This window comes from Chiloscyllium plagiosum, unplaced genomic scaffold (assembly GCF_037043375.1).
Source record: "Chiloscyllium plagiosum isolate Xiang-an unplaced genomic scaffold, Cpla_swu_hap1 HiC_scaffold_12, whole genome shotgun sequence".
NCBI lineage: Eukaryota > Metazoa > Chordata > Chondrichthyes > Orectolobiformes > Hemiscylliidae > Chiloscyllium > Chiloscyllium plagiosum.
Window position 1 is genome coordinate 99,028,535 of NW_028270150.1, and position 72,089 is coordinate 99,100,623.

Sequence of the window (72,089 nt, forward strand, 5' to 3'; positions counted from 1 at the left end):
TGACACCATGGGCTCCTCACCTGCCTGAGTAGCTGCCTGGTCTCTGCCGGTCCCTCTGAGTGCCAGCGGCCTGGGGCATTTCTTCCTCAGCCAGCAGCGGATCTGTGGCAGTGAGGTGCTCACCAGCTTGTGCTCCCACACTCTCTAAGGCTAACCTTCCCACCGAGGTCTCAGGGTCAGAGCCTGTGGGGTTTACAAAAGGCAGCCTTGGTGACCCTTCCTCTGAGCCCCCAGGGGCGAGCTGGTGGCTTCTACAGGAGCTGGGCCTGTCTCTGCAGGCCCCACATTGAGGCTGGCTTTAGCTGCAAGACTTAGAGAGAGAGAGTGACAGTGTCATGGCCACTGGTTGGAAATGGTGTGCTCTGATTGAAACCAACAATGCAGTTCACGGGAGAGTGGGAGAAAGGCACAGCACAAGCTTGAGGAACAAACCCTCATTTTCCTCTTTACCGCCTTAAGGACTCAATACTGATTTCCACAATTCGGTCTTTAACTTTATGATGTTTCTTCTGAATTTCTCTTTTATTCTTACATTTTCTTATATTCTCAGCCCCATTAGGCACCCAGCTTTCTTGTTTGTGTCTTATTTGTGTTGCTGAGTAGAGTGGAACCAGGCACTTATTTTCACACCTTAATTTCGATGCATTTTACACCTCTTCTTTTCCTCTTTGAACACCATTAATAATGGTCTTGTCTTTTACATGGGGTCTCAGCCCTACTTCCCCTCTGTCTCTGTCAAAACAACCAATGAACTCATGTTTCCATTCCTTTTGGCTCTGAGTTGAAGCGTTAACTCTATTTCTTTCTTCATGGAAGCTGCTTGATCTGCTCAGTCTCTGCAGCATTCTGGGTTTGTCTCAGTTTTGCAACATCAGCAATATTTTGCTTTCAATTATCATATCATGTCTGATCCTCTCCTCCTCACTGTTCACTATCTTTCTGTCTCTCTAGTGTTCGACAAACCTTGAAATCTTGTCCTTCCTATGTCATTTATATATGAATTACAAAGATCAGTGGTCCTAACACTAACCATGAGGGAAGAAGAATAATGTATCTTCCTGCAGTCTATCTACATTCTCATCAACCTGCCACAGGGATATCATCACACATTTCTGGAACAGTTGGGATTTGAACCCAGGATCTCTTGCCTGGGATACAATCACTGCAACACAAGAGCCCTCTCCCTGCAGCTTCTCATTACATGCACAGCATTCTCCCTGAGTTATGTCCCTCAGTCAATGCCATTTCTCCTTCAATCCACATGTTTACATTTTCCTAATGAGTCAAATAAATAACACTTCACCTTTTTGAAAATCCAATGTATATAAGATGAAATATGCAAAACTAAACAACTTCCAGTTACTTTATCAAAGAGGTCCATCAAGTCAATAATAGCTGTCATTTGTTAAACTCTTCTTCAAATAACAAAGCCATAATTTATCTTGGATCATCAGGGGGCACTATTTGCAAACATCCAGTCCTCTTGACCCAGTCCCATACTTTCATTGTTCTTTTACGTAGCAACCTGATACACTCTCTCCAGACCAGGGAAAAGTTTTACTTTACTCTGGGACAAAGGCATTGGATTGAAAGGAGTTCAAAGAACCTGTTTGTTCAGTGACTGTAATTAATGTCAATCTCTATGGGCCCTAATTGAGTCTCTGGATGGATTCCTCCTTCTATTAATAAATGAGTATCAGCTACAACATTCCTCGAAACAGGGAGAGATGACAGATCAGAATCTGATGAGCGCAGACTACAATGTTCCCACAATGGGCAGGAATTTCTCTGGGACAATTGCCTATTTTTCTGCAAATTATCACCAAATATATTTGGAACGTCGGATCCGATACATACTTCTGCTGATTCAGCGCATTTACTATCCGACTCTCGCTGCTGTTGGTATTCCTAGTAAGTATCTCTGTCTGGTTAGTAATTCTGTGAATCATGATTAACTTTATTACTATTCTTCTCATTTCCTATTATCTGACTTTCAATGTTTAGAATGGGTTTCCTACACTGACATGCACATACTCACTCTGCCCCTCCTCCATGTTTATGGAGCGAATCTGTATTTGCAGAATTATATTTTATTTTGCTCAAAAAATGCATACCCTACAGTCAATACATGTAACAAGATATAAATCCCACTTTAAATATAGAACCAGTCCCACTGGAACACCGACAGACTTTAACCTCACACCATTAATGCATTGTCTGAGCTGAGATGACACCTTTTGTTAGAAAATCTGAATTTATCTTGAGAATGTGACTTAAAAGGAGTTCTGGGATTTACCTATTAATGAACTGAAATGAGGAAACCCATTCTAAAAAATGAAAGACTTAATCTAAGTTTGTTTAATATATTCCAGCTGCGTGACACTGTAACCTTTTGCTAAAATTTCGGTGTCTTATGGTCCTGCTCCATAACCACCTGATGAAGAAGCAGCACTTTGAAAGCTAGTGCTTCCAAATAAACAGGCTGTTGTCCCTGCTCTGCCCAGCTGACCAGGCCAATGATCTCCTCCTGTGGGTTACAGATATCCTACTCACATTTTACCACCCTGCCGAGTTTCATGTCATCTGTGAACATCTTTACCATACTCCCCTGAATTTAAGTCGAAATCATTCATCTACACAACAAGCAGCAAGCTCCCAGCACCGAGCTCTGTGAAACCCCACTGGAAACAGACTTCCTGTCACAGAAACATCTCTTAACCGTTCCACTCTCCTTCTTGCCTCTCAGCCAGTTTTACATCCAGCAGGTCACTTTACCTGGGATCCCATTGGCTCTTACTGTCTTGACCAATCTGCATGAGAGACTTTACCAAAAGCCTTGCTGAAGTCCATGTAGACCACATTAAATGCACTGCCCTCATCAAAACGCCAGGTTACAACTTCAAAGAAATTCAGCAAAGTTATCAAACTCAAACTTCCTGTAACGAATCCTGTGTCTGAGTAATTATTCTCTCTTCAAGTGCAGATATAGTCTCCCTGCACTGTCCTTTCGGTCTCCTTTGTTGGTGTATTTCTCTTGCAGCTGTGAGACTGAAAGGGAACCGAGATTGTCGAGCTTGCTGTTCTGAAACCACGTTGGGAATTGGGGGCAGCCTGACAAGGCCACATGGGGAAATCCTTTTCCAATGCAGGGAGGCTTAGCAGGGAGACACCTCCACAGTTATGGCAATCTCTGCAGTTGCTCTTGTTCATGTACAGGGTCACAATCCTTGCATCACACACTCCCTGTGGAAATGTCCCCTCCTCCAGAAGAAACAGTGAGGTTAGTGCAGAAGCTGCAGGAGTGGGGGTTTCTGTGCTTGGTGAGGACTGGGAAAAGTGACTGGAGCTTTGTCCATGAGTGTGTGTCGATAGCTTTGTTAAAGCTCTCCACTGAGGGTTTGATTCCCAGCTCTGCCGTAGCTTTTTAATGGTGTCTAGAGCTTCCTCAGTGACAATGTTCTCCCTGCGTTATAGCTCAAGGCGAGGATCTCCCCATCTCTCCAACTATTTGTTACAGTGGGTGATGATCTCTCCTGCCTTTGTTTCAGTCGAGCTGTTTCTTTTCCTCATGCATCTTTCACCTTTTCCATCCCTTCATCCATACATTTCCCTGTGATGGAGTAGCTGTGGATATTCCTGCAGGGTTAGGAATGTTATTATTGGATCGTTGATTAGCATTCTGTTGGAGTTTAATTCAAATGGCTCTTCCTGCATTCAGAGCTTTCTCACTCAAATCTCTCTTGTAATCGATGAGAGTGGAACTCTTGCTTCAATGACAGGCTCTATCACAGTAATGTTAGCCTCAAACCAGTTTGCAATGTTTCACTCTTGCTTCTTAAGTGTTCAGAGTGTGATATCATAGATGATGATGCCTCACAGAATGTACCATTTCACTTCTGCTCTCTGAGTGGGAATGACACAAAGTTCCTTTTCATCAAATTGTGGAAAAGATGCTTTTTATTTAAGAAAGCAATACGACTAATGTTAACATGAGGGCAGTGTTTCAGCTTTGAATGAAAAAGAACTTCAAGGGTTCTATCCTTACTTTGGGGTACAAATCAGAGAGATGTGTGTCTCAAAGCATAAAGTATTTATTTTTGACAGCTCCTCGAGTGTTACCTTTTGGTTTTCAGGGCTACCTTTACATTCTCACTAATTCCTTTATTAATTGATTCATTCAACATGTCACATTTCCTTCTGTGTATGTCTTGCTGTGTTGGATATTTTCATTCATAAGTAGAATTCGAGGAACTTATCAATATTATCAATAACTGTTAACCCACAATAAAGCCACAATGTTTAGGGAAAACATTAATTTCCTGGATGGATGCTGCAATTAAATTGGCACTAAACAACAGGCATAAGTTTGCAAAATATGTTTTCCCCAAAATAAGTGACACATAATTCACGAGACACAAAAAGCTATAACAATAAACATACTTCCTACAGACTGGAGAAGTGACTGTTTAGGTGTTTCCACACATATTCATAAAGTTGGAATGGTTTTAAACCAGTTTGTTGCTGCCTACTTTTACTGAGATGTCAGAAAAGAAATGTTTATTTGTTTATTTATTATTTAATAAAATAAAATTATCAGATGTCAATTTCAGATTTAAATATAACACTTGGCTCAATCTACATGACAATAGCATCTACTGAAATGATCCCCAAAGGCAAGGCCACATCTGCTCAGAGACTCACGCTAGAAATACCATGTCCATTTGCAAGTAATTCATCAGCTCAGTGCTTTCATCTTTTCCTCATTCCTGGTTAGCTGAGGTTTCTTTTGTTAACAGATCTGAATCCAATCTCTGTTGTTTGCAAAGTCCCTCTGTCTCCCACTTCACTTGCAAACTCTCTCTCGTGACCACCCTCTTGCAGTTTTTAATCTCTTCCTCTCTCTCTTGCTCTCCCTCTCTCCCTCCCACTGTCTTGCAGTGTCTATCTCTTCCTTCCACCCCCCTCCTTCCTGTCTCACCTGTTCTGTTGTGGCCTCTCCATGTTCCCAATCCCACTGGTTTCCCAATGTCCCCTCAGCCCTGTTGTGGCCTCCCCATAATTTCCCAATCTCCTCATGACCTCGTTGTCTCCTCCTAGTCTCTTTGCAGCTTCCCTCTTGCCCCTACAACATTCCTGGACCTGTCTGCAATGGCTGGCTTGGCTCTACCCTCTGGCTCTCCCTCCCAGACCTGGCCTCCATCCACCTGCTTCTCGCCCTCAGCCCACCTTCCACCAGAGAGACACTCACTGGTCGCATTCTTTCCCTGCCCCCATTCCCAGTTTGTTTCTCTCTTGTATTCGTCATTGATAAACACATCAGTAAACCAATAGCAGCAAGCATGGACATACGTATCCTGTGACTGAAGGAGCAGCTGCTCTCCATTCTCACCAGCTCCTGGTTACCTTTGGGAAATTAAAATCAGCACAGTTGCTATCTTATACAACATTCCTTTGACAAGTGTTGGATGCATTTCATCTGAACCTGGGACATGTCAGCCATTGATTCTAAGAATTTTCTGAGCAACATTTCATCATGATTGTAATTGTGTCTAATTCATCCCTTCCTTTCAACTTGTTATTCATACTTATTTCTAGAATGTTATTTGAAAGACAGGCATAAGATATATGTTCAATGAATCCACTCTTTCTTTATGTCCCATTATTATATCTTTACTGTATACAATAAAACATCTGAAATCTCAATAAGTTTTGTAACTTATCAATTGTATCTGTAATAAGGTATAACTGCTCTCAGCCTAACTTAACACATTCTTGTTTATTTTCCTTTCTCATAGTTAACATAGTCACAATAGTGATTCTATCACAGAGAAAGTGTGATCTTTCTAAATGTATCACTCGCTACCTGGTGGCCATGGTAGCAGTGGACTTACTGCTCATAATCATTGATCTGATACTGAGACACATTCCAATTATTTATAAAACTGAATTTAAATTTCTGAAGACCATCCCTGTGTGTAACATCCACGCGGTCCTGGTTTTTGCAGCTATGGACTGCTCTGTCTGGTTCACTGTCGCTTTCACCTTTGATCGATGTGTGGCCATTTGTTGTCAAAAGATGAAAGGCAAATATTGCATTGAGAAAACAGCAGCCGTGGTTCTGGGAACAATAACTGTGCTCAGCTGTTTAAAGAACATTTCCTGGTATTTTATGTTAACACCTTGGTATAAGCTGAGGAACCAGCCCTGGTTTTGTTTGGCTAAAAGGTATGTTATGTTATCTCTAGTCTGGGGATCGATTGAGCTTATTCACTACATTCTGACCCCAGCACTCCCATTTGTTCTGATTCTGCTGCTCAATGCTTTCACTGGGAGGTACATTTTAGTGGCCAGCAGAGCCCGCAGGAGACTCCAGCCTGACAGCAGGGGGCAGCATTCCAAGGACCGACACTTGGAGAGCCGAAGGAAATCCATCATTTTAATATTTGTTATCTCAGGGAATTTCATCCTGTTATGGTCAATGTTTCTGGTGTATTCTATGTGGAGACGCATGTATCGGTTGGGGTTTAAGTCTGTATTTTTACATTACTTTTCACGAGATGTAGGATTCATTCTCCAGCTCCTGAGTTGCTGCACAAACACGTGCATATATGCTGTGACCCAGACTAAGTTCAGAGAACAGCTGAAGAACATGGTAAAACAGCCTTTTGCTCGATTAGTGTTATTTATGAAATGATGAGATGGATTGATGCATTCTGGGATCACAATTGAACAATCCAGATTCCTTGGGTCAGTGATAAAGACACAGTGAGGTCAGTCTGCTCTCCCTGATGTCTGTGAGACACACAGAGTAGGTTCAGTCAACACTCCCCATGATCCCTGAAACAGACACAGTACAATCGATCGGCCCTTCCTGGATCAGTGAGACAAACACAATGCTTTCCCTGGGTAAGGTACACCAATCAGCCCTTATCAACACTGTACATCACTTCTTATGTTGAGTCAGAGTCATACATTATGGAAACAGACTCTTCAGTCTAACTCATCCACGCCAACCATCTTACCAAACTAAAGTATTTCCACCTGCCTGCACTTGGCTCATATCCCTCCAAACCTTTCATATTCATGTAAATATCTGAATGTCTTTTAAACCTTGTAACTGTACCTCCACCCACCACTGTCTCTGGCAGTTCATTCAACACATGAACCATCCTCTGCCTAAAAAAGTTACCCCTCATGTCCTTTTGAAATCTTTCTCCTCACACCTTAAAAGTATGCCCTGAATTTTGAACTCCCCCTACCTGGGAAAAGACCATTGTCATTCACCTTGTCTACGTCCCTCATGATTTTATAAACCTCAATAAAGTCACACATCAATGCTCCAGTGAAAAAAGGGCTAGTCTCTCCAGTCTACTTTGATATCGCAAACCATCCATGCCTAGCAACACCCTGGTAAATCATTACTGAACCCTCTCCAGTTTAACAATATCCTTCCTGCAACAAGGCAACAGGAACTGCACACAGCCCTCCAGAAGGGACCTCACCAACATCCTGTACACAATCAATATAACGTCCCACACTCAACAGCAGATATCCCTGTGCAAAGATCCTGAACTGCACTTCAAAAGATATCCATCAAATATCTTTTAAATTGTCAACACGGATGTAATTTTGAGTGATTACAGTGCATAAAAAAATGCAAAATTATGATATAAAATGGCGACAGCAAATGCTACTGAAATAATTGCAGCAAATATTGTTTAACGTGCTCATAACAAAGAACATTTAAACTGCTCACTCTGTGTAATATTTAAAAGACAGGGATGACAGTCACTGATGTGACCCCATTTGAACTCGCTCCTTCCTTCTCAGAGGCAATTCGGCATCAGCAGCAAATACCGTCTTTACTGATGATGCCCACGTCGTGTGAATGAATGTCTGTGAAAACATTCTTGAAGAGTTGACACTGGTAAAACTGATAGAAACCATCTGAGTGATAGTCAGTTTACATAATTTAAACTTAATGTCCCACAAATAATACCTGATACAAATAAGAGAAAGTACTTGGTAAAAATATTATTTGATACTTATTTGGTATTACAGAACTTGAGCATTGCTGGTAAAGACATTTTGACAGAGCTTTTTCTTTTACACACATTAAGGTAATTTGTAAGAATACAGTTGAACAGGAACATTTATACTGTACAAGGGAAGAGTGCTGTTTGGTTGGCAAGTAAACTTTAATTTGTACAGCCATTGCTGTGGGAAATGGACCAATCACTGACGATTGATAGTTGACCCCCAGAGTTTGTTGAAATTTAAACCAAATAGATTGACTCTAATTAATTACTGCATTGCTCTACAAATAATGAGACAGGGAATGGCTTTTTTGCTGAATTCGAACAGAGGTAATGAATGTTTCTATTCTTTTCATCTGCAAAGAACAGGTTTCTATTAAACTTTGTATCTTCCAGTATGGACAAAGTGAGCACAACTGACAATGCTAACTTACATATAAACATATGAAATTGGAGCAAACATAGACTATTTGGCTCCTCAAGTTTATCTGTGTGTGTGTGTGTCTGTGTAGCTATCTCTGCATGTGTGTGCAATGTACATCCCATGAAAGTCCCACCAAACTTCTAACTTAACATCTATGTAAATCTGTTTCATGGGATGGTGTTCAATTTAAAAAAAGTAAAGCACTGCAGATGCTGGAAATCAGAAACAAAAGCAGAAATTGCTGGGAAAACTCAACAGGTCTGGCTGCATCTGTGGTGCGAAAACAGAATTATTGTTTTGGGTCAGTGACCCTTCTTAAAAAGTGATTGTATATGACAAAAGATTCGTATTTATGCTGAAGATGGGGTAGGTGAGGGAGGCTGAGATAGAGCCCAGAGAGAGAGAGAGAAAAACAGTTGAGCATTCAAAGGTCTGTGTAAAGGTCAGCCTGGGGGAATGAATAGCCGCTAATGGGGGTCATTAGGGGCTGACAATGGGTAGCGTGTGGTAGTATCTTGTTGGGAAAAGATGCCAAAGAGGAGTCTCAAGTTCTGCATTCAGCTTCACAATCTATTTTTAATCAAGCTCTTTTATCACGTGTGTGTGATCAGCCAGAGACCGCCCCAAACCTGACTTTCATGTGGGCCAGTCACCCATTTCTACCTAGCTAAGTTTGAAGGCAATGTCAATGAGACTAGCTTCCCCAGTGAGATACAAGATTTTTATACTTTTCGTGTTGCAATAACTACATGCAACGTTGATGTCAGTGTTCCTTCTCCCTTAATCTACACAATCCTGTGAAACACCTGATCAATGATAGACACCTCAATGGACAGGCCTAGGTTCCCCAAGATCTCAAGATGTTTACCAGACATCGTTATCATCAAGCCTTGGGGTCTTAAAATTTACCTCATCGATCTACATTCCAAAGTTAATGGTTATAGTCTTTCTCAGACTTGCATACCTCGAAGGACGCCTTGGGTTCTGTTATTCGTTGTAGTCATTGACATCCAAGTTCTGTTCCTCATCTTGTATTTCCCCTTGGCCTCATCATACAAAGAGATTTTAATTTCAACTAATTTCTATAAGGTTCATAGTATTAATTCTAATAGAAATATAGTTATATGTGAAGTTGTATGTTTACACCTGATGTTAGAATTCCTTAGTTGAAACTTTATTGCTGGAACAGCACAGCAGGTCAGGCAGCATCCAGGGAACAGGAGATTCGACGTTTCGGGCACAGGCCCTTCTTCAGGAATGGCCTCGTTAGAATTCCTTAGCTAATACATGTTGAGCAGATTCTTTCTCCCTACGTTATACTTGCCTCTCACTTAAGGACCTTTTAAATTCTGTTATACAATTTGCTAACCTCATTACTTGACAACTAAAAGGATATTAATGTTTACTAATTGTTCTAAAAGTTGTACTATCAGTTCCAATAACGTAATATGGTTAGACATAGTGTTGGGAATTCTTTAGTCATCAGGTTGTGAGCAGCTTCTGTCCCACGTGACCTTGGACGGTTCGGTAAACACTGTCCCCCTCTCTTACAGCTGTACTGTAACTCATTCGAGTCACATCCTGTCATCTAGAATGGAATTTACCTCTAAATATTTCTACTCAAACTCTTTTATCTAAGAAGGCAACATTCATTTCATTAATAAGACAATAAACTCAATCATACTCCACCATTACGAGATCATATTTTTCTTTTTTATGCTTGTTAAAATCTTCAGGCTGTCTGTTCCCAGGCATCTCTTATCAGATTATCTCTTACAGATATGTGCAATTGCTATGTTCACAGAACTCCCTGTATGTTAATTTGTAAGATTATTTGTTCAAAACAAACCCTGTTACCTTCAGTTACCTCCTTCTCAAAACTTCCTTTGTGCTACCCTGTGACATCACTTTCATGCTGGATTCAGGAAGCTAATTATGTTATTGTAGCCATATTTATGCAAACGGACAGACATTTTGTGCCACCTCTGACCATGGGATCCCCCAATAATAACAGCCCATGTGATGACAATGCCCAATGTGTTGGAGAAGGTGCTCAAGCCTGAAAATTATTGAAAACTGCATGGTCCCCAAGTAAAAACGTGTTCACCCAGCTTGCAATGTGGTCTCCTCCCGGTGTAGAGGAGACCAAATTGTGAGCGGTGAATACAATAGACGAGATTGAGTGAAGTGCTGCTCCACCTGGAAGGTGGGACTGGGGCCTTGGGGAGTGCGGACGGAGGGATTAAACATGCAGGTGTTACACCTTCTGCAGTTGCAGAGTTAATTGTCAAAGGGGTATGGGGAGGTTTTGGGAATGGAGGAGGGTCGAACCAAGATGTCCCACATGGAATGATCCCTGCAGAAAAGCTGGGAGAATATTTGTCTGGTGGTGGTATCCCACTGCAATTGGAGGAAATGGCAGCTAATGATCCTCTGGATGTGAATGCTGGTGATCGGTGAGGTCAAAATGGTCCCTATCAGTGCTGTGGGAGGGAAGAGAGGGGGTGAGGGCAGAGGTGAGGGAGATGGGTCGGATACATGGCTGAGATCCCTGTCAACCACGGAGCAGGGGAATACTCTGTTCAGGAAAAAGGTGGACATTTCAGAGGTTCCCTTGTCGAAGTTGGCTTAATTGGAACAGATACATCGAACATAAAACAGGACAGAACAGTACAGGCCCTGTGGCCCACAATGGTGTGCTGAACGTTTGTCCTACTCTAAGATCAAACTAATCCACAAACCCTTTATTTTATTGTCAGCCATGTGCCTAAGAATTGCTTAAATGTCCATAGTGTATCTAATTCTATTACCACTACTGGCAGTGCACTCCCCACACCCACCACACTCTGTGTAAAGAACCTACCTCTGACATCTCCCCTAAACCTTCCTCCAATCATCTTAAAATTATACCCCCGCATGATAGACATTTCCCCTGGGGAACAAAGTCTCTGGTTGTCCACTCTATCTATGCCTCTCATCACCTGATACAACTCTATCAAATAACCCCTCATCCTCCTTCGCTCCAGTGAGAAATAGCCTAGCTTCATCAACCTTTCTTCATAAGACATGCTCTCCAGTACAGGCAGCATCCTGGTAAATCTCCTCTGCACCCTCTGTAAAGCTTCCACATCTTTCCTATAATGAGGTGACCAGAATAGAACACAATATTCCAAGTGTGGTCTAACCAGGGCTCTAGAGAACTGCCACACAACATTGCAGCTCTTAAACTCAATCCCCCTGCTAATGAAAGTCAACACATCATTTGTTTTCTTAACAAACCTATCAACCCGGGTGGCAATATTGAGGGATCTCTGGAGGTTGACCCCAAGATCCCTCTGTTCCTCCACACTGTCAAGAATCCTGCCTTTAACCCTGTCATCTGCATTCAAATTCGACCTTCCAAAATGAATCACTACATACTTTTCCTGGTTGAATTCAGTCTGCCAGTTCTCAGCCCAGCTCTGCATCCTGTCAATGTCCCATTGCAAACTACGACTGTCCACTCACACTATCCACAACTCCACCAACCTTCATGTCATCGGCAAACTTGTTAACCCACTCTTCTACTTCCTCATCCAAGTCATTTGTAAAAATCACAAAGAGCAGAGGTCGCAGTACAGATCCCTGCGGAACATCACTGGTCACTGAGCTCCAGGCTGAATACTTGTACCATCTACTACCATCCTCTGTCTTCTATGTGCCAGCGAATTCTGTATCCAGACAGCCGAATATCCCTGGATCCCATGCCTCCTTATGTTCTGAATGAGCCTACCAAGGGGAACCTTAACAAATGCCTTGCTAAAATCCATGTACACCACATCCCTTCCTCTACCTTCATCAAAGTGTTGTGTCACATCCTCAAAGAATTCAATAAGGGTTGTGAGGCATGACCTGCCCTCACAAAGCCATGCTGACTATCTCTAATCAAATGATGCTTTTCCAAATAATCATATATCCTATCTTTCAGAATTGTTTCCAATAATTTGCATACTACCGACATTAGACTGACTGGTCTGTAATTCCCAGGATTATTCCTATTCCCTTTCTTGAACAAGGAAATAATGTTTGCCACCCTCCAGCTCTCTGGTACTCACCCAGTGGACAGTGCAGATGCCAATTGCACAGCAATCTCTTCCCTCGCTTCCCGTCCTAACCTTGGGTATATCCCATCTGGCCCAAGGGACTTATCTATCCTCATGTTCTTCAAAATTTCCAGCACATCTTCCTTCTTAACATCAACCTGTTTGAGCATATCGGCCTGTTTCATGCTGTCAACACAAATAACAAGGTCCCTCTCACTAGTGAATATGGAAGCAAAGTATTCATTAAGGGCCTCCCCTACCTCCTCCGACTGCAGCCAAAAGTTCCCTCCATTATTCCTGATTAGCCCTACCCACACTCTGGTCATTCTCTTATTCCTCACATAAGTGTAGAATGCCTTGGGAATTCCCTTAATCCTACTCACCAAGGCTTCTTCATGCCCCCCTCTTGCTCTCCTAAGTTCATTCTTCACTTCTTTCCTGGTCACCTTGTAACCTTCTAGAGCCCTGTCTGACTCTTGCTTTCTCCACTTTAAATAAGCTTCCTTCTTCCTCTTGATAGATGTTACACATTGCTTGTTCCTTCACCCTACTATCCCTTCCTTGCCTCAATTGGACAAACCTACCAGCACTCGCAGCAAGTGCTCCCTGAAGAACCCCCACATTTCTATCATTCATTTTCCTGAGAATATCTGTTCCCAATTTATGTTCCACAGTCCCTGCCTAATGGAATTGTAATTCCCCCTTCCCAATTATATACTTTCCCATAACATCTGCTCCAATCCCTCTCCTTGACTATAGTAAATGTCAGGGAGTTGTGATCACTATCACCCAAATGGTCTCCAATTGAGAGATCTGACACCTTGTAAGGTTCATTGCCAAGCACCATATCCAATATGGCCTCCTGTCTAGTTGACTTAACTACATATTGCATCAGGAACATACCTGAAAAAAATTGCTCCAAACAAATTATTTGAACTGAGGACGTTCCACTAATATTAGGGAAGTTATAGTCACCCGTGACAACAGCCCTGTTACTTCAGCACCTTTCCAGAATTTGCTTCCCAATCTGCTCCTCCATGTCTCTGTTGCTATTGGGGGCCTATAGAAAACTCCCAATAAAGTGACTGCTCCTTTCCTGTTTCTAACTTTTCCACCTATCCTTCCCCTCTCGACAAACACCCCTCGATGACCTCCCTTTCTGTATACTATCCCTGATTAGCAATGATACTCCATCACCTCTTTTACCTCACTCCAGGTAACTGTGGGAGTCGGAGGGTCTGTAGTGGATAGTGACGGATTCGCAAAATTATATCTCCGAAAGATACAGAGATGAGATGAGCAGCTGTTTTTCCAACCTGTCGTTCCTCACCTGCAAACAAAGACCATCTCCTCTGTACTCAAAATAGTGTTCAAACAAGACACTAGTCATAAAACAACAAATGTCTCCAGCATTTCACTGAAACCATGTGATTTCAAAAAATGCCTTTTTAAAAAAAATATTCCAATACGATGTTGCCAGGGTTGGACAATTTGAGCTTTGCAAAGGCTGAATAGGTTGGGGCTGTTTTCCCTGGAACGTCGGAGGCTGAGGGGTGACCTTATAGAGGTTTATAAAATCATGAGGGGCATAGATAGGATAAATAGACAAGGTCTTTTCCCTGGATGGGGGAGTCAGAACTAGAGGGCACAGATTTAGAGTGAGAGGGTAAAGATATAAAAGAGACTTAAGGGGCAACTTTTTCATGCAGAGGGTGGTGCATGTATGGAAATGAGCTGCCAGAAGATGTGGTGGATGCTGGTACAATTATAGCATTTAAAAGGGTATATGAATAGGAAGGGTTTAAAGCGATATGGGCCAAGTGCTGGCAAATGGGACTAGAGTAGGTTAGGATAATAGCTCAGCATGGACAAGTTGGACTGAAGGTCTGTTTCTGTGCTGTTTTTCTCTATGACTGTATGTTCGTGCTTTGTTTTTTTTTAAAAAGTACAATCTAGATTTCTCCACAGTACTTGAATTAAATCTATGTTCTGTTTCTAACATCATAACTCTAGGGAACTCCTTCAGCCTCAGCTTCAGTATGAGCTGCCTGCGCTAACTAACTTAACCCTGGATCTAATTCCTGAGCTTCAATTAATGAGGACATCCCAAATACCTCTTTGGAGCCATTTTAATTTTTAAACAGAGTTTCAGCTTCCCTAACATCTGCTTGCAGTGACCCTGTGATTCTCTGGTGATGTCCTTTGTTTATCATGTGGAGGAGCCGGGTTTGGACTGGCGTGGACATTGTTCAGCCATTTCTCTGGTCATTATACATGACAGAAAATACCCAGAACCTGTTTCTGTGACTATTTTGCCTCTCAGCCTCATCTGGACTCTCGGTGAATGAATGACTTTTATTCCAAACAAAACATTACTGAGGAATAAATCACCTCCTTCCACAGGAAATTTCTTAGCTAACTGCTTTACCACTGGTCCAGTTAACAAGTCACACTCCAACTGGACTTTAAACAGAGAAAGTGGGGTATACTCTCCATCCATCCTACTTACCAACAGACTGGCTTTAGTAACCTCTCTGTGGTGAAAAGTAAATGCTTCTCCATCAGGAAAGTTTGTGTCACTCCTGCTTGGTTTCGTATAGTTATGCTGCCTTTGAAGAAAATTGAGTTATTTTCTTAGAGAAAAAAAGACATTAATTCCTCTCGTTTACTGTATGCAATCCTTCTGCATTCACAGGAGTGTGTCCATCAGATTGTCCTTTGTCATTAATGTTACAATCTGATCCGTGGTATTTATTTTATTCAATTCCTTTTCAGCCTCATTCTTATGAATTCCAATGTCCCCCATGGGTTTCCTTCTCAGTTTCCTACATTCTGAGCAATAGTGCCTCGTTTTGGAACAACGGGTACACCTTGGCTCCCAATTTTCACCTTCACCCTCAATAATTTGGCTTCTGATCTGTGGAGGGGATCTTGGGGCATTTCCAGCTCTCTGTTCCTTACCTTGGCCATTGCCTTCATTTTCCTGTGCTATTTTTTAGCTGTTTTGAAGTTGTGAGTGTGACTGAGGAAAGGTTTAATTTTAGTGGGCGGCTCAGTGGTTAGCACTGCTGCCTCACAGCGCCAGAGACCCGGGTTCAATTCCCGCCTCAGGCGCCTGACTGTGTGGAGTTTGTACCTTCTCCCCGTGTCTGTGTGGGTTTCCTCCGGGTGCTCCGGTTTCCACCCACAGTCCAAAAGATGTGCAGGTCAGGTGAATTGGCCATGTTAAATTGCCCGTAGTGTTAGGTAAGGGGTAAATGTAGGGGTATGGGTGGGTTATGCTTCGGCGGGTCGGTGTGGACTTGTTGGGCCGAAGGGCCTGTTTCCACACTGTAAGTAATCTAATCCAATCTAATTTATATATTAGCTCCGAATCATTGGCCCTTACTGCTCCCGGGTGATCAGTTACAAGCCTTTGGTCCTCAACGTGGGATGGTTGTGAGTCCTTAAGTTGTTCAAACGCTCGGATGCATCTGTCAAATTTGCTTTGCTCCATTCTTTTGCATTCAATATAGGTTTGTCCAGGCTGCATCCAGTAGATTTCCTGTTAAAGTAGGACTGGCAGCTCAATATTCCGGGGTACAGATGTTACCAGAAGGATGGAAGGGGAGGCAAGAGTGGAGTGGGAGTTGTGTATTTGACTGGGGAGAATATCACGGCTGTACTCAGGAGGAGGACAGTCTTGGTAGATCCTAAACAAAGATAAACATTTCTGTGCTCGACTTCAAATTGTTCAAATTATTCAGATTCTCTGCCTGAAGTCTCTCGTTTGATGGTATCATTTTAACCTGATAGACATATTCTCTCACATTGCCTCTCTCTGCAGGTCTAATTCACCTTTACTCATTCCACTCTTTCCAACACCATTTCCCTTTCCTTATCTTTCCCTGCTCTTTTCTTTATTCTGTTCTGTTGCTCATCTCTGTATTTTTCTGCTCTGTCCTTTCCATGTTCTGCCATCGCTAGTTATCCCATTGTCTCCTCTCACTGAAGCTGCTCTGACTGTTACTGAGTATCACCTGATTTGATATTTCACTCCCTGGAGGGCCCAGCCTTTCTTGTATTTCCTCTCAACCCAAGTGCTGTGCCAGTATTTCAATTATCGCTGCATTCCTCACTCTGCCAGGCAATGCCACCTCGAGGTCACCCACCAAGTCAAGCAACATGGTCTTTGTAATTTCCCTGAAAACTGTGAGGGACAACTCTGCCACCTGCAGGAAATTCTTTGCCTTTAAAAGTGCCAGCTCTGTAATTTAATACAGAACCTGATGGTTCCCATCACCGACACATAAACCATTCCCAAACCCTCATTGATTCGATTTCAAATCAATCTCACATGAGTGCCTAAATATTGTTGTAGCTCACTAAGATAACACACTGTTGACAAAGCCCCATTATTCCTGCACATATTGTCCAAATTATGCATTTTAATTGGTGTCCTAAATTCCCTAAAATCACATTCCTTTCAGACCCTGATTGTTAGAAACTTGGTTTCAGCCACTGAACATGAATTACAGCTTGTTTCAGGTAACACTGGAGTCTCAGGTAAACAAAGAGGAACAGTCAGCATATAACTCTACTACAGTGTAGCTCACACTCCAGTAAGACGACAAGATGGAGGTGGAGTGGGACGCTCCAACCGGAGCTGCTCCCTCCTTCGGTTTATTTCACTTTTTCTTGTCTTTTTCTTTTCCCCCTTTTCCGTGCTTTCCCATGACGTAGAGCGGGCAGTAGGCACGATGGGAGCAGGAACATCCAGTGGGTGAGATACCTGAGGGGAGTGGGGATGGCCTCTGGGTGAAATGCCTGAGGGGAGTGGGGACAGGCAGGGGGTGAGATGCCCGACGGGAGTGGGGATGGCCAATGGGTGAGATGCCCGAGGGGAGTGGGGACGGCCAATGGGAAGATGCCCGAGGGGAGTGGGGATGAACAGGAGATGAAATGCCTGAGGAGAGTGGGGACGGCCAGGGGGTGAGATGCCCGAGGGGAGTGGGGACGGCCTGTGAGTAAGATGCCCGAGGGGAGTGGGGACGGCCTGTGAGTAAGATGCCCGAGGGGAGTGGGGACGGCCTGTGGGTAAGATGCCCAAGGGGAGCAGGATGGATGTTTGACAGGAGAATGGTGCGGATGATCAGTAGTTTGTGAGTCTGGTCAGACCCTGCACTAATCCACTGTAGCCCTTTATTTCAAGACTGCCATGTTTATCTTTTTAACTTTATTTCAGTTTTCCAACTAATACTGTGAATAGGTGTAAGTAATGTAACGTTTTTCCTTTTATCACCCTTTATTTCTCTATCTTGAATCTAAAAACTGTCCCGAGATAGTTTGTCTCGAAGATGGTGCCATTGCAAACTTTTCACTGTTCTCTTATACTTGTGAAGTTGAGTACATGTGACAATAGATAATGTTCTAATTCTAATCTCTTAAAAACTGTCCCTTACACATAGACAGATGGACAGGAAACAACATGGGTGTTATGGATGGAGGGAAAATTGGGAGAGCAGTTGAGTGTTTTCTGTTCATGGGATGTGCTGAAATGGTTCTTGTGCTGGTCAGAATGCTGCTTCTCAGTCTTCTTTCTCCAGATGCTTCCACTGGTTTGCAAAGGGCATGGGATGGCTGGTTCACTTCGAGAAGGTCTCAGACACTTGGTTAAAAGTCACATCTGACACCAACTGTTGGAGAGGAAATGAAGTGTTTTCCATCAACCTCAAAGTAATTTTTATGGCAGAGAATGGAGAGAACTCCTGAGCTCCATGTGATCTGAAAAGCTTCACAACCTCAGGCTATTTGTTTACCTGAGAAATGGACACATGCTTATTGATAGACAGAAGGCCTAAACTGTATATAATTGATGGCTAGACACTGGCCAGTCAGCTACATGTACAGCCTAAAGTTCTATCTGTATATAAGCCCTTAGCTCCAGTTCATCTGCAACTACACATTAACCACTGCTCAGTCAAGCAGTGTAAACATCACTCACAGTGAGTGTCAGATTACTTGCTTTCAAAACATGCAGCAATCCTCCTGAAATCCTCTGGTTTTTGAACTCTTCTTTTTATTTCAATTGCAATCCATAATGAAAAATACAGAAAACAGAAAGTAACAGTTTTGCCATATTCACCAGCCACAGAAGTAGATAACATTGCTAGGACCCTCTGAGATACCCGCTACCTGGTGCATCATATTGAATTGCCAGCTGTGCCCTAGGAGGATTTCTATTAGCCAGGGACTGCCCTTCAGAGTTGTAGTGTCAGAAGGATTGGCGTACCGTTGGCCAACAGAGGCAGATTACGACTTGACTTGACATGGATCTGGATGTCCTGATTGACAGTGTGTGGGAGGGATGCACTGTGCTTTTTCTTCAGGGCTAACAGTGGAGACCATGGGACCAGAACTTGCCCACTTGGCTTTAAGTTGCCAATTGGGTCAGTGCAATATCCATGGTCCTTACGAACACCAAGCAGTGAGGGAAGAAGCTTAAGAAGCTTCTGGGCTTAGCAATGGGAAGTGTCACCATGCTCTCTCTGCTACCTCACACTCACTCAAGCTCTGCTAATGCATTTCACCAACACTAATGATCATCAGCTCTTACTGGTGCATGCAGCATCTTCCCTCATACATTTTCACTCAAATCTAACTAACCTACCCCACTCAGACTGCTACTCAAACAGCCCTCTGCACTGCTTACTCTCTTACTCAGGACACCTCACCACCTTCTCCCCACCTGTACCAGCACTAACTGCTGTGCAAATCACTTTCATCAGATGTGATTGTGTTTGGACATGACTTGCCAAACAATCTGAAGTGTGCTAGTATCTACACCAACAGACAATTTCAGATAATACACTTAACTCATAACGTGGCTCAGTATCTGACATATAGGGAATTGATCCTCTGAAAACAAATGATCTGTGTTCAAACTTTACATCTTCTTTAAACAATTGACCTGAGAACATTGAAAATCAAGTGTTCCCCATCCAAGACCTCAAAACAATTAGCACAGACTTATCAACCAATCAGCAGTCTTTCTGAATTAGGTTACATTGTTCTGAATGTTTGAAAGTTGGTTGGAAAGAAATCCCTTGAAGAGGAAGGAGAAATTAAAAAGCTCCAGTATTTTCACTGCAATAAAGTAGGCCACATGATACCAGAGTGTTGGTGGGTTAGGAAAAGCACTGGGAAGCCTGATGTTGGAAAACAGGATAAGCCAGTGAGTTTTGTTGCAGTGATAATGAAAAACACAGTGGAGGATAGAAATTTACCAGGAATTTACAAGCTGCTCAGAGGTTGGTAAAGGAGGAAGTGTCAGATCTTCTTCTACCATGTAGCCGTGAAGGTAAAGGTTACTCACATAGGGCAGGAGCAGCAGGTAAAGAGGTTACAACGTTAAGAGATACAGGATCCTCTCAGTCTGTGATGATGAAAGATGAGGAAATATGTACCACTGAAGGACTGTTGGCAGGAAAAGTACGAGTAATAGGAATTCACAGTGAGACAAGGAGCAATCAGTTATGTAAAGTGAGGTTAGTGTGTCCAGTGAAAAGTGGAGATGTTATGGTAGGATGAACAAACTCTCAGCTCCAGGAATACAATTTGTCCTTCCTAATGATATAGCTCATTCACAGGTAGGAGTGCTGCCTACTGTGGTTGAAAAGCCAGTGGAAACTCAGGCAACTGAGCTATTGCAGTTCACGTATCCTGGGATTTTACCTGACAATGTGGTAACAAGGTCACAGAGTCACCAGTTGAAACAGGAGAGATCAAAGAGTTCAGATAAGAAAGTTGAAGTGGAATTAGCAGAGACCCTGGTTGGGGCGGCACGGTGGCTCAGTGGTTAACACTGCTGCCTCACAGCACCAGGGACCTGGGTTCAATTCTACCCTCGTGTGGCTGTAAATATGGAGTTTGCATGTTCCCCCTGTGTCTGTGTATGTTCTAGTTTCCTCCCTCAATCCAGGCTAGGTGCATTGGCCTGCTAAGTTGCCCCACAGTGTTCAGGGATGTGCAGGTTATGTGCATCAGTCAGGGGTAAATGTTGAGGACTGGGTCTGAGTGGATTATCCTTCGGAGGGTCAGTGTGGACTTGCTGGGCTGGAGGGCCTGTTTCCACACTGGAGGGATTCTATGATTCTGCATCAGATGGTTGAAACAAACAAGGAACAGTTTGATCACAATGTAAATATCTTTTGCTCAGATAAATTAATGGAGTTACAGCCGAAAGATGAAAATTAAAGCAATTGTATCAAAAGGCATTCACCGATAAAGAATCCAAATGTATCATAAAAATGCTGTCTTAATGAGGAAATGGAATGCATTGTTGCATTCTTTCAATCTTCCATCATGTCATTTTTGTGTTATTGCATTTTCTTTCATTCTGTCACTCTTGCATCTTTGCAAGTTTGCATTCTCGCATTCTATCATTCTTGCGTTCTTGCATTCTGTTCTTCTATTCTCTCATTTGGATCTTGCATTCTGTTGTTCTTCCATTCTCTCCTTTGGATGTCCGTGCATGCTTGCATTATTAATTGTCATCCTTGCACTCTGCCATTCAAACATTCTTGCATTCTATCCTTGCTGCATGATTGCGTTGCAATCTTGCATCATGTCATTTTCGCATTCTGTTATTCAGGCAGATGAGAAATGGGCAGAAGTTCATTGAGTTGTATTGCCAGTGGGTGAAGAGAAAGAGGTGCATGACTCCCTCTGGCGGGCGGCGGGAGGGGGCATTTAGGAGTGAGAAAATCTCAGGCTAAAATACAAAATCATTTCTACTGGCCTGGGCTGCACAAGGATGTTGTTGTATTTTGCCAGAAATAACATACATGTTACATAATTGGAAAACTACAGTCAGTAATAAAACCTGCACCTTTAATACCTGTTCCAACATTTGGGGAAACTTTTACAAGAGTCTTAATTGATTTCGTAGGACTACTATCTAAAACAAAAAGAGGGAATCAGTATTTGTTAACAATAATTAAGAATGAGGTAGATATAGAAAATGCTGCTCTGATTAAGCAACATCCTTATGAACATAACCCTCTAAAGTTGGCACAGGTTCAAAAAGAGGTTGAATGCATGCTGCAAAATGGCATCATCAAAGTGAGTTAAGTTCATAAACAGAGGGTGGTGGTGGACGGTTGTTTTTCAGACTGGAGTCCTGTGGCCAGTGGAGTGCCACAAGGATCGGTGCTAGGTCCTCTATTTTTTGTCATTTACATAAATGATTTGGATGTGACCATAAGAGGTACAGTTAGTAAGTTTGCAGACGACACCAAAATTGAAGGTGTAATGGACAGCGAAGAGGGTTACCTCAGATTACAACAGGATCTAGACCAGATAGGCCAATGGGCTGAGAAGTGGCAGATGGAGTTTAATTCAGATAAATGTGAGGTACTGCATTTTGGGAAAGCAAATCTGAGCAGGACTTATACACTTAATGATAAGGTCCTAAGGAGTGTTGCTGAACAAAGACACCTTGGAGTGCAGGTTCATAACTCCTTGAAAGTGGAGTCGCAGGTAGATAGGATAGTGAAGAAGGTGTTTGGTATGCTTTCCTTTATTGGTCAGACTATTGAGTACAGGAGTTGGAAGGTCACATTGCAGCTGTACAGGACATTGGTTAGGCCACTGTTGGAATATTGCATGCAATTCTGGTCTCCTTCCTATTGGAAAGATGTAGTGAAACTTGAAAAGTTTCAGAAAAGATTTACAAGGAAGTTGCCAGGGTTGGAGGATTTCAGCTATAGGGAGAGGCTGAACAGGCTGGGGCTGTTTTCCCTCGAGCGTCGGAGGCTGAGGGGTGACCTTATAGAGGTTTACAAAATGATGAGGGGCATGGATAGGATAAATAGACAAAGTCTTTTCCCTGGGATCGGGGAGTCCAGAAGTAGAGGGCATAGGTTTAGGGTGAGAGGGGAAAGATATAAAAGAGACCTAAGGGGCAACTTTTTCACGCAGAGGGTGGTACGTGTATGGAATGAGCTGCCAGAGGATGTGGTGGACGCTGGTGCAATTGCAACATTTAAGAGGCATTTGGATGGGTATATGAATAGGAAGGGTTTGGAGAGATATGGGCTGGGTGCTGGCAGGTGGGACTAGTTTGGTTTGGGATATTGGGATATTGTTTTGGACAGATTGGACCGAAGGGTCTGTTTCCATGCTGTACATCTCTATGACTCTATAACTGGAGCTCACCCAGGTTAATGGTACCAAAGCCGATGGTACCCAATGGTCAGGTGTGGACTATTGCCAAGTCAATGTAGTTACAAAGACTGAAGAATTTCCGATTCCATGTTTGGAAGACTCTGTTGAAAAGATGGGGCAGCTTACTAATTTGGACTTACTCAGAGGATACTGGCAGTTAACTTTATCAGAAAGAGCGAAGGCAATTTTAGCTTTCATAACGCTTTTGGACTGTATCAGTTTACAGTCATGCCATTTGGTGTGAAAAATGCACCAGCCACATTTCCGATTCTAACTGATAAGGTCATTGCTGGATTATCCAATTGTGTCATATATTTCGATGGCCTGGTGATTTTTAGTCATAGATGGAAGGAACATTTCCAACATTTATCAGACTTGTTCAATTGACTGCGGAAGGCAGACCTGGTGATAGATTTGGTGAAAAGTGAATTTGCCAAAGCCCAAGTAACCTTCCAATACCATTTTATTAGACAGTGACACATGGCCCCATGGAATACAAAAAAAAGGTTAATTAGGGAGTTTCCCACACCTGAATAAATAGAGTAGTATTCCGGTTCCTGGGATTGAGTGGTTTTTATTGAAATTTCATACCAAATTTTAGCAGTGTGGCAGTTCCACTCAATGAATTGCTAAAGAAAAGCAAGACGTTTCAGTGAACAGTGGACTGTCAGAGGTATTTGACAGCTTCGAAAGCCGAGTGAACGACTGTCCTGGTATTTTTCACATTCCTGAAGAAGGGCTTATGCCCGAAACGTCGATTCTCCTGTCCCTGGATGCTGCCTCACCTGCTGCGCTTTTCCAGCAACACATTTCCAGCTCTGATCTCCAGCATCTGCAGACCTCACTTTCTCCTCATTTTTCACAGCTAACCATGCAAAGTCACTCAAGATGGCTATCAGTGAAAGTGGTGCAGTGATCAGTGCTGTGCTCTTGCAACAAGACGACAAGTCGATCGAAAAACATATCGGGCATTGCTCTCGAAGCTCCACAGCTTCCTGATGAAGGAGCAGTGTTCTGAAAGCTAGTACTTACAAATAAATCTGTTGGACTATAATCTGGTTTTCTGTGATATTGAACTTTGTTCAGGCAATTGAACATTCCTCAGAAGAAATATTCGATATTTGTGAAGGAGATTGAGCTTGGTGCTGGAGTTACAACATTTCAATATTTGTGTTACAATAACGTGTCTGATATAATCATATACGCTGATCATAACCCACTGAACTTTGTGGAGAAATATATGGACAAAGGTGTGAGACTGTTTAGATGGAGATTGTTGGCACAGCCATTCAATTTCAAAATGGTGCAGGTGTCAGGACTAGCAAACATGATTACCGCCGCATTGCTGAGAGGTGAATGAGAAATGGAGGTGTTCAGTGGCAGGAGGAAAACAGACTCAAACAGACTGTAGTCATGCAGTTTGTGTGGTTACTGTCTGTGTAATGTATACAAGTATAAACGGTTTAGCATTAAGGATGCTTTAAAGTAAAGCCACCTTTGGATATGGATGGTTCATTTTTCTTTCAGGAGGGGGGGGGGGAATGCTGTAATGAGGCTGCTTCTTTAACAAGACTATGTTGTTCTTAGTTTCTTTTTGAGAGGTTTGGAAAAGCACAGGTTTCCAAAAGTCTCGGCTCAGTTGGGTTTGAGGGCCAGTTTGATGATACCTAACAGATACTGTCTCAGGCAAAAGGCTTTCGGGTTTTAAAAAAACACTTGTAGAGTGAAAGGGATGTAGCGAGTTCTCCCAGCTCAGCAGACCCCTGGTTTGGTTGGGTCAGTAAGCAGTAACGTTGTGAAGCTGCTGGACCCAAGAGAAGCAGCTCCATGCTGACCTTCTCTCTCTGATTTCTCTCCTGGAAAATCCTGTGTTGGATTTTATCTTTTGTGCCCAGGGGTGTTTAAGGGATTTGTTATAAGTATTTGCAACAGCATCATTATGTTGGGATGATGTAGTGGCTTTTTGGTTAGGTTATAAGTCAGTATTCTATTTTTGTTTGTGTTTTATTTGGCAATCTTGTAAATAAAGTCTGTTTTCTTTAAATCTAAGTGGTTGGGTCAGCTGCATCCCTCCTGGAATATCCACGTTACACTTGCTTAAAGCAACTGGTAAAAGACAGGGTCTGGATTACTTACTTGAACTGTTTTGCGCGGGTCTGGCCTGGGCCATAACACCTGAGCTGAAGGAAATGTCTAACAATGCACGGAGAAGGTCAGTGACAGACTGTGCTCTGCAAGTGTAAGTACCACTATCTTCTCTCTGCTACCTCACACTCACAGGTCAGGGTCAGCACTCCCTCTAACTGTACCATTGCACATGCCTCTCACCAAGACTCATGGACGACAACTCTCACTGTTGTATGTATCATGGCCACTCATCGACTCTTACCCACCGCATCCTCCCAGACTATACATTATTCCCACCCTCTGTGCTTCCTACTCACTCACTGGGGACACCTCACCATCTCTCCTGCTCATGCATCACCATGAACTGCTCGTACCTTCACTTCCATCAGACCCAATCCTCCCTTTGCCCCATTGGCAGGAATGAGATCTCTCATGGTCAGGTGGCCAGTGCTGGGTGGTGGGGATGGGGATCCTCTCCCCATTTGAGGAAAATGTGTTCGCGTTTAATGGAGAGGAGGGGAACTGCTCAGCTGGGGAAGTGCAACTGTGCAAGAGAGTTATATTGTGCTGCTCTCCTGACCCATTCACTCATTATTTTCTGAACAGGCATTGAGTCCTTTTACACAACTCATTCCCAGTCTCCTCTTACATGGACAATAATGGGATCCAGAGATTCACTGAGAACCACCCAGATCCCTGTGGATCTCAGAGCTGTTCACCCACTCTCCATTTAGATCATGAGGTTGTTTTTTATTCTTTCTTCCAAAATGGACAATTTCCTAATGTCCCACATGGTATCCATTTGCCAGATCTTTGTCACTTAGCCCCTGATATCATTTTGTAGGCTCCTTATGTCCTCTTCACAACTCACTTTCCTGTCTATCTTTGTGTCATCAGTAAATTTACATCCATACCTGCGATCCCTCCATCCAAATCATTTCTGTAAACTAGAAAGAGTTGAGAGCCCAGCACTGACCCCTGTGACATACCGCTGTCACATCCTGTCAGGCTGAAAAAGACCCACTTATTCCTACTGTCTGCTTCCTATTTCACCAGCCAATCTTCTATCCAGGTCATTATGTTTCCCCCAATACCATGAGCTTTTCTTTTGTGCAATAACATTTGATGTGGCACCTTATCAAATACCCTCAGGATTCACTGCCCTTCTGCAGCCTTTGTGTCCCAATTTCTCCGTCTGCCGCTCCTCCCTGTACATTCAGATGTGGGTCCTGATTGCTGACACCACGGGCTCCTCTCCTGCCTGAGCAGCTGCCTGGTCTCTGCCGGTCCCTCCGAGTGCCAGCGGCCTGGGGCATTTCTTCCTCAGCCAGCTGCGGAGCTGTGGCAGTGAGGTGCTCACCAGCTTCTGCTCCCACACTCTCTAAGGCTAACCTTCCCACCGAGGTCTCAGGGTCAGAGCCTGTGGGGTTTGTAAAAGGCAGCCTTGGTGACCATTCCTCTGAGCCCTCAGGGGGCGAGGTGGTGGCTTCTACAGGAGCTGGGCCTGTCTCTGCAGGCCCCACAGACAGGCTGGCTTTACCTGCAAGACATAGAGAGAGTGATAGTGTCATGGCCACTGGTTGGAAATGGTGTGCTCTGATTGAAACCAACAATGCACTTCACGGGAGAGTGGGAGAAAAGCACAGCACAAGCTTGAGGAACAAACCCTCACTTTCCTCTTTACTGCCTTAAGGACTCAATACTGATTTCCACAACTCAGACCTTGACTTTATGATGGGTCTGGGTAGGTTACTCTTCGGAGGGTCGGTGTGGACTTGTTGGGCCGATGGGCCTGTTTCCACCCTGTAGGGAATCTAATCTATCTAATCATGTCTCTTCTAAATTTTTCTTTAATTCCTGCAATCTCTTACATTTTCTTACATTCTCAGCTGCATTAGGCACACAGCTTTCTTGTTTGTGTCTTATTTGTGTTGCTCTGAGTAGAGTGGAACCACCCACTTATTTTCACACCTTAATTTCGATGCATTTTTATCCTTTTCTTTTCCTCATTCAACACCATTAATAATGGTCTTGTCTTTTACATGGGGTCTCAGCAATATCTCCCCCATCTTCTCCCTCTCTCAAAACAGTAAAATAACCCATTTCCATGCCCTTTTCAGCTCTGAGTTGAAGCATTATCTCTGTTTCCCTCTACAAGGATGCTGCTTGATCTGCTGAGTCTCTGCAGCATTCTGTGTTTCTTTCAGTTTTGCAGCATGAGCAATATTTTGTTTTAACTGAACTTCTGATGTCTGATCCTATCCTCCTCACAGTTCACTGTCTTTCTGTCTAACCTTGAAATCTTCTCCTTCCTATGTAACATATTTGTCTATGTCATTTATGTATGTATTACAAAGATCAGTGTTCCTCACACTAGCCATGAGGGAAGAAGAATAATGTATCTTCCTGCAGTCTGTCTACCTTCTCATCAACCTGTCTCAGGGATGTTATTACTCATCTCTGGAACAGTCGGGATTTGAACCCAGGATCTCTTGCCTGGGATAAGGTCACTGCACCAGAAGAGCCCTATCCCTGCAGCTAATCATTACACGCACAGCATTTCTCTCTGAGGTATGTCCCTCAGTGAATGGCATTCCTCCTTCAATCGCATGTTTACATTTTCATAAATAAGTCAATTAAATAGCATCTCGCCTTTTTGAAAGTCTACATATATAACATGAAATATGTGAAACTCAGCTAATTCCAGTTACTTTATCCAAGAACTCCATCAAGTCTTTAATACCTGTCATTTGTTAAATTCTTCTTCAAAGAACAAAGCCACAATTTATCTTGGATCATCAGGCTGCACTATTTGCAAACTTCCATGCCTCTTGGCCCACTCCCATTTTTTCATTGTTCCTTCACTCAGCAACCCTCACACATTGTTGCGGCTGTACAGGACATTGGTTAGGCCACTGTTGGAATATTGCGTGCAATTCTGGTCTCCTTCCTATCGGAAAGATGTTGTGAAACTTGAAAGGGTTCAGAAAAGATTTTCAAGGATGTTGCCAGGGTTGGAGGATCTGAGCTACAGGGAGAGGCTGAACACGCTGGGGCTGTTTTCCCTGGAGCGCCAGAGGCTGAGGGGTGACCTTATAGAGGTTTACAAAATTATGAGGGGCATGGATAGGATAAATAGACAAAGTCATTTCCCTGGAGTCGGGGAGTCCAGAACTAGAGGGCATAGGTTTAGGGTGAGAGGGGAAAGGTATAAAAGAGACCTAAGGGGCAACCTTTTCACGCAGAGGGTGATACGTGTATGGAATGAGCTGCCAGAGGATGTGGTGGAGGCTGGTACAATTGCAACATTTAAGAGGTATCTGGATGGGTGTATGAATAAGAAGGGTTTGGAGGGATATGGGCAGGGTGCTGGCAGGTGGGACTAGAGTGGGTTGGGATATCTGGTCAGCATGGACGAGTTGGACTGAAGGGTCTGTTTCCATGCTGTACATCTCTATGTCTCTATGTCTCTAAAGAACAAAGCCACAATTTATCTTGGATCATCAGGCTGCACTATTTGCAAACTTCTGTGCCTCTTGGCCCGCTCCCATTTTATCATTGTTCCTTTACTCAGCAACCTTCACACAAAGGCACTGGATTGAAAGGAGTTCAATGAACCTGTTTGTTCAGTGACTGTAATTAATGTCAATCTCTGTGGGCCCTAACTGAGTCTCTGGATGGATTCCTCCTTCTATTAATAAATGAGTGTCAGCTGCAACATTCCTTGAAACAGGGAGAGATGACAGAGCAGAATCTGAGGAGAGCAGACTGCAATGTTCCCACAATGGGCCGGAGTCTCTCTGGGACAATTGACTATTTTTCTGCAAATTATCACCAGATGTATTTGGAACGTCGGATCCGATACATAATTCTGATTATTCAACACATTCACTATCCGACTCTCGCTGCTGTTGGTATTCCAGGTAAGTGTCTCTGTCTGGCTGGTAATTCTGTGAATCATGATGTAACTTTATGACTATTCTTCTCATTTCCTATTCCCCAACTTTCATCTTTTAGAATGGGTTTCCTACACTGACATGCACACACTCACTCTGCCTTTCCTGCAAGCACACCTTTCAGTTTATGGAGAGAATCTGTATTGCAGAATTATATTTTATTTTGCTCAAAAAATGCATAACCTCCAGTCAACCCATGTAAGATGCTGTAAATATCACTTTAGAATTACAACCAGTCAGACAGACTTTAACCTCACACCTTTAATGCATTGTCTGAGCTGAGATGACACCTTTTGTTCGTGAATATGAATTTATCTTGAGAATGTGACTTAAAAGGAGTTCTGGGATTTACCTAATAATGAAGTGAAGTTAGGAAACCCATTCTAAAAAAAATGAAAGACTTAATCTGAGATTGATTAAGATATTCTAGCCACATGACACTGAAATCTTTTGCGAAAATTTCTGCATCTTATAGTCCTGCTCCATAACCACCTGATGAAGGAGCAGCGCTTCGAAAGCTAGTACGTCCAAGGAAACCTGTTGGATTATAACCTGGTGTTGTGTGATTTTTAACTTTGGAAACATTTCCAGGTTGATATCCTGTTGTCCCTGCTCTGCCCAACTGCCCAGTCCATTGATATCCTCCTGCAGGTTACAGATATCCTCCTCACTTTTTACCAGCCTTCCGAGTTTCATGCCACCTGTGAACTTCTTTATCATATTCCCCTGAATTTAAGTCTAAATCATTCATCTACAAAACAGACAGCAAGCTCCCAGCACCGTGCTCTGTGAAACCCCACTGATATCAGACTTTGTGTTAGAGAAACATTCCTTAACCCTTCCCCTCTCCCTCCTGCCTCTCAGCCAGTTTTACATCCAGCATGTCACTTTACCTGCGATCCCATTGGCTCTTACTGTCTTGACCAATCTGCATGAGGACCTTTACCAAAAGCCTTGCTGAAGTCCATGGAGACCACATCAAATGTACTGCCCTCATCAACACGCCAGGTTACCACCTCAAAAGGTTATCAAACACAAACTTCCTGTAACAAATCCTGTGTCTGAGTAATTATTCTCTCTTCAGGTGCAGATATAGTCTCCCTGCCCTGTCCTTTTGGTCTCCTTTGTTGATGTATTTCTCTTGCAGCTGTGAGACTGAAAGGGAACCGAGATTGTCGAGCTTGCTGTTCTGAAACCACGTTGGGAATTGGGGGCAGATGCCTTAAGCCAGTGTCTGCAGCCTGACAAGGCCACATGGGGAAATCCTTTTCCAATGCAGGGAGGCTCAGCAGGGAGACACCTCGACAGTTATGGCAATCTCTGCAGTTGCTCTTGTTCATGTACAGGGTCACAATCCTTGCATCACACACTCCCTGTGGAAATGTCCCCTCCTACAGAAGAAACAGAGAGGTTAGTGCAGAAGCTGCAGGAATGGGGGTTTCTGTGCTTGATGAGTCCAGTCAAATGTGTCTGTGAGTGAGCGTCAATAGCTTTGCTAAAGCCCTCCACTGTGGATTTGATTCCCAGCTCTGAGGTAACAGGGAGGCTTTTTAATGGTGTCTAGAGCTTCCTCAGTGACAATGCTCTCCCTGTGTTATAGCTCAAGGCGAGGATCTCCCCATCTCTCCAACTATTTGTTACAGTGGGTGATGATCTCTCCTGCCTTTGTTTCAGTCAAGCTGTTTCTTTTCCTCATGCATCTTTCACCTTTCCCATCCCTTCATCCGTACATTTCCCTGTGATGGAGTAGCTGTGGATATTCCTGCAGGGTGAGGAATGTTATTATTGGATCGTTGCTCAGCATTCTCTTGGACTGTACTTCAAATGGTTCTTTCTGAATTCTCACTCAGATCTCTCTTGTAATCGATGAGAGTGGAAATCTTGCCTTCAATGACAGGCTCTATCACAGTAATGTTAGCCTCAAACCTGTCTGTGATGTTCCAGTGTTGCTTCTTGTCTGTTCAGGGTGTGGTTTTATAGATGATGGTGTCTCACAGAATGTGCCACTTCACTTCTGCTCTCTGAAAGGGAATGCTGCAAAGTGCCTTTTAGTCAAGTTGTGGAAAAGTTGCTTTTAAATTGAGAAAGTAGTGTGTCTGATGTTAACATGAGGGCAGTGTTTCTGCTTTGAATGAAAAAGACCTTCAAGAGCTGTATAGTTAATTTGATCCATATCAGAGAGATGTGTGTCTCAAAGCACAAAATATTTCTGTTTTTCAGCTCCTCCTGAGTGTTACCGTTTGGTTTTCAGGGCTGCCCTTCCATTCTCGCTAACTCCTTTATTAATTGATGCAGTCACCGTGTGGCATTACCTTCTGTGTTTGTCTTCATGGATATTTTCATTCATAAACAGAACTCAGGAAACTTATTAATATTATCAATAACCACAGTGTTAACCCACAATAAAGCCACAATATTTCGGGAAAACATTCATTTCCTGGATGGATGCTGTAGTCAAATTGACACTAAACAACAGGCATAAGTTTGCAAAATGTTTTTCCCCAAAATAAATGACACATAATTCACGGGAAACAAAAAGCTACAACAATAAACATGCTTCCTGCAGACTGAAGGAGTGACCGTTCATGTGTTTCCACACATAGTCACAAAGTTGGAATAGGTTTTAAACCAATTTGTTGCTACCTACTTTTACTGAGATGTGAGAACATAAATATTTATTTGTTTATTTATTATTCAATCAAATAAAAATATCAGATGTCAATTTCTGATTTAAATATAACAATTGGCTCCATCTACATGACAATATAATCTACTGAAATTCTCCCAAAGAGAAGGCCACATACGCTCAGGGACTAAAGCTAGAAATACAAAGTCTATTTGCAAGCAATTCATCAGCTCAGTGACTTTGTCTTACCCTCATTCCTAGTTAGTGGTGGTTTCTTTTGTTAACAGATCTGAATCCAATCTCTGTTGTTTGCAAAGTCCCCCGTCTCCCACTTCACTTGCAACCTCTCTCTCTCGACCACCCTCTTGAAGTTTTTATTCTCTTCCTCTCTCTCTCTTTCCAATCTTACTCTCTCTATCTCTCTGTCTCTCTCTCTCTCTCTCTCCCTCCCACTGTCTTGCAGTGTCAATCTCTTGCTTCCACCCCCCTCCTTCCTGTCTAACCTGTTATCATGTGACTCTCCATGTTCCCACTCCCACTGGGTTCCCATTGTCCCCTCAGACCCATTGTGGCCTCCCCATAACGTCCCAATCCCCTCATGACCTCATTGTCTCCTCCCAGGTTCCTTGCAGTTTCCTTCTTGCCTCTACACCACCCCTTGACCTGTCTGCAATGACTGGCTTGGCTCCTCCCTCTGGCTCTCCCTACCAGACCTTTCCTCCATCCACCTGTTACTAGCCCACAGGCCACCTTCCCTCACAGAGAACCTTCCTGTTCACACTTACCTTGCTGCATGCTTCCCCCGCCTCCAATAGAGTGATAGAGTCAAAGAGATGTACAGCATGGAAACAGACCATTCGGTCCAACCCATCCATGCCGACCAGATATCCCAACCCAATCTAGTCCCACCTGACAGCACCCGGCCCATATCCCTTAAAACCCTTCCTATTCAGAGACCCATCCAAATGCCTCTTAAATGTTGCAATTGTACCAGCCTCCACCACGTCCTCTGGCAGCTCATTCCATACACGTACCACCCTCCGCGTGAAAACGTTGCCCCTTAGGTCTATTTTATATCTTTCCCCTCTCACCCTAAACCTATGCCCTCTACTTCTGGACTCCCTGACCCCAGGGAAAAGACTTTGTCTATTTATCCTATCCATGCCCCTCATAATTTTGTAAACCTCTATAAGGTCACCCCTCAGCCTACGATGCTCCAGGGAAAACAGCCCCAGCCTGTTCAGCCTCTCCCTGTAGCTCAAATCCTCCAACCCTGGCAACATCTTTGTAAATCTTCTCTGAATTCTTTCAAGTTTCACAACATCTTTCCGATAGGAAGGAGACTAGGATTGCACGCAATATTCCAACAGTGGCCTAACCAATGTCTTGTACAGCCACAACATGACCTTCCAACTCCTGTACTCAATACTCTGACCAATAAAGGAAAGCATACCAAATGCCTTCTTCACTATCCTATCTACCTGCGACTCCACTTTCAAGGAGCTATGAACCTGCACTCCAAGGTCTCTTTGTTCAGCAACACTCCCTAGGACCTTACCATTAAGTGTATATATCCAGCAAGATTTGCTTTCCCAAAATGCAGCACCTCACATTTATCTGAACTAAACTCCATCTGCCACTTCTCAGCCCATTGGCCCATCTGGTCCAGATCCTGTTGTAATCTGAGGTAACCCTCTTGTTTCACTCTTGCATTCATCATTGATAGGCACATCAGTAAACCTATCAGCAGCACGCATGGCCATACATAGCCTGTGATTGATGGAGCAGCTGCTCTCCATTCTCACCCACTTCTGGTTACTCTCGGAACATGATAAACAGCACAACTGCTATCTCATCCAGCATTCTTTTGACCAGTGTTGGATGCATTTCATCTGAACCAGGGACATGTCAGCCATTGATTCTAAGAATTTCCTGAGCAACATTTCATCATGTAATTGTGTCTAATTCATCCCTTCCTTTCAACTTGTTATTCATACTCATTTCTAGAATGTTATTTGAAAGACAGGCACAAAATATATGTTCGATGAATCCACTGTTTCTTTATGTCCCATTATGATGTCATTACTGGATACAATAACACATTTGAAAATCTCAATACGCACTATAACTTATTAACTGTATCTATAATAAGGTGTAACTTTACGCTTGGCTTAACATAACGTGTTCTTGTTTATTTTCCTTTCTCATAGTTAACACAGTGACAATAGTGATTCTGTCACAGAGAAAGTGTGATCTTTCTAAATGTGTCACTCGCTACTTGGTGGCCATGGCAGCAGTGGATGTATTGCTCATAGTCATAGATCTGATGTTGAGACACATTCCAATAATTTATAGAAATGAGTTTACATTTCTGAAGACCATCCCTGTGTGTAACATCTATGCCGTCCTGGTATTTGCAGCTATGGACTGCTCTGTCTGGTTCACTGTCGCTTTCACCTTTGATCGATTTGTGGCCATTTGTTGTCAAAAGATGAAAGACAACTATTGCACTGAGAAAACAGCAGCCGTGGTTCTGGGAACAATAACTGTACTCAGCTGTTTAAAGAACATTTCCTGGTATTTTATGTTAACACCTCGGTATAAGCTGAGGAACCAGCCTTGGTTTTGTTTGGCAAAAGAATATGTTATGTTATCGCGAGTCTGGGGATCGATTGAGCTTATTCACTACATTCTGACCCCAGCACTCCCATTTGTTCTGGTTCTGCTGCTCAATGCTCTCACTGGGAGGTACATTTTCGTGGCCAGCAGAGCCCGCAGGAGACTCCAGTCTGACAGCAGGGGGCAGCATTCCAAGGACCGACACTTGGAGAGCCGAAGGAAATCCATCATTTTAATGTTTGTTATCTCAGGGAATTTCATCCTGTTATGGTCAATATTTCTGATGTATTCTACATGGAGACGATTGTATCGGTTGGGGTATAAGGCTGTATATTTACATTACTTTTTACGAGATATAGGATTCATTCTTCAGCTCCTGAGTTACTGCACAAACACATGTATATATTCCGTGACCCAGACTAAGTTCAGAGAACAGCTGAAGAACATGGTAAAACAGCCTTTTGCTCAATTAGTAATAGTTATGAAACGATGAGATGGATTGATGCATTCTGAGATCACAATTGAACAATCCAGGCCACTTGGGCCAGTGATAAAGACACAGTGAGGTCAGTCTGCTCTCCCTGATGTCTGTGAGACACAGAGTAGGTTCAGTTAACACTCCCCATGATCCCTGAAACAGACACAGTACAATCGATCAGTCCTGGATCAGTGAGACAAACATAATGCTTTCCCTGGTTAAGTGACAAAAGTTGGCCCCTATAGACATTGTGCATCACTCCTTATGTTGAATAAGAGTCATATAAAATGGAAACAGACCCTTCAGTCTAACTCATCCATGCCAACCATCTTCCCAAGCTAAACTATTCCCACCTGCCCGCACTTGGCTCATATCCCTCCAAACCTTTCATATTCATGTACATATCGGAATGTCTTTTAAACCTTGTAACTGTACCTCCACCCACCACAGTCTCTGGCAGTTCATTCCAAACATCAACCACTCTCTGTGTAAAAATGTTTCCCCTCATGTACTTTTGAAATCTTTCTCCTCACACCTTAAAAGTATGCCCCTGAATTTTGATCTCCCCCCAAGAAAAGACCATTGTCATTCACCTTGTCTAGGTCCCTCATGATTTTATAAACCTCAATAACGTCACGCATCAACCTCCTGTGCTCCAGTGAAGAAAGGTCTCTGTCTCTCCAGTCTACTTTGATATCTCAAACACTCCATTCCCGGCAACACCCTGGTAAATCATTACTGAACCCTCTCCAGTTTAACAATATCCTTCCTGCAACAAGGCAACAGGAACTGCACACAGCCCTCCAGAAGGGACCTCACCAACATCCTGTACACAATCAGTATAACGTCCCACACTCAGCAGCAGATATCCCTGTGCAAAGATCCTAAACTGCACTTAAAATAATCCAGCAAATATCTCTATAATTGTCAACACGGATGAAACTTTACGTGATTACAATGCATAACAAAAAGCAAAATTATGATATAAAATGGCGACAGCAAATGTTACTGAAATCATTGCAGCAAATATTGTTTAACATGCTCACAACAAAGAACATTTAAACTGCTCACTCTGTGTAATATTTAAAAGACAGGGATGACAGTCACTGATGTGACCCCATTTGAACTCGCCCCTTCCTTCTCAGAGGCAATTCGGCATCAGCAGCAAATACCGTCTTTACTGATGATGCCCACATCGTGTGAATGAATGTCTGTGAAAGCATTCTTGAAGAATTGACACAGATAAAAACTGATATAAAGCATCATAGTGATATTCAGTTCCATGTTTTAAACTTCATGTACCACAAATAATACCTGATAAAATAAGAGCAAGTACTTGGTGAAATATTATTCGATAGTCATTTGGTATTACAGAACTTGAGCATTGCTGGAAAAGATATTTTGTCAGAGCTTATTGTTTTGCACACATCAGGATAATATGCAAGAATACAGTTGAACAGGAACATTTATACTCTACAAGGGAAGAGTGCTGATTGCTTGGCAAGTAGACTCTAATGGAGACATTGCTGTCAAAATGCACCAATCACTGATGATTGATAGTTGACCCCCGGGATTTGTTTAAATTTTAAACCAAGTAGTTTGACTCTGATTAATTACAGCATTCCTCTATAAATAAAGAGACTGGGAATGGCTGTGTGCTTTTTGCTGAATTCGAACAGAGTTAATGAATGTTTCTACTCTTTTCATCTGCAAAGGACAGGTTTCTGTGTATTAAACTTTGTATCTTCCAGTATGCACAAGTATCCTACACTGTGAGCCCAACTGACAATCCTAACTTACATATAAACATATGAAATTGGAGCAAATATAGACTATTTGGCTCCTCAACTGTGTGCGTGTGTGTACGATTGCGCGGAGCTATCTCTGTGTGTGTGTGCAATGTTAAGTCTCACTAATATCCCAACAAACTTCTAAATTATGTATCATTGATGTATCTGTTTTATGGGATGGTGTTCAGTAAAAAAAAAGATAAGCACTGCAGATGCTGGAAATCAGAAACAAAAGCAGAAATTGCTGGAAAAGACTCAGTAGGTCTGGCTGCATCTGTGGGGTGAAAACAGAATCATCGTTTGGGTGAATGACCCTTCTTAAAAACTAAGTGTTTATGACAAAAGGTTATGCTGAAGGTGAGGTGGGGAGGGAGCTGAGATAGACCCCACGGAGGGGGAGAGAGAGAGAGAGAGTGAGACACACACAGACAGAAAAAGCAATCAAAGATCTGTGTAAAGGTTTGTCTGGGAGAATGAATAGCTGCTAATGGGGATCATGACAGGCTGACAATGGATTGCATGTGGTCGTGTCCTGTTGGGATTCGATGCCAAAGAGGAGTCTCAAGTTCTGTGTTCATCATCACAATCTATTTTTAATCGAGCTCTTTTATCGCATGTGTATGATCAGCTAGAGACTGCACCAAACCTGGCTTTCCTGTGGGCCAGTCATCCATTTTCCCAGCTCAGTTTGGAGGCAATGTCAATGATACTCCGGCTTCCCCAGTGAGATACAACATTTTCATACTTTTCGTGTTGCAATAATTACAAGCAACGTTGATGTCAGTGTTCCTTCTCCCTTAATCTATACTTCCAATCCTGTGAAACACCTGATCAATGATGGACATCTCAATGGACAGCCCTAGGTTCACAAGATCTCAAGATATTTACCAGACATCGTTATCATCAGGCGTTGGGTTCTCACAACATACCCCATTGATCTACATTCCAAAGTTAACGGTTATAGTCTTTCTCAGACATGTCCCAGACTTGCATATCTCAAAGAGTGCCTCAAGTTCTGTTATTCATTGTAGTCATTGACATCCCTATCAAGTTCTGTTCCTCATCTTGTATTTCCCCTCAGCTTCACCACCAGAGATACAAATAAATGTTAATTCCTACTAATTGCTGTAAGATTCATAATCTTAGTTCTAGTATACATTTAGTTAGATGTGAAGTTGTATGTTCTCACCTGTTGTTAGAATTCCTTCGCTAATACGTGTTGAGCAGTTTCTTTCTCTCCATGTTATCATTGCCTATCACTTAAGCACCTTTTAAGTTCTGTTATATAGTTAACTAACCTGATTACTTGACAAACAAAAGGATATTATTTCTGATTAATTGTTCTAAAAGTTGTACTATCATTTCCAATAAAGTTATTTGGTTAGACGTAGTGCTGGAATTCATTCGCCATTGGGTTGTGAGCAGTTTCTGACCCATTTGATCTTGGATGGTCCGATAAACATGGCCCCTCTCTCTTACAGCTGCACTATAGCTCATTCTAGTCACATCCTGTCATCTGGGAAGGAATTTACTGACCCTACTCTAAATATTTCAACTCTAACTCTTTTACCTAAGAAGGCAACATTTATGTCATTAATGAGATGACAAACTCAATCACACTCCATCAATGTGGGGTTATGTTTTTTTTATGCTTGTTAAAATCTTAAAGCTGTCTCTTACAGATATCTGCAGTTGTTATGTTTCCAGAACTCCCTGCATGTTAATTTGTAAGATTCTTTGTTTAGCACAGACCCTGTTACCTTGGGTTATCTCTGTGCTATGCTATGACCTCACTTTAATGCTGGACCAGGCAAGCTAACTATGGTATTGCAGCCATATTTATACCGACGGACAGACATTTTGTGCCATCTCTGACAATGGGATGCCTGAACAAAAATACAGCCCATGTGATGACAGAGCCCAATGTGTTGGGTGTTTGGATAAGGACATTGGAGAAAATGCTCAAGTCCGAAAGTTGTTGAACTCAATACAGAGTCCAGAAAGCTGCAGGGTCCCCAAGCAGAAATGTGTTCTCCCAGTTCACATTGAGCTTCAGTGGAGCACCGCAGAAAGCCCAGGATACACATGTTGGCCAGGGAAATGCGGTGGTGTGTACAAGTGGCAGAAAGCGCAGGACCATTTCTATGGACAGCATGTAGGTGTTCTGTGAAGTTGTGAACCAGCCCACGCTTCATCTCCCCAGTGTAGAGGAGACCACATTGTGAGCAGCGAATACAATAGGCTAGATTGAGTGAAGTGCTGCTTCACCTTGAAGGTAGGTATGGGGCTTTGGAGAGTGAGGACGGAGGGAGTAAATGGACTAGTGTTGCAGGGGAAGGTGTCATGTGGGTGTGGGGAAGTTTTGGGAAAGGAGGAGGGTTGGGCCACTTTGTCCCAGAGTGAATTGTCCCTGTGGAAGGCTGAGAAGGGAGAGAAAGGGAAAACGTTTCTGACGGTGGTATCTGCTAGAGGGGGTGGAAATGGCAGCTAATGATCCTCTGGCTGTGGATGCTGGATGGGTGGTAGGTGAGTACAAGGGGGTCTCTATCAGTTTTGTGGGAGGTTGTGTCATATCCTCTAAGAATTCAATAAGGATTGTGAGGCAAGACCTGCCCCTTACAAAGCCATGCTGACTATCTCTAATCAAGCTATGCTTTTCCAAATAATCATAAGTCCTATCTCTCAGAATCCTCTCCAATAATTTGGCTACTACCGACATAAGACTGACTGGTCTGTAATTCCCAGGATTATCCCTAGTCTCTTTCTTCAACAAGGAAACAACATTTGCCACTTTCCAATCATCTGGTACTACCCCAGTGGTCAGTGAGGATGCAAAGATCATCACCAAATGCACAGCAATCTCTTCCCTCACTTCCAGTAGTAACCTTGGGTATATCCCATCTGGCCCAAGGGACTTATCTATTTCATAGAACATAGAACAATACAGCACAGAACAGGCCCTTCGGCCCACGATGTTGTGCCGAACTTCTAACCTAGATTAAGTACCCATCCATGTACCTATCCAAATGCCGCTTAAAGGTCGCCAATGATTCCGACTCTACCACTCCCACGGGCAGCGCATTCCATGCCCCCACCACTCTCTGGGTAAAGAACCCACCCCTGACATCTCCCCTATACCTTCCACCCTTCACCTTAAATTTATGTCCCCTTGTAACACTCTGTTGTACCCGGGGAAAAAGTTTCTGACTGTCTACTCTATCTATTCCTCTGATCATCTTATAAACCTCTATCAAGTCACCCCTCATCCTTCGTCGTTCCAACGAGAAAAGGCCGAGAACTCTCAACCTATCCTCGTACGACTTCCTCTCCATTCCAGGCAACATCCTGGTAAATCTTCTCTGCACCCTCTCCAAAGCTTCCACATCTTTCCTAAAGTGAGGCGACCAGAACTGCACACAGTACTCCAACTGTGGCCTAACCAAAGTCCTGTACAGCTGCAACATCACTTCACGACTCTTGAATTCAATCCCTCTGCTAATGAACGATAATACTCCATAGGCCTTCTTACAAACTCTATCCACCTGAGTGGCAACCTTCAAAGATCTATGCACATAGACCCCAAGATCCCTCTGTTCCTCCACCTGACTAAGAACCCTACCATTAACCCTGTATTCCGCATTCTTATTTGTTCTTCCAAAATGGACAACCTCACACTTGGCAGGGTTGAACTCCATCTGCCACTCCTCAGCCCAGCTCTGCATCATATCTAAGTCCCTCTGCAGCCGACAACAGCCCTCCTCACTGTCCACAACTCCACCTATCTTCATTTCAAAATTTCCGGTACATCCTCCTTCTTAACATCAACCTGTTTGAGCATATCAGCCTGTTTCACACTGTCCTCACAAACAACAAGGTCCCTCTTGCTAGCGAATACTGAAGCAACGTATTCATTAAGGACCGCCCCTACCTCCTCCGACTCCAGGCACAAGTTCCCTGCACTATCCTTGATTGGCCCTGCGCTCACTCTGACCATTCTCTTGCTCCTCACATAAGTGTAGAATTCCTTGGGATTTTCCTTAATTGTACCCAACAAGGCTTTTTCATGCCCCCCTCTCGCTCTCCTAAGTCCATTCTTCAGGTCCTTCCTGGCTACCTTGTAACCTTCTAGAGCCCTGTCTGACCCTTGCTTCCTTTACCTTCAGTAAGCTTCCTTATTCCTCTTGATAGATGCTACACATTGCTTGCCATCCAAGGTTCCTTCACCCTACCATCCCTTCCTTGCCTCAACTGGACAAACCTATCCAGCACTTACAGCAAGTGCTCCCTAAACGACCTCCATATTTCTGTCATGCATTTCCTGAGAATATCTGCTCCCAATTTCTGTTCCACAGTCCCTGCCTAATAGCATTGTAATTTCCCCCTCCCCTAATTAATTGCTTTCCCAAACTATCTGCTCCTATCCCGTTCCATGTCTATAGTAAAGGTCAGGGAGTTGTGATCACTATCACCCAAATGGTCTCCTACCGAGAGATCTGACACCTGGCATGGTTCGTTGCTAAGCACCAAATCCAACATGGCCTCCCCTCTAGTTAGTTTATCTACTTACTGCATCTGGAACCCTTCCTGAACATACCTGACAAAAACTGCTCCAACAAAATTATTTGGACTAAGTACGTTCCATCAATATTAGGGAAGTTATTGTCACCCATGACAACAACCCTGTTACTTCTGCATCTTTCCTGAATTTGCCTCCCAATCTGCTCCTCCGTGTCTCTGTTGCTTTTGAGGAGCCTGTAGAAAACCCCCAATAAAATGACTGCTCCTTTCTTGTTTCTGACTTTTCCATTCATCCAAACTCAATAGACCAACTCTCCTCGATGGCCTCCCTTTCTGTAGCTGTGATACTATCCCTGATTAGTAATGCTACTCCATCACCCACTTTACCTCGTTCCAATTCCTTTTGAAATATCTAAATCCCCGGAACATCCAACAACCGTTCCTGCCTGTGATATCCAAGTCTCCGTAATGACCACAACATCACAGCTCCAAGTACTGATCCATGCTCTAAGTTCATCCAGACACTTCTTGTTTTAAAATAGACACACTTCAACCCATCACACCGACTGCAACTTTACCGACCAACTGCCTATGCCTCCTCGCAGACTCTCTGCACGCTGTGTCTGCCTGTTCACCAGCGAGCCCATCCTCTGATCTGTAGCTCTGGTGCCCATCTCACTGCCAAACTAGTTTAAACCCTCCTGAAGAGCTTTAGCAAACCTCCCACCCAAGATGTTGATGTTTCTCCAGTTCAGATGCACACCATCCTCCGACATTCCCCAGAACGTATCCCAATGATCCACATTTCTAAAGCCCTTCCTCCTACACCAGCTCTGCAGCCACATGTTCAGCTGCACTTGCCGTCTGTTCCCAACCTCTCGAGACTTTGGCTCCGACAGTAATCCTGGGATTATTAGTCTGCTGCTCCTGCCTTCCAACATAATTCCCTGTATTCACTTTTAAGGTCCTCATCCCTTTCCCTACTGATATCATCGGTACCCATGTGAACTACGACTTCTAGCTGCTCTCCCGCCCCTCCACCCACCTTTAAGAATCCTGCAGACTCGATCAGAGACATCCCTGACCCGAGCACCCAGGAGGCAACATACCATCCGGGAGTCTCACTCGTTACCACAGAAATTCCTGTCTATTCCTCAAACCATTGAATCCCCAATCACTATAGCTCTGCCATTCTCCCGCCTTCCCTTCTGAGCCACAGAGCCAGGCTCAGTGCCAGAGACCTGGGCGCTGCGGCTTTCCCCTGGTGGGTCACTCCCCCCGCAACAGTATCCAAAGTGGTCTACTTATCATTGAGGGGAATGGCCACAGGGGATTCCTGTGACAGAGAGGGAGGAGCTGGAAGAATGGAAAAGGGTCTTCACAGGAAGCAGGGTAAAAGGATGTATAATCCAGGTAACTGGGAGTTGGTGGGTCTGTAGGGGATAGCGACAGATTCACAAAAAGAATATCCCAGAGAGATACAGAGATGAGATGAGCAGCTGTTTTTCCAACCTGCTGTTCCTCACCTGTAAACAAAGACCATCTCCACTGTACTCTAAATAGTGTTCAAACAAGACACTAGCTCTCTCTACTCAGAAAACAACCATTGTCTCCAGCATTTCACTGAAACCATGTGATTTCAACAAAATGCCTTTAAAACTAACATTCCAAAGTGGATGTTACCAGGTTTAGGGGATTTGAGCTATAGGGAGAGGCTGAATAGGCTGGGGCTGTTTTCCCTGGAGCATTGGAGGCTGACAAGTGACCGCATGGAGGTTTATAAAATCATGAGGGGCATGGATAGGATCAGCAGACAAAGTCTTTTTCCTGGGGTAGGGGAGTCCAGAACTAGAGGGCACAGGTTTAGGATGAAAGGTTAAAGATATAAAAGGGACCTAAGGGGCAACCTTTTCATGCAGAGGGTGGTGCGTGTATGGAATGAGCTGCCAGAGGGAGTAGTGGGAGCTGGCACAATTACAGCATTTACAAGGCATCTGGATAGGTAGATGAATACAAAGGGTTTAGAAGGAAATGGGCCAAGTGCTGGCTAATGGGACTAGATTAGGTTAGGGTAACTGCTCGGCATGGACGGGTTGGACCGAACAGTCTGTTTCCTGCTGCACTTGTCTGTGACTCTATGTTGGTATAGATGGATGTCATGCGTGGCGAGTAAGGAACAGTATTAAACTTTGTGGAACTATCAATAAACATCCTGAATTATGACCTTATGATGGAGGGATTGTCCATGATGAAGCAGCGGAGCCTGGGACACTTCCCTGAGGAACTCCTGCAGAGATGTCCTGGAGCTGAGGTGGCTGACTTCCAACAACCACACCCATCCTCCAATGTGCCAGGAATGACCACGACCAATGAGAGTTTCATCCCATTTCTCATTATTTTAGGTTTCCTTAAGGTCAGACTTGGTCACTTACAGCTTTGATGTCAAGGGCAGTCACTCTCACCTCAGGAGGTCAGCTCTTTTGTCCTTGTTTGGATATTAGTTGTTATGAGGTCTGGTGCTGAGCAACCCTACAGAGCTGAACACCAGTGAACAAGGTATTGCTGAGGGAGTGCAGCTCGGTCACTTTCCACCATGTCACTATTAATTGAGATTAGACTGATGGGGTGTTAATTATTTGGATTTGCATTGTTGTATTTTTTGTAAGATTTATCTGCTTAAATTCCTATATTTTCAGGAGTTTGCTGGTATTGTAACTGTACTGGAACAGTTCAAATCAGGACACAGCTAGTGTTGGAGCCATGTCCCACTTTCAAAGTATTTACAGGGCCATTGCTTTATACAGTGTCTCAGCTATTTCTTGACAGCATGTGGAGTGAATATATTTTATAAAGACTGGCCTTCAAAAGTGTGATAATAAGGCAGTTCAGAGTCGTTACGTTCCTGTTATAGTGAAAGGTAAGGCTGGTAGGTTTAGAGAACGATAGATGAATGAGGACATTGATGTTTGAGTCAAGGATAAAGAATTGTGTCTTATGTATAGACAACTGGGTTGAAATGAAACTCTTGAACAATATAAAGAATATTGAAGCATTCTTAAGAGAGAGTTCAAAGATGATACCCTTGGCAAATAAATGTAAAATAATTGAAAAAGCTTTAACAAGTCCATTAAGACCAAGAGAGCAGTGGTGGCTCAGTGGTTAGCACTGCTGCCTCACAGTGCCAGGGACCTGGGTTTGATTCCAGTCTCTGGTAATTGTCAGGGTGGAGTTGGAACATTCTCCCTGTGTTTGTGGGGGTTTCCTCCCACGGTCCAAAGATGTGTGGGTCAGGTGGATTTACCATGCTAAATAGCCCATAGTGTTCAGGGATATGTACGTTAAGTGCATTAGTCAGGGGTAAATATCAGATAATAGGGTCGGGCAATCAGTCTAGGTGGGTTACTCTTCAGAAGCTCAGTGTGGACCTGTTGGGCCGAAGGGCCTGTTTCCACACTATTGGGAGTCTATGAACTGGAGAGAGTACTACTCCTTTATGATTAAAGAGGTCGTCTTTGGTTTGAACCTTAGGAGATGGGAGAGGAATTGAATGAATATTTCAGATCAGTTTTTACTGTGCAGAAAGAAATGGATGCGAGAGAACTCAGGGAAATGAATGTTTTGAAACAGTTCACATTACATCAGAGGAGGTGCTAGAGATTTTAGAAAATATAAAGGTAGTAAATCTCCAGGACCTGATCGACATGTATCCCAGGACATTGTGGGAATTTAGGGAGGAAATTGTGAGGCATATTGTAGAAGTATTTGTATCATCTATCGCTGCAGGTGAGGTGCCAGATGACTGGAGAGTAGCTCAGGTTGTGCCTTTGTTTAACAAGAATGTAAGGAGAAACCTGGGAACTATCAGCCTGTGAATCTGCCTTCGGTGGTGGGTAAGCTGTTGGAGGTGATTCTGAAAGCTGAATTCATATACATTTGGAGAGTCAAGGAATGATTGGAGATAGTCAGCATGGTTTTGTGGAAGGGAAAGTGTGTCTCACAAACTGGGTTGAATTTTTGAGGAAGTAATTAAAAAGATTGGTGAAGGCAGAGCAGGAGATATTGTTTACTTGGACTGAAGTAAAGCCTTCGACAAGGTTCCACATGGTAGACTGATTGGAGATGGTTCACATGGGATTTAGGGTGGGCTTGCCAATTGGACACAAACTTGGAAAACACGTGTTTTTTCAGGAACTCAGGAGCTGGAGAACGAATCCTCATAAAAAGTGGTGTAAAAACATAGCTTATACCCCAACCGATACATGCGTCTCCACAAAGAATACACCAGAAACATTGACCATAACAGGATGAAATTCCCTGAGATAACAAACATTAAAATTATGGATTTCCTTCGGGTCTCCAAATGTCGGTCCTTGGAATGCTGCCCTCTGCTCTCAGACTGGAGTTTCCTGCGGGCTCTGCTGGCCACTAAAATGTACCTCCCAGTGAAAGCATTGAGCAGCAGAATCAGAACAAATGGGAGTGCTGGGGTCAGAATGTAGTGAATAAGCTCAATTGATCCCCAGACTGGAGACAATATAACATATTCATTTGCCAAACAAAACGAGGGCAGATACAGCTTATACCTCAGCTTATACAAGGTGTTAACATAAAATACCAGGAAATGATCATTAAACAGCTGAGCACAGTTATTGTTCCCAGACCCATGGCTGCTGTTTTCTCAGTGCAATTGTAGCCTTTCATCTTTTGACAACAAATGGGCACAAATCGATCAAAGGTGAAAGCAACATTGAACCAGACAGAGCAGTCCATAGCTGCAAAAACCAGGATGGCATGGATGTTACACACGGGGGTGGTCTTCAGAAATTTAAATTCAGTTTTATAAAAAAATTAGAATGTGTCTCAATATCAGGTCAATGATCATGAGCAGTAAGTCCACTTTTGCCATCTTGAGTGATCCATTTAGAAAGATCACACTTTCTCTGAGACAGAATCAGTATTGTCACAATGTTAACTATTAGAAAGGAAAATAAACATGAACACGTTATTTTAGACTGAGAGTAAAGTTATACCTTATTACAGTTACAGTTAATAAGTTACAATGTTTATAGAGATTTTCAGATGTGTTATTGTATCCAGTAATGATTTAATAATGGGAAATGAAGAAATAGTGGATGCATTGAACAGATATTTTGTGCCTGTCTCTCAAATTGCTTTCCAGAAATAAGGATTTGAAAGAACATAGAACATAGAACTATACGGCACAATACAGGCCCTTCGGCCCAAGATGTTATGCTGAGCATTTATCTAAGGTCAACCTAACAGACACACCTCTCAATTTACTGCCATCCATGTGCTTGCCCAACAGTTGCTTAACATCTCTGACTCTTCTACCAAAACTGGCAGTGCATTCCACACACACACTACTCTCTGCATAAAGAGCCTACCTTTGATATCTCCTCTATACCTTCCTGAAATTACATTATAATTATAACCCCTCATGACAATCACTCTGTCCTGCGGAAAAGTCTCTGGCTATCTACTCTATCTATGCCTCTCACTACCTTGTACACCTCTATCAAGTCACCTCTCTTACTTATTCTCTCCACTGTGAAAAGGCCTAACTCACTAAACTTTTCTTCATAAGACATGACCTCCAATTCAGGCAACATTCTGATAATTTTCTCTGCACCCTCTCAAAAGCATCTACATTCTTCCTGAAATGTGGCAACTCGAACTGGGCACAACATTCTAAATGTGTGGTCTAACCAGGGCTTGAAAGAGCTGCAGCAAAACCTCACGGCTCTTAAACTCAATTCCCCTGTTAATGAAAGGCTGTATACCATACACCTTCCTGACAATCCTATCAACTTTGAGGGATCTATGTATGTGGATCCCAAGCTCCTGCTGTTCTTCCACACTGCCAAGAATCCTGTCTTTAACCCTGTATACAGCATCCAAATTCGACCTTCCAAAATGAATGACTTTGCATTTATCCAGGTTGAACTCCATCTGCCACTTCCCTGCCCAGCTCTGCATCCTGTTAATGTCTTGTTGTCGGCTGCAACAGCCCTCAAAAGCTATCTCGAACATCATTGATATTTGTGTCTTTGGCAAACTTAACCTTTCACTTTTTCATCCAAGTCATCTATAAAATCTACAAAGAGCAGAGGCCCCAGAACAGATCCCTGTGGGACACCAGTGGTCACTGACCCTCCATGCGGAATACTTTCCATCCACTACCACTCGCTGTCTCCTTTCAGCCAGCCAATTCTGTATCCAGACAGTAAAATTTCCCTATATCCCTTACCTCCTAACCTTCTGAATGAGGCAATCATAGGGAATCTTATCAAAGGGCCTACTGAAATCCACATATGGCACATCCACTGCTCAAACTTTGTCAACTTGTCTCGTCACATCCTCAAAGAACTCAATAATGGGTGTAAGGCATCACCTGTCTCTCACAAAGCCTTGCTGACTATCTTTAATCAGACCATGTTTTTCCAAATAGTCATAAATCCTATCGCTCAGAATCCTTTTCAGTACCTTGCTTACCACAGACGTAAGGCTGACTGGTCTGTAATTCCCAGGGATTTCCCTATTCCCTCTCTTGAACAGAGGAACAACATTCTCCACTCTCCAGTCATCCAATACCAGTCCCATGTGGATTGAAGATGCAAAGATCATCACCAGAGGCGCAGCAATCTCTTTCCTTGCTTCCTGTAGTAACTTTGGATATATCTGGTCTGGCCCTGGGAACCTATCTGTCTTGATGCTTCCCAGAATTCCCAGCACATCCATTTTTGTAATATCAATCTGTTCAAGCCTATTGACCTGGTCCACAGTGTTCTCACTATCAAAAAGGTCCCTCCCTCTCTCGATCCTACTGAAACAAAAAGCTCATTTAGGGCCTCGCCGACCTCTGCAGACACCAGGCACAGGTTCCCTCCACTATCCCTGATCGGCCATACCCTCTTCCTGATCATTCACTTATATCTCACATTCGTATACAATGCCTTTGGGTTTTCCAAATCCTTCCCTCCAAGGCCTTTTCGTGCCCCCCTCCTTGCTCTCCTCAGTACATTTTTGAGTTCTTTCCGCGCTACCCTGTAATCCTCTAAAGCTGTGCCAGAACCTTGCTTCCTCAACCTTAAGTAAACATCCTTCTTCCTCTTGATGAGAATCTCCTCTTCTCTTGTCACCCAAGGCTCCTTCACCTTACACAATAGTGTGGAAACAAACAGGAAGGAAGAGACCGGTGTATCATTAATAAATTGCTTTTGACACATCACAGTGAAAGAGAAGAGTAAAAATTAAAGTAAGGCTAACCATCCCAAGGAAACTATAATTTAATCAGGTACAGGGAATCGATAACATTATCAGAAGCAAGATTACATTAACAGAGAATTTAGTGGCACAGTAGTCTTCCTAGTGAATATAGATAACACAAAAGAGGCATTGACAATTCAATAGTATATTGTTGTATAGAATTCAAGTCTGATCACAGTACAATTAAAGCAAAGTATTGTGAATGTTGGAGGTCTGAAATAAAAAAAACAGAATGGAAGGAATGAAGTAAAAACAATTATAATCATTAGGAATGGTTGCTCAGGAAATATCAGATATATCACAGATTTTGACAAAGTGCTTCCAATGGTTTTCGAAGGAATGCTGGATGAGATAGCAAATGCACTGGTTTTAATTTCTAAACGTCCTGAGAAGTTGGTGAGAATGTAGAGTAACTTCTCCTCCAATCACAGGTTTGTTCTCTCCATGCTTGCTGCTGATAGGTTTATGATGAGCCTATCAGTGACAAATGCAAGAGAGAAACAACTTGTGATTGGTGACTGGGGTTTGGGGACGGTGGCAGTCTGCAGCTTGGTAATTGCTGCCAGTGAGGGGTCTCTCTGGGGGAAGGTGGGCTGAGGACGAGGAGCAGGTGGATTGAGGCCAGGTCTGGGACGGAGAGCCAGAAGGAGGAGCCAAGTCAGTCATTACAGGAGTGTAGTAGGAGACCACAACAAGACAGGTGAGACAGGAAGGAGGGGAATGGAAGAGAGAGACTGACATTGCAAGAGCTTGGTGGGGGCAGGGGAGGGGGATAGAGCGAGATGGAGAAAGAGAGATAAAAGCTACAAGAGGCAGATAGAGAAAGAGGGAACTTGCAAGTGAAGTGGGAGTCAGAGGGACATTGTAGACAACAAAGACTAGTTTCAAAGCTGTTAACAAAAGAAACCTCGGCGAATTAAAAATGAGGAAAACATGAAGTCACCGGGATAATGTAGTAAATGGACGTGGTATTTCTAGCATCAGGCCATCTATGCTCAGAAGCTACTCTACTTGGGGGATTTCAATGGATTCTATTGTAATGGACATTGTGGAAATTGTTACATTTAAATCTGAAATTGACGTCTCAGATTTTTGTTTGATTTAATAATGAAAAAAACAAGCAAATATTTATTTTCTGACATCTCGGTAAAAATACACATAACCACAACATTGTGAAACAAATTACAAATTTATAAAAAATATGTGGAAACAGATGAAAGGTAATTTCTCCAGTCGACAGGGAGTACGCTGATTGCAATAACTTTTTGTGAGAAATGAAGTACGCGTCAGTTATCTTGGGGATAAAAACATTTTGCAATTTATGACTGTTGTCTTTTGCCAAATGAAGTGCAGCATTTATCCAGGAAATTAATCTTTTCCCTCTACATTATTGTTTTATTGTGGTTTGATAGTTTCTGATAATATTGATTATTTCTTTGAACTTCCCTTGTGAATGCAAATATCCACTGCATCAAGGCAGACACAGCAGGTAAAGTGTTGACTGCATCAATTCATAAATGAGTTGGTGAGAATGAAAAGGCAGCCCTATACACCAAATGGTAACACTCAAGAGCAGGTATCAAACGTAACTGTGCTGAAAGAGCCAGATCACTGATATGTACCAACATATTGATATAAGCCTTGAAGTCATTTTTCATTCAAAGCAAAAATGTTACATTCATGTTAACATTAGACGTACTGCTTTGTCAATTAAAAAGCAACTTTTTCACAACGTGACTAAAAGCCACTCAGAGAGCAGAAGTGAAATGGCACATTCTGTGAGACGTCATCATCTATAATATCACACGCTGAATAGACAAGAAGCAACAGTGAAACATCACAGGCTGGTTTGAGGCAAACATTACTGAGATAGAGCCTGTCATTGAAGCCGAGTTCCACTCTCATCGATTACAAGAGAGATCTGAGTGACAAGTCTATGAATGCAGTAAGAAGTATTTGAAGTAATGTCCAAGAGAATGCTAAACAACGATCCAATAATAACATTTCTAACCCTGCAGGAATATCCACAGCTACTCCATCACAGGGAAATGTACGGATGAAGGGATGGGAAAGGTGAAAGATGCACGAGGAAAAGAAACAGCTTGACTGAAACAAAGGCAGGAGAGATCATCACCCTCTGTAACAAATAGTTGGCGAGATGGGGAGATCCTCGCCTTGAGCTATAACGCAGGGAGAACATTGTCACTGAGGAAGCTCTAGACACCATTAACAGCCTCCCTGTTACCTCAGAGCTGGGAATCAAACCCACAGTGGAGGGTTTTAGCAAAGCTATTGACACACACTCATGGACAAAGCTCCAGTCACTTTTCCCAGTCCTCATCAAGCACAGAAACCCCCACTCCTGCAGCTTCTGCACTAACCTCTCTGTTTCTTCTGGAGGGGGGGACATTTCCACAGGGAGTGTGTGATGCAAGGATTGTGACCCTGTACATGAACAAGAGCAACTGCAGAGATTGCCATAACTGTCGAGGTGTCTCCCTGCTAAGCCTCCCTGCATTGGAAAAGGATTTCCCCATGTGGCCTTGTCAGGCTGCAGACACTGGCTTAAGGCATCTGCCCCCAATTCTCAACGTGGTTTCAGAACAGCAAGCTCAACAATCTCGGTTCCCTTTCAGTCTCACAGCTGCAAGAGAAATACATCAGCAAAGGAGACCAAAAGGACAGGGCAGGGAGACTATATCTGCACTTGAAGAGAGAATACTTAATCAGCACAAGGTCTGTTACAGGAAGTTTGTGTTTGCAAACATTGTTGAAATTTTTTAGGAGGTAACCTGGTGTGTTGATGAGGGCAGTGTATTTGATGTGGTCTACATGGACTTCAGCAAGGCTTTTGGGAAAGTCCCTCATGAAGATTGGTCAAGACAGTAAGAGCCAATGGGATCCCAGATAAAATGACATGCTGGATGTAAAACTGGCTGAGAGGCAGGATGTTGTCTGGGCAGGAGGGGCTGAGCAATGAGGAAGGATTGGGAAGGCTGGGGCTGTAAAGTCAATAATCAGGGTGACATGAATATATTCGGATTTGGAATACACAATCGAATAGAGTGACACATTTTCGACTCAATAGTATGGAACTGGAAAAGTATGTGAGGCAGAAAAGTGAAAGGATTTGCAGCCAGACAGACACCCTCAGACAGAGCTGTTGTAAAAGATGTCCACATAGACGTGGAAAACTATTTACAATAACATGTCAACCGTGCCACAAGTACATATTCTTTCTCACTCTACAACCAGTTCTAGGTACCTTCCTGGGGTATGCGGCTGGGCTGGAGGAAGCCTGCCCTACACTGGAGCCCACTGCTCTCGGAGGGTCTGGTTGGGTGACCCTGGGGATGGGTGTGTCCCCAGGACCCTCAAATGCTGATGACCTGTTGTTGCATTGCCATTGGTGCTGAGCTCCTTAGGTTAGAGTGATGGAGTGTCGATCTGGTGCACATATCCAGCAGACCCTGTGCCTGCTGAATCTAGCTCTCTGTGGCAGACACTAACCTGTCCATGGAGGCAGCCACTCACACGCTGGAGGCTGCTAAAGGCATCGGTGCAGCCCTGCAACTGTTGTGGCTATTTGCTGAGTGCCTCTGCCAAGCCTGTCTGCTGTTCCTGTGTTGCTCAGGCATGTCAATGTGGTCCCTGATAGCTGACCCCCGTGTTGTGGCATGTTACGGTGCAATGCACATTGGGGGCACTGGGGAATGATGACAGCAATGAATAACACTTCATTCTTGGTCACTGAGACCTGGAAGTTTCAGCATCTCTGTCGGAGCGGTCCCAGTCTTCTCCAGAGAGGGGCAAGACTCCCTTCTTTGAAGGGTTGGGGAGACAAATGTCAGGGACCCCACTTGAACATCCTGGCCCCTGTTTAACCTGCTTTCTGTCTGGACAGAGTGAAAAGGGGGAAATGGAGTGAGTTGAAAGGGGGTGGTACAGCTATTGGTGCTGCTGCACTGGGACAAATGTGGTAAGGTGCCTGAGTGAGTGGTCAGGCAGCACATAGCCCATGCCTGAGGGTTATGAGGGTGGGGGGTGTGATTTGGGATGGTGAGAGTAAGTGAGGGGAGCTGCTGTATTAGAGGAAGTGGCAGCACTCAAGCCTTGGTGGAGAGCTCGGTGCAGTCCCAGAGATACAGTGATTGGAAGGTTGCAGAAAGAAGATGTTATCACTTACCCTGATGGAGTGGAGAAGGTCATCGCCCTGCTCACAGTGTTGCTGGGCATTCCCTGAGACAGCTGAGACCTCTGTCCAGGCTGACAGAGCCTGGTATCATGGCCTCCTCTGGCAGTCCAGGGGTGACGAGGACATCAATCCTCTGTTCCATCCCAACTGCCAGATCCCTGTCTACTCCCAGCCCCTCGGCAGCACATTCAGGATCAGGCTCCGTACTTCACAAGGCCGCTGGCTCACACTCTCATGAAATGGTGTCCAGCTGGACATTAAAAACGGTGCCAGACGTGTGTGAGCTGGAAGCAGTGTGCTTGCCATGTAATTCCCTGAGAATGACACTCACTATCCTGACCAACATTCCAAGTCAGCTCTCGGCCCAGGGAAAGAAGAGTTTAAAATCGGGACTGATTCTTTTGGCTCTTTCTTTTATTTCTTCTCTTTTGTTTCTTCTCTTTTGTTTATATCTGGCTTTATATTCTGTATTTTAAGATGGCACCTGAGAATGGTGACTTTGTAAACCTTTCTCTGTACTCCTGCACTTGAGGACACGTGACAATAAAATCGAATTCTGACACAGATTTACGTCATTGATAAAGGAGCTTAAGTCAAAGTAAGGATAACTTTCATTATACAAATAGATACCTGCACTGTGGAAACAGGCCCTTCAGCCCAGCCAGTCCACACTGACCCTCTGAAGAGTACCCCAACCAGACCCATTTTTCTCCATCCATTGCACCTAACACTATGGGCAATTTAGCGTGGCAAATTCACCTGACGCATCATGAAACCCACACAGACATAGGAAGAAGATGCAAACTCCACACAAACAGCCACCCTAGGTTGGAATTGAACCTGGTACCGTGGTGCTGTGAGGCAGCAGTGCTAACCACTGAGCCACCGTGAGTCTTAATGATCTGAGATGCAATTTCCTGAAAACATTTTAAAAACAGATCCAAAAGAAGTTTACAAGGGAATTGGAAAGTACTTGAACAGCAAACATGTGTCCAGCTGTGGCGAAGAAGAGGGAGAGAGCAGTGACCTGTAAAGAATGAGTCTGTAATGTTTCTATCATTCTAAGATTCAGTGAATAAGGGAGAGATTGAAGAGGAAGAGGACCTAGCAAAAAGAAAAGAGACAGGAAAAGTAAGATGTGGAAGAGGGAGACACAAAGTGAAAGAAATAAACTTTTAGAACGGAATTGGATAAAAAAAAAACTAGAAGGTGATACAAAGGCTGCTCAGGTTGGTACTTTTTCACTGAAGAGTAGGAGGTTTGGAAAATCACGTGGGGCAGAGATAGAGTGAATGGCAGGTTTCCTTGGAAATGGGTGGGCCATTTTTAAGGGGACATATTTTAAAGATGTATAGAGAAAGATTTAAAGAAAATAAAATTTTTTTTTTCTGGTACTTTATTCTGATTGAAAGGAGTTCAATGAACCTGTTTGTTCAGTGACTGTAATTAATGTCAATCTCTGTGGGCCCTAATTGAGTCTCTGGATGGATTCCTCCTTCTATTAATAAATGAGTCTCAGCTACAACATTCCTTGAAACAGGGAGAGATGACAGATCAGAATCTGAGGAGAGCAGACTGCAATGTTCCCACAATGGGCTGGAGTCTCTCTGGGACAATTGGCTACTTTTCTGCAAAATATCAACAGATGGATTTGGAAAGCCGGATTCAATATGTACTTCTGATTATTCAACACATTTACTATCCGACTCTCGCTGCTGTTGGTATTCCAGGTAAGTGTCTCTGTCTGGCTGGTAATTCTGTGAATCATGGTTTAACTTTATTATTGTTCTTGTCATTTCCCATTCTCCTACTTGCTGCTCCTCCTGTAACTAAGACTCTATCTCCCCCGGTAGATTCATAAACCACTAGACTCCTGTTGTTCTCACTTTAATCTTGAGAAGACCAATACCATTGTCTTTGGTTCCCATCACAAATTCAGTTTCCTGTCATTCTCCTTCATCCATCTCTCTGGCTTCAGGCTGAACCAAAATGTTTGGAACCTCAGGGTTCCCTTTAACCCTAACCTGAGGTTTGACCCCACATCCTCTCCATTGCATTACCATCCCCTCTGTAATATCGCCGTCTCCTGCCTGCTTCATCTGGGATGCTGCACACTACACCGTCTCTGGGTTTGATTAATCCAGACTCGAGTATTCCATTCAGCCTCACAGTATCAAACCTCAATAAACCAGAACCCACCCAAACCTCTGCTGCCCTGCCTGGACCCCCATCATGTTCGGTTTACCATTTGCCTTTGTGCGTTTGACCAACAAGAGTTCTTGCTCCAACATCTTCTCGCTTTTGTGTTCAAATTCTTGCAAGGTCTGACCTGTCCAATTATTCCCATTCCCGGTGCTCTCCTCATCATCCAGTAAATAGTGTGGTCGACTCATACAGAATGGAAACAGACCCTTCGGTCCAACCAGTCCATGCTGACCATAATCCCAAACGAAACTAGTCCTACCTGCCTGTGCTTGGCCCATATCCCTCCAACCCTTTCCTATTCATGTACTTATCAAAATGTCTTTTAAACATTGTAACTATACCCACATCCACCACTTCCTCTGGAAGCTCATCTCCCTCACGAACCACTCTCATTGCAAAAAAAGATTGCCCCTCATGTTTTTTTTTATCTTTCTCTATTCACCTTTAAAATATGCCCCCTTAAAAAAATGCCCCACCCAAGGCAGGGCAAGTGATGGAAGTGTTAGTAGGGGAGGATTTTGGAACCAATGAACACAATTCCATAAGTTTTAGAATAGCTATGGAAAGTATAGATCTGGGCCATAAGTTAAGTTCTAAATTGGGGCAAGGACAATTTTGATAGCATTAAATCAGAACTTTCAAAAGTGTTTGGAGAAGGCTGTTTGCAGTTCAAATGAAGTCTGGTAAAGTGGGAAACTTTCCAAACTGAGTTAATGAAGAGTTCATGGCCAATATGAAAGAGTGACGGATAAAGATGGCAAGAGTAGAGAGGCCTGAATGACTCAAATTATTGAGGCCCTGGTCAGGAAAAATAATGGGACATATGATATGCCCAGGCAGTTGGGATGTAGTGAATTCCTTGAGGAGTATAGTTGGTATTGGAATACACTTAAGAGAGAAATCAGGAGGGCTCAAAAGGAACACAAGATGGTTTTGGCATATAAGGTAAAGGAGAAGCCAAAGACTTACGAAAAGTTCATGAAGGACAAAAGAGTAACGAGGGACAGAATAGGACCACTTAAAGATCAACAAGTTCATCGAGGTGAGGAGCTACAAGAGATGGGTGAGATCCTTTCATGAATGTTTCTTGGCAGTATTTTCCATTGAGAATGCAGAGATGTCAGGGAACCTGGGGAAATAAATAGTGATGCCTTGAACAGAGTCCACATTCCAGAAGAGGAGATGCTGGAAATCAAAAGACACATTAAGGTAGATAAATCCAGGGCACCTGATGAAGTGTATCGCAGGACCTTGCGGGAGCCACGGAGGAGATACCTGTATCATCGATAAATACAGGTGAAGGGACCAAGATTTGAATAGTGGCTAATGTTGTGAGTATTTAAGAAAAACTGAAGAGAAATGCTTGCGAAATACAAACCAGTGAGCATGACATCTTACGTGGGTAGGTTGTTTGAGGAATTCTGAGAGATAGGATCGAAAGGCATTTAGAGAGGCAAAGACTCATTTGGGACAGTCAGCATGGCTTTGTGTGAGGGACATGGGAAATCATGTCTTACAGATTTGATTAAGCTTTTCGAAGGGGTGACTAAGAAAGTAGATCAGGGCACTGTGGTAGATTTGATGTACATGGATTTTAGAAACGCCTTTGACAAGGTACTGCATGATAAGTTGGTGAGTAAGATTCAATCTCACAGAATCCAGGGAAAGCTAGCCAAGTGGAGACATAGTTTGGCTTGAAGGTAGAGCACAATGGGTGGTGTTAGAGGGTTGTTCTTCAAACTGGGGACCTGTGAACAGCGGTGTGCCACATGGAGTGGTGCTGGGTACGCTGTTATTCAGCATTTCTTGAAATAAGTTGGATAAGAATTTATGAGATGTGATTATAAGTTTATGTATGCCATAAGATTGGTGATATAGTGGACAGTGAAGAAGATTACCTGGGAATACAGTGAGATCTTCATCAATTGGGCCAGTGGGCTGAGGAATGGCAGATGGAGTTTAATTTAGATAAATGCGAGGTGTTGCAATTTGCTGGGTCAAACCAGGGCAGGACTTACCCAGTCATTGGTCAGACCATAGGGAGTGTTATACAACAAAGAGATCTAGGGGTACATGATCATTGCTCCTTGAAACTGGAGCCACAGCTAGGCAGGGTGGTCGAGAAGGCTTTCAGAATGCTTGCTTTCATTGGGGAGAGCAGTGAGTATCAGAGTTGGGATGTCTTGGTGCAGCTGTACAAGGTGTTGGTGAGGCCACAGTTGAACTTACTATGTGCAGCTCTGGTCACCCTCCGATCAAAGGGATAAGATTAAACTGGAAATGGTCCAGATAAGATATATTGGGATGCTACCAGGACTGGAAGGTTTGAGTTTTGATAAGAGGCTGGAGAGGCTGGAACTTTTCACTCTGGAGAGTAGAAGACTGAGGGGTGACCTTAGACCATAGAACATCGAACATTTCAATGCAATACAGCCTTTTGACCCTCAAAATTGTGTGAAACCAATCTGAAGTCCATCTGACCTACCCTATTCCATTTTCATCCATATGTCTATGCAATTACCAATTAAATACCCTTAAATTTGGAGAGCCTACTACTGTTGCAGGGAGGCCATTCCATATTCCTACTACTCTCTGAGTAAGGAAACTACCTCTGACATCTGTCCTATATCTATCATCCCTCAATTTGAAGCTATTTCCCCTCGTGCTAGCAAACACCATCCAAGGAAAACTGTTTTCACTGTCCACCCTATCTAACCCTCTGACTACCTTATATGCCTCAATTAAGTCATCTCTCAACTTTCTTCTCTCTAATGAAAATAACCACAAGTCCATCAGCCTTTCCTCGTAAGACCTTCCCTCCCTACCAGGCAAAATCCTAGTAAGTCACCTCAAAACCTTTCCAGACTTTCCACATCCTTCCTATAATGCGGCGAACAGAACTGTACACAATACCCAAGTTCGGCCACACCAGAGTTTTGTACAGTTGCAGCATGACCTCATAGCTGCGAATCTCAATCCCTCTGCTAATAAAGGCTAACAGACCGTATGTCTTCTTAACAACGTTATCAACCTGAGAGATAACTTTCATGAATCTACGTACATGGACAAAGAGATCTCCCTGTTTGTCTACACTACCAAGCATCTTAATATTAGCCCAGTACTCTGCACTCCTGTAACTCCTTCCAAAGTGAATCACCTCACACTTTTCCACATTGAACTCCATTTGCCACCTCTCAGCCCAGAGACTCCAGCCGAGTCACCTTGCCTTTTCAAGGGGCCTCCCATTGCATGGACTTGCAGTTACCCCACCCCCACCCAAGGCTGCACATCCAAACACTTACCCTGCTGGCCTCATGTTCAGTTGCAGCCATTTTCATTTCTGAGTCACAACAGGATGGAAGGCAAGAGCAGGCTTCCCTCAGACACTGAGTTCCAGCCTCCTCCTCTGCACACAGGGGAACACTCAAGGAAAAATTGACCCTTCTTCTTAGCACCTCCCACACCCTGTTAACCTCTCAGACTTCATCCCTCCCTGAGTCCCCGCCCAACCCACCTGCATCTACATACCCTCCAGCCCCGACTCCAGTCCAGTCAGGTCGATATGCCAGGGCTGGGAATGCACTGGCCCCCCCCTTGTATCCAGGGTGTTGGTGACTCTCACTGAACCCCTCCCCCTTACATAGTGAGTTGTCTCCCTTCAGTATCATCATTCCCCAGCTTCCCAACTCCGATTCCCACTATTATGTTTCCCAGCCGTCATTCCACAGCAGTGGCCTCTTTGGCAGTGCCCTACGAGTGGCTCGGAGATGCGCCAGGATGGGGTGTGGTGAGACTGGCACATGTCAGATTCCAATGTCTGTGACCGTGGACTGTGTGCGGTCACCACCCAGAAACCGTACCTTGAGCTGTTGGTGCTGGGGTTCCAAGCTGGAGGGCTGGAGGAACAAGCAGTGAGCTGGAGTCACCAGGTTCCCAGTCAGACTTCAACGTTGGGAATTCTCAGTGTCTAGTTTCTATCCAGTGGATGGTAGAATGGGAATCTGCATATTAATGAGGTGAGATTTGGTGTTAATGACGGAGATAACGAGCAATGTCGATAAAGGCCTCTCACTGTAGCCCACCATGTTCTTGCCCCTGTATTGCTCGCTAGATTTCTCTTGTACTCTCATTGTTAACTCCTTGTTAATCTTTTAGTCATTCTTTGCTGACTTTTATTTTCTGTTCCTGACCCACCAGCGAAATTTTCACAACTATCTGCTTTTTATTGAAGTTTGATGCCAGTTTTAACATGGGTGGAGGCTGTTCCATTTGACATTTTTCCTTTCTCATTTTGCGTGTCTTTCATCTGTATATTCTGAATTCTGTCCTTAAATTCGTGCCACCATTGACTTACCCCTTTCCCCTGATCTATTTTGTTTGCTTTACTTGCATGCTCGCACATCTACCCTCACTTACATTTACAACACTGGTCTTAGGCCCACTCTTCTGCCCTTCACACTGTTTCACAATAACCTTTAACTGTTTCTCCCTCACATATTTCTCCAGTTCCATATTTATAATCTACTATTGAATCGATAGGTGTCACTCTATTAGACTGTGTATTTTAAATCCTAATCACTCATCGTGGAAAATAAATATGTCACCCTCTGCTTCTCTTGCCAATCATATTAAATCTCTGTGCTCTGATTATTGACTTTATAGGTCTTTAGGAGTGTAGGCAATGGAGGAGACCATTCAGCCCATCGAGCCTGCTCTGCCATTTAATTTGATTGTGGCTGATTGGTCACTTCAATGCCTCTGACCCAGACTATCCTCATAACTCTTTATGTGATTGATACTGACAGTTTTCTTGTGGCCTCCCCATCACATCCTTATGTCCTCCTTGTCTTCTCCCAGTCTACTTACAACTTCCCTCTTGACCCTAGAACACTCCTGGACCTGTCCGCAATGGTTGACTTTGCTCCTCCCTCTGGCTCTCCCTCCTAGACCTGACCTCCATCCACCTGCTCCTAGCCCTCATCCACCTTCCCCCAGAGAGACCCTCACTGGCAGCCATTACTGAGGTGCATGCTGCCCCCACCTCCAAATCCCAATTACTGATCACAAGTTGTTTCTCTCTTGCATTTGTCACTGATAGGTTTACTGATGAGCCTATCAACAGCAAGCATGGAGAGAACTAGCCTGTGATTGGAGGAGACGTTGTTCTCCATTCTCACCAGCTTCTCGGGACTATTGGATAATTAAAACCAGTGCACCTGCTATCACATCCAGCATTTCTGTGAAAAACATTGGATGCACTTTGCCAGAACCTGGGACATATCAGTCTTTGGTTCTAATAATTTTTTGAGGAACATTTCATCACAATTGTAATTGTGCCTAATTCATCCCTTCCTTTCAACTTGTTTTTCGTACTTTTTTCCTGGCATGTTGTTTGTATTCTGGAGACAGACACAAAATATCTGTTCAATAAATCCACTGTTTCTTAATGTTCCATTATTAAATCATTTCTGGATATAATAACATTTTTGAATATCTCAATAACAACCTTAACTTCTTGACTGTAAATGTAATAAGGTGTAACTTTACTTTCAGCCTCACATAACATGTTCTTGTTTATCTTCCTTTCTCATAGTTAACATAGTGACAATTATGATTCTGTCACAGAGAAAGTGTGATCTTTCTAAATGTATCACTCACTACCTGGTGGCCATGGCAGCAGTGGACTTACTGCTCATGATCATTGATCTGATATTGAGACACATTCCAATTATTTATAAAACTGAATTTACATTTCTGCAGACCGTCCCCGTGTGTAACATCCACGCCGTCCTGGTTTTTGCAGCAATGGACTGCTCTGTCTGGTTCACGGTCGCTTTCACCTTTGATCAATGTGTGGCCATTTGTTGTCAAAAGATGAAAGGCAACTATTGCACTGAGAAAACAGCAGCCGTGGTTCTGGGAACAATAACTGTGCTCAGCTGTTTAAAGAACATTTCCTGGTATTTTATGTTACAACCTTGGTATAGTCTGAGGAATCAGCCTTGGTTTTGTTTGGCAAAAAAAATGTTACATTATCGCGAGTCTGGGGATCGATTGAGCTTATTCACTATATTTTGACCCCAGCGCTCCCATTTGTTCTGGTTCTGCTGCTCAATGCTTTCACTGGGAGGTACATTTTAGTGGCCAGCAGAGCCCGCAGGAGACTCCAGTCTGACAGCAGGGGGCAGCATTCCAAGGACCGACACTTGGAGAGCCGAAGGAAATCCATCATTTTAATGTTTGTTATCTCAGGGAATTTCATCCTGTTATGGTCAATGTTTCTGGTGTATTCTATGTGGAGGCGCGTGTATCGATTGGGGTACAAGGCTGTATATTTACATTACTTTTCACGAGATATAGGATTCATTCTCCAGCTTCTCAGTTGCTGTACAAACACGTGTATATATGCCATAACCCAGACTAAGTTCAGAGAACAGCTGAAGAACGTGGTAAAATACCCTTTTGTTCGATTTGTGAAGTTTACGCAATGATGAGATGGATTGATGCATTCTGGGATCACAATTGAACAATCCAGGTTCCTTGGGTCAGTGATAAAGACACAGTGAGGTCAGTCTGCTCTCCCTGACGTCTGTGAGACACACAGAGTAGGTTCAGTCAACACTCCCCATGATCGCTGAAACAGACACAGTGCAATCGATCAGACCTTCCTGGATCAGTGAGACAAACACAATGTTTCACTTTGTTAAGGTGCACAAATTAGCCCTAATCAACACTGTGCATCACTCATCATGTTGAAGAACACTCTGCAGCAGCTGTCCCTGTGCATAGTTCCTGGAGATCACTTAAAAAAAGCTTCTATCAGATATCTCTTAAATCATCACCATGGATGTAACTTGCACTGATTGCAGTGCATAAACAAAGCAAAAGTATTATATAAAATGGCTACAGCAAATGTCACTTAAATCATTGCAGCAAATATTGTTTAACATGCTCACAACAAGGAACATTTAAACTGCTCACTCTGTGTAATATTTAAAAGACAGGGATGACAGTCACTGATGTGACCCCATTTGAACTTGCTCCTTCCTTCTCAGAGGCAATTTGGCATTAGCAGCAAATACCGTCTTTCTCAATGATGCCCACATCATGTGAATGAATGTCTGTGTAAAAATCCCTAACGTATTCACAGTGATAAAAATGCTGATATAAAGCATCTTCGTGGTATTCAGTTTACATGTTTTAAACTTCATGTAGTACAAATAATACTTAATATAAACAAAGTCAGAAGTCACACAACATGCAGATACAGTCCAACAGGTTTATTTGAAATCACACAAGCTTTCGGAGTGCTGCTCCTTCATCAGTTGCAGGGAGTGAGCAGGGCAAAGACACAGAGGTTATCGGCCGAGAGATCAAGGGCAGAGAGAGCAAAAGATCATATGCCTGGTGTAAGTGGATTATCAGGTAATACGGCTCTGCACGTGACCAATAGTGTTAGACAGTGTGTAAAGTGTTTATAAAGCCAATGTCAGTGCTGTGCTGTCATGGCAATCAGGCAGAGCTCAGATTAGATACTGAATTGTAGGTGTGAGTCCCTGTCCTGAATCTGTCCAGAGCTTTAATTTGGAATCCAGATGGTTTTATTTCAAAAGCTGGAATTTACAGGATTACATATTGGCTGGCTGTGAATACAAATTGTGTGCTTTTTGCAAAAAAATAAAATGTATCTGCAAATAAGCAAATGTCTTGAATGAAATGATTCACCACATAGATCTGTGAGTGTGTAATAGTGCGCATGCTTGAAAGACAGTGTGCATGTGTGAGAAGGTGTGTGTGATTCTGTGTGTGTGTGCGTGAGAGGGAGAGAGAAAGAAACAGAGAGAGAGAGAGAAGTTCTGTTTGTGTGAGAGTGTGTGTATGAAAGAGAATGTGTGTGTGAGAGAGAGGTCTGTGTGATCCTGTGTGTCTGTGTTGGGTGTGTGAGAGAGATGTTCTGCGTGAGTCGATGTGTGCGTTTGTGCAAGAGAGTGTGGGTGTATGAGCAAGGGTCTGTGTGAGTCTGTGTGCGAGTGTTTGTGTGAGAGTGTGCATGAGAGTGTAATAATTAATTCAAAACTTAATAAGGTAAAGCGATCAGAGCAACTGATCAACGTAATGCTGTCACAACAGCTAAGTGAGGAAGATTTTACAGATACAGAACTGTGTGTTGGGGGTCACCTGTAGCAGGACATGAACCCAAGGTCACAGTTGAGATCAGCTTCATGGGTCTGGAACTTAGTTATCAGTCTCTCCCCGGTGATTCTGCATTGTTGTGTATCTCGAAATCTGCCTTGAAGGACACTTACCCAAAGATCAGAGGCTGAATATCCCTGAGCGCTGAAGTGTTTCCTGACTGGGAGGGAACATTCCTGTCTGGCAATTGTTGAGTGGTGTCTGTTCATCCATTGCAGTAGTGACTGCGTGGTCTCACCAATATACCATGCCCTTGGGGCATCCTTGCCTGCAGCGTATGAGGGAGACAGCATTGGCCGGGTCAATGGGTATCTGCCGTGTACATGGTGGGTGATGTTCCCACGTCTGATACTAGTGTCTATGTCGATGATCTGACATGTCCTGCACAGGTTGCCATGGCCGGGTTGTGTGGTGTTGTAGCCGATGTTTTCCTGAAGGCTGGGTAGTTTGCTGCAAACAATGGTCTGTTTTAGGTTTGGCAGCTATTTACAGGTAAGAGGCGTAGGGGTGATCTTGTCGAGATGCTGATCATCATTGATGACACGTTGAGGGCTGTGAAGAACATGGCGGATTTTCTCCACACCATGGACGTACTGGACAATGAAGTGTACTCTATCGGTCTTACCCTGTGTCTGTCTTCTGAGGAGGTCACTGTGGTTTCTCACTGTGTCATGTCGGAACTGGAGATCGATGAGATGAGTATCATATCTTGTTCTTATGAGAGCATCCCTCCAAACCTTCAGAGGTCCATCACATTTCTCCTCTTCTGAACCAATCCTGTGTATGTGCAGAGACTGAATGTTGAGGATGGATTATTTCGCATGTTTAGCATTGTGAGGTTTTCTGTGGGGTTGCAGTACAGTGAGATATGTGTCTCCAAGAATGAGACTGATTCTGAAGGGTAGTCCATGGTAAGTCTGAGAGCAGGATTAAACTTGTTGACATCACTCAATAGTTGTTTCAGTGATTCCTCACCATGAGTCCCTCCCAGTCAAGGAACACTTCAATGGTCAAGGGCATGCAGCCTCCAATCTTTGGGTAAGTGTCCTCCAGGTGGAGATACACATCAATGCAGAATCACCAGGCAGAGACTGATAGACAAGTTCTGTATCCATGAAGATGGCCTCAACTGTGTTCCTGTCACACTACAGGTGATCCCAGCACATGGTTGTGTATCTGTAAAATCTTCCTTACTTTCATGTTTTAACAGCATTACATTGAGAAGTGCTTATGTTCTTTCTACCTGAGTTAGTTTGCACTGTTTTAAATTACTTATTACTCTCTCTCTCACACACACACATAGACTCACACCGATCTTCTCACAGACACAAACTTTGTATCATACAAACTCTGTCTCACACGCACTCTCACACACACATTCTCCCACACTCACCCATACTCTCTCTGAAGCAAACACAAACACCACAGTCCAACACTGGCACCTCGACATCACAGATACAAATAAGAGACAGGACTTGGAAAAACCACTATTTGATAGTCATTTGGCTTCACAGAACTTGAGTAGTGCTGGAAAAAAAATGCCTTGTTTGAGATTTTTGTCTTACATGCATTTGGATAATTTTTCAAGAGTACAGTTCAACAGCAACATTTATACTGGATAAGGGAAGAGTGGTTGGTAAGTAAACTCTGATTGGTACAGACATTGCCATTGGGAATGGGCCAATCACTGACGATTGATAGTTAATCCCCAGCCTTTGGTTAAATATAGACGAGTGTGCAACTGTGTGTGTGTGTGTGTGCGCACACGCAATTATTCCTATCTGTAAATATACAAGTATCTGGGTGTTTCTTATGAGAACTGAAAGAACAGACAATCTTGGACATTCCACCAAACCTCTAACATTAACATCGAAGTAAATCAGCTTTGAGGGATGGTGTTCAAAGAAACCAAAGAACTGTCAATGCTGTAAATCAGGATCAATATCTGAAATTTCTGGAAAAGCTCAGTGGTTTTGGTTACATCTGTGGAGACAAAACAGAGTTAATGTTTTAGGTCGAGTGACCCTTCTTCAGATCTGTCTGTAGATGGGCAAGAGTTGATATTTATGCTGAAAATGGGGTGGAGAAGGGAGGAGGATTAATCTATAGTCAGAGGTAGAGCCCAGAGAGAGAGAAAGAAAATCAATAGAGCAACAAAGGAGAGGGTAAAGGTCAGCCTGAGAGAATGAATAGCTGCTCATGGTGACCAGTACAGGCTGATGATGGGTTGGGTGTAGTAGCAGCCTGTTGGGAGAGATGTTGAAGAGGAGCCTTGAGTTTGGTATTCAGTGGTACAATGCAATAATACAGAACCTGATGCTTTCCATCGCCGACACATATACCATTCCCAAACCCTCATTGATTCTTTATCAAATCGATCTCACACGAGTGCCCAAACATTGCTGTAGCTCACGAAGGTAATACACTGTAAATCAAGCCCCACTATTTCTACACATATTGTTCAAACTATGCATTTTAAAAGATATTCAAAATTCCCAAAATCACATTCCTTTCTGACCCAGATTGTCAGAAACTTGGTTTCTGCACTGAACATGAATTACAGCTTGTTTCAGGTAATACTGGAGTCTCAGGTAAACAAAGAGGAACAGTCAGCATATAACTCTACTACAGTGTAGCTCACACTCCAGTAAGACAACAAGATGGAGGTGGAGTGGGACGCTCCAACAGGAGCTGCTCCACTCCTTCAGTTTATTTCACTTTTTCTTGTCTTTTTCTTTTCCCCTTTTCCCCCTTGTCCGTGCTTTCCCATGACGTAGAGCGGGCTGTAGGCACGAAGGGAGCAGGGACACACAGAGCGTGAGATACCCGAGGGGATTGGGGACAGTCAGTGGGTGAGACTCTCGAGGGGAGTGGGGACGGGCAGTGGGTGAGATGCCCGAGGGGAGTGGGGACGGTCAGTGGGTGAGATGCCCGAGGGGAGTGGGGACGATCAGTGGTTGAGATGCCCGAGGGGAGTGGGGACGGCCTGTAGGTGAGATGCCCGAGGGGAGTGGGGACGGTCAGTGGTTGAGATGCCCGAGGGGAGTGGGGACAGCCTGTAGGTGAGATGCCCGAGGGGAGTGGGGATGGGCAGTGGGTGAGATGCCCGAGGGGAGTGGGGACGGTCAGTGGTTGAGATGCCCGAGGGGAGTGGGGACGGCCTGTAGGTGAGATGCCCGAGGGGAGTGGGGATGGGCAGTGGGTGAGATGCCCGAGGGGAGCGGGGATGGGCAGTGAGTAAGATGCCCGAGGGGAGTGGGGATGAACAGGGGGTGAGACACCCGAGGGGAGTGGGGACGGTCAGTGGGTGAGATGGCCGAGGGGAGTGGGGACGGCCAGGGGGTGAGATGCCAGAGGGGAGTGGGGATGAACAGTGGGTGAAATGCCCGAGGGGAGTGAGCATGGGCAGTGGGTGAGATGCCCGAGGGGAGCGGGGACGGGCAGTGGGTGAGATACCCGAGGGGAGTGGAGATGGGCAGTGGGTGAGATGCCTGAGGGGAGTGGGGATGGGCAGTGGATGAGATGCCCGAGTGGAGTGGGGATGGGCAGTGGATGAGATGCCCGAGGGGAGTGGAGATGGGCAGTGGGTGAGATGCCAAGGGGAGTGGGGATGACCAGGGAGTGAGATGCCCGAGGGAAGTGGGGACAGGCAGTGGGTGAGATGCCTGAGGGGAGTGGGGATGGGCAGTGGATGAGATGCCCGAGTGGAGTGGGGACAACCTGGGGGTGAGATGCCCAAGGGGAGTGGGGACGGGCAGTGGGTGAGCACTAACTTCTGTGCAAGCCATTTTCATCAGATGTGATTGTGTTTGGACATGACTTGCTAAACAATCCGAAGTGTGCTAGTATCTCCACCAACAGCCAATTTCAGATAATACACCGAACTCATAACATGGCTCAGTATCTGACATATAGGGAATTGATCCTCTGAAAACAAAAGATCTGTGTTCAAACTTTACATCTTCTTTAAACGATTTACTTGAGAACATTGAAAATCAAATGTTCCCCATTGTGTTCCCCATCCAAGACCTCAAAACAATTAGCACAGACTTATCAACCCATCAGCAGTCTTTCTTCCCATTGGGTAACATTGTTCTGAATGTTTGAATGTTGGTTTTCTTGCATTTCTCCTGATGATTGCAAGACCAAAAGCTTTGGCAACATATTGCCGTTTTTAACAATGTTTATGTGTGGAATCTCTTTGTTCCTGTGTAACCTTCTAAATGGTGCAGCTCATTCTATATTCAATCCCTTCATTATCCTGACCAAGACTTTATATCATTTCCCTGTTTTTCTGTCTTACATTTTATTTCTTATTTCATTAAAGTCTGCCTATGTCGCCTCTACACTGGGGAGACAGGACACCTACTTGCAGAATGGTTCAGAGAACATCTCTTGGACACACGCACTGAACAACCCCACCACCCTGTGGCCGAACACTTTAATTCCCCCTCCCACTCCACCAAGGACATGCAAATCCTGGGCCTCCTCCACCGCCAAACACTAGCCACTTGACACCTGGAGGGAGTCCATCTCGTCTTTCTTGAGACCCTCCAACCTCACGGGATCAATGTGGATTTCACCAGTTTCCACATCTCCTCTCCCCCCACCTTATTCCAGATCCACTCTGCAACTCAGCACTGCCCTCTTGAACTGTCCTACCTGTCCATCTTCCTTCCCACCTGTCTACTCCACACCTTCACTTTCAACCCTACCTTAATCTATCTATCGCATTCCCAGCTATCCCTATCGCATTCCCTATCCCAATCCCCCTCCCATTTATCTCTCAGCACCCTTGTGCCACCCCCTCATTCCTGATGAACAGCTTATGCTCGAAATATCGACTCTCCTGCCCCTCGGATGCTGCCTGACCCACTGTGCTTTATCAGCAACCATACTCTTTGACAATGTTCCCCAAAGTCTGAGCTTATCTTCCTCACTGAGTTTCATGTCCTCTGTAATGCTCAAATTAGTTCCTTGAGATAGATTTTAATTTTTTTTTATTTGTATCGATGTATATCAAGAGAACAGTGCTCCGAATGCTGACAATGGGCTGAAGTTTCCCAATTGTTGACAAAGTGTATTTTTATCTCAGTGATAATTGTGGTGCTTCGTCCACCATGGCCCAGTGTTTTTCTGCACTATCATCTGCATGATAATAGAATAGAATACCTATAGTGCAGAAAGAGGCCATTTGGCCATCAAATCTGCAATACACCTCGAAAGAGCATCCCACCCAGACCTCACACACCACCCCCCATCACTCAACCCCCCCCCACCCTAAACAAGAACCCGACATTTCACACAGCTAGCCCACCCAGCCTGCACATCCTTGAACACTACAGCACAATTTAGCGTGGCCAATCCAACTAACCAGCACATTTTGGACTGTGGAAGGAAAGTGGAGTACCTGACAGAAACCCACTCAGACACGTGCAGCCTGTCTATACTCCACAATAACACAGTCACCCAGTGCTCGAAATAAACTCAGTCCCCTGGCACTCTGAGACAGAGTGTTTGTGTTTCATTTGGTAAATCTTGCTAATACATTCCATTTTGTTTAAAACGGTGTGGTTTGACCAGCTGCATCCCCCCTGGAATATCCGTGTGACACCTGCTTTAAACAACTGACAAAGTGAGAGTCTGGGTTACTTTCTTGAAATGTTTTGAGGGGGTCTGGCCTGGTCCAGAACAGAATGGGTCTCTTTGTGGGATTTGTTCTATAGTTCCAAATTGGGATTGAGGTTGTTGGATCGAAGGCAGTGACTGGTAGGTGTTTGTGTCTTTTGTTCCGGGTGTTGTATTCGGTTGGTTTAAACAGGACTTGGATAGCAACGGCCCTTCCAGTCACCAATAATTTCCTGGGGATGGAAGAAGTGACCTTTGGGGTTTTACAAAAGGTGATTAAGGCCAAGCTGCTGGAATTAGCAGACAAGCTGGGGTTGGAGCTGCCCCCTTCCGTGAGGAAAGGACAGATAGTTACAGCAATACCTCAGCATTTCAATTTGCTGGAAACACTGTCAGAATCTTTCGAGATGGCTAAAATTCAATTGAAAATGAAGCAGCTTGAGTTAGAGGCAAAAGACTAGGAAAGGGCAACAGAAATGAAACAGTGTTAATTAGGATTGAAAGTAGAGGAAAGAGAAAAAGAACAAATTGCTTTTACAGAACAAAAAGAAAGAGAGAGAGAGGAAAGAGAGAAAGAGAGGGAGTTTGAACTTCAGAAATTGGCACTGAGACAGGAATTCAAACCTTCCCTTTCTGAAGCAGTGCACACTCATGTGGAAGAGCAGAGAGCGAAAATGGCAAGATTAGCAACTGAAATGGCTAATGGTAATGAGTTGGCTCATAAATCAAAGTTTAGCTCCAAAATCAATTTTAATCCGTGAGGGATAGAAATTGGGGAAAAGCGAAATCCTCACGTGGAAAGGGAAAGGTAGATCTCGATGAAGATCTGAAAGATAACTTACACACAGGGTTAAAAAGGGGACCCCTTGAAGAGCAAAGAGAAGTTAAAAAGCTCCAGTATTTTCACTCGGCTGCATGATATCGCAGTGTGGGTGGGTTAGGAAAAATAGTGGGAAGCCTGATGTAGGAAAACAGGATAAGCCAGTGAGTTTTGTTGGAGTGATAACGAAAAGCACAGTGGAGGATAGAAAGCTGCACCAGAATGTACAAGCAGGTCAGAGGTCGGTTAACGAGGAAGTGCCAGATCTTCTTAAACCATATACCTGTGAAGGTAAAGGTTACTCACATAGGGCAGGAGCAGCAGGTAAAGAGGTTACAATACTAAGAGATAGAGGATCCTCTCAGTCTGTGATGATGAAACATAAGGAAATATGTACCTTTGAAGGACTATTAATAGGAAAGTTACTAGTAACAGGAATCCACAGTGAGACAAGAAGCACTCCGTTATGTAAAGTGAGGTTAGAGTGTCCCGTGAAGAGTGGAGATGTTGTGGTCGGAGTACTGAACAAACTCTCAGCTCCAGGAATATAATTTATCCTTCCTAATGATATAGCTGTGTCACAGGTAGGAGTGCTGCCTACTGTCGTTGAAAAGCCAGTGGAAACTCAGGTAACTGAGCTATTGCAGAACAAATCCTGGGGTTTTTCCTGACTGTATGGTAACAAGGTCACTGAGTCATCAGTTGAAAAAGGAGAGATCAGAGAGTACAGATAAGAAAGTTGAAGTGGAATTAGCAGAGCTCCTGTTTGGGTGGCAGAGTGGCTGAGTTGTCAGCACTGCTGCCTCATAGCACCAGGGACCTGTGTTCGATCCCAGCCTCGGGTGGCTGTCTATGTGGAGTTTGCACATTCTCCCTGTGTCTGTGTGAGTTTCCTCCCACAAACCAAAGATGTGCAGGTTAGGTGAATTGGCCATGCTAAATTGCCCACAGTGTATAGGAATGTGTAGGTTAGGTGCATTAGTCAGGGGTAAATGTCGAGGAATAGGTCTGGGTGGGTAATTCCCTGGATGGTCAGTGCGCATTGCTGGGCTGTAGGGCATGTTTCCACACTGGAGGGATTCTATGATTATTGATCAGATGGTTGACACAAACCAGCAACAGTCCAGTTAGAAAGTAGACATCTTTTGCTCAGATAACTTAATTGAGTTACGGCCAAAAAATGAAAATTAAAGCAATTGTTATCAAAAGGCATTCACCGAAAAATAATCCAAATGTATTCCTGAATGTTACTGTCATAAAAATGCTGTCTTAATGAGGAAATGGAATGCATTGTTGCATTTTGCAATCTTCCATCATGTCATTTTTGTGTTCTTACATTTTCTTTCATTCTGTCACTCTTGCATTTTTGCAATTTTGCATCCTGGCATTCTATTAATCTTGGAATAACAGTAATGGGGCAAAACTTCATCGCGTTATATTGCCAGTGGGTTACAGAATGGAGGTGCTGTGAGTGGTGCATGAGCTCCCTCTGGGGGGGGGGGGGGATTTACGAGTGAGAAAATCTCAGGCTAAAATACAAAATCATTTTTGCTGGCCTGGACTGGATGTGGTTGAACTTTGCCAGTCATACATGTCAGGTAATCAGAAAATCACAGGCAGTAATAAAACCTGCACCTTTAATACCTGTTCCTGCATTTGAATAAACCTTTACAAGAGTCTGAATTGATTTCATAGGATCCCTATCTATAACAAAAAGTGGGAATTAATATTTGTTAACAATAACGGATGTGTCCTCGAGATTTTCAGAGATCATTCCATTATGCAATATCACAGCTGAAAGGATTGGAGAGGAGCTATTCCAATATTTCATTAAATATGGACTATCCAAAGAGATACAATCAGATCAAGGGTTAAACTTTACATCAAAATGATTCACGGAAATTATGGACAGCAGAGAAATAAAACAATTCAAATCAACTGAATGCCATTTAGAATCGCAGGAACTGTTGGAAAGGTGGCATCAAAGGCCGTGTTGAAGGCTTATAGTCAAGACTATCCAGATGATTGGGATAAGGGAATTTCGTTTGTACTTTTTGCGATCAGAGATGCACCAAATGAATTGACCAAATTCAGTCCATTTGAATTTGTTTTTGAGTATGAAATGAGAGGACCACTAAAATTGATCAAGGAGAAATTGGTAAATCAGAATTCATATTAGGACTATATGTAAACTTTTCAGGATTGATTAAGTAGCGCTGAGGAGTTGGCTAGATAGCATTTAAGAGTATCACATCATACAATCAAACAGAAGGCAGATAAGAAATCAAAAACTGACAATTTTACTATCAGCGCTAAGTTGTTAGTGTTACTCCCAGTGAAAGGTGAAACTTTAAAAACAAGTTTCAATGGCCTTTATCAGGTTGAAAGCAAATTGCGTGAGATGGACTATTTGATAAGGACTCCAGACAGAAATCTGACTGAGTGGGTCCTGTGAATATGCTCAAAAGGTATTTTGACAGAGGGAAGGAAAGCCAGAGAAGCTGAGTTACCTTCCAGAGGAAAAGCGGAATGACCTAAAAGAGCTATTACCATCGTATGGGGAGATATGTGGAAATAAGCTGGGAAGTACACACCAAATTATGCATGATGTAGATATAGGAGATGCTGTTCTGATTAAGCAACATCCTTACAGGCATAATCCTCTAACATCAGCACAGGTTCATAAAGAGATTGAACACATGTTCCAAGTCGACATAATCAAAGTGAGTTACAGTGACTGGAGCTCACCCAGATTAATGGTGCCAAAGCCAGATGGTGCCCAACGATCAGGTGTGGACTATTGCAAAGACAACACAGTTACAAAGACTGAAGACTATCCAATTCCACACTTGGAAGACTCTGTTGAAAAGGTGGGACAAGCAACTTACCAATTTGGACT